This window comes from Rhipicephalus sanguineus, chromosome 9, assembly GCF_013339695.2.
Source record: "Rhipicephalus sanguineus isolate Rsan-2018 chromosome 9, BIME_Rsan_1.4, whole genome shotgun sequence".
In the NCBI taxonomy this organism is placed as follows: Eukaryota; Metazoa; Arthropoda; class Arachnida; order Ixodida; family Ixodidae; genus Rhipicephalus; species Rhipicephalus sanguineus.
This window is the reverse complement of record NC_051184.2, coordinates 108,596,049-108,667,625: the sequence shown is the minus strand read 5'-3', so window position 1 is coordinate 108,667,625 and position 71,577 is coordinate 108,596,049. Positions and strand designations below refer to the sequence as shown.

The following is a 71,577-nucleotide window of genomic DNA, read 5'->3' as shown; positions in this document are numbered from 1 at the left end:
TTACGCTCACTGTCTGAATCTGGCTCTCGTTGACGCTTGTTTGTCAAGGGCCGAGAACGAAATACTTTTTGACTTCTTCGGCACTTTGCAGCTTGCATGCAACTCCTTAAAATCTAGCCCAGTGCGTCACGCAATTTTTGAGCGCATATCTTCGGCGTTAGGCACTGGGCTAACGACGCTGAAATCTTTGTCCACAACAAGATGGGCTTGCCGGGCAGAAGCTGTCAAAGCAGTGCGAGATAACTACTCCGCCATGGTAGACGCTGTAGAAGAAATCAGGGACAAAACGCAGCATGCCGAAACGCGAGCAAAAGCAAAGGGATTTCTTGCACAACTGGAAAGCTTCGACGTTCAATTCTGTATGGAAATGGCCCATCCTGTGCTGCAGATGGTACTCAAGGTCAGCCGCACGCGCCAGGATCCAAAAATAAATCTTCTTACTGCGTTCCAGGAAGTAAGGAATCTCCAAGAAGCACTCAAGAAATGAGGCTGGACGAGAGTGCTTTTACAAAGATGTTTCAAGGTGCCATAGATATGCCAGACACGCGGTATCGGTATTCCTGATGTGAAACAGAGGAAGGTGTCTAGACGCGCTGACATGAACTACGCCAGTCAGTTTTTTCACAATACGAAGGAGGAAGAGCTCCGCGTCAGCGTCTTTTACCCCATGATCGATGCTTTCGTTGAAGGAATTGAGGCCAGATTCACGCAGGAGACCGTTGTTCTCATATCTGCGATAATGAATATTCTGCGACTAACAGCCAGTGACGAAGAGTTAGACGTTGTGGCTAAATATTTTGACGTGGAGTCTGACAGTTTGCGGGCGGAGCTCCGATTACTCAAAGCACAGGCTAGACTGGTTGCAAGGAAACGGCCTAGGAGCATTAGTTTACAAGGACTTTTTTAAAGTCCTTAAAGGCTTTTCAGTTGTCCCTGTCACTAGCCGCTCATGCGAGCGGACGTTTTCAAAGCTCGCCATTGTGAAAACAAAGCTGAGGTCGACTATGAGCCATGACCGTCTTCGGTGGCTGCTTATACCGTTCGTTGAGCAACACATTGCATTGTCAACTAGTTCTGAGTCGGTCCTGAAGCAGTTCGTGACAAAATCGCGTAGATTCCTGCTTTAGACCTTTCGCGGGCAGCGGAGAGAAATATATTTCCCTACTGCTACGTATTTTTAGTAATCTGTTCAGAACGCATTTTTTTCACCACATAAGATATTGGTTACCTTGTTCATATAATGTTTGTTGAGCATGCAAAAATGCGCATGTGCTATCTTGCGCGAAAAGAAAGTATTTATACCCCTTGTTTCTATTACGTGCTCTTCACCAAGTGCCAAAAAGTGAGAGTTTCATCTGGGCATGATCAGAAGGAGGCATATCAGAGCGTTTGTGTTCATTAATTACTAAAATTGTAACTTGCTGTTTCCCGTAATTTTGAGTTTGCGGTATATTGTCGTGCTTTTAAGCGCAATTGCCTTGACGTTGTGTTTTGGGTTGCGTTTTTCGTCGTCTGCACGAACGTCGGACACCATATGACAATTTTCACCATGTGAAAGTGCACTCATGCGTTTGCCCTGTTTGTAGACTGCTTTGCCTGTAATAGTCGAGTCAGGTTAAGGTAATATTTTTAAGTATTTTCTGCAGTTAAAAGAGGCAGATCTGTATCGTTCTGTGGTTCAGAAATAATAGAAATTATTGTACGTGCGTTGTGACATTGATGCCTCAGCTGCGCAGGGATTGCCTTTCTTTGCTGACGTTACACAAGAAACTGAAGACAACTGCTGAATAATATTTTGTATATGTTAGAATTCAGTGTTCTTGAAATAACCGTTTTATAACCATATCTCATCTCTGCACTTCATTATGAGCGCAAGGGCATCAGTGGGAATGCGTCGGTAGAAGGGGGGGGGGCGCTGCGGGGAAGCTTCGCCCCCACTAATGGGAAATCCTGCGCGCGCCTATAAACAACGCTATTATCCTCTTGTTGCGCTGCTTGTTTTGGCATCCAAAGACGACGCAGTAGTGCCCAGACGAGCTCTTATACGCTTAAGCGGCGTGAACGAGTACTTCTTTGCACTTTAAAGCCTCAGAATTGCAGCTTGCCCTGTTTACTTGGTGCAGCCCGCGCGCGCCTTGGCAGCCCGGTCAACCCGGCGTCTGGGTGCGAGAGTATCCGCTCGGCTCGCCAGCGGCCTGGGTGCGAGACAGGCGTGCTCTGGTGTATAGCGGTACGTCGGTGTTGGCGCGCTAGCGATGGGTCTCGATCGGGGAATGGTCATTTAGCTACACTTTGCATGGAAATTAAAATATATTTTAAGCGTTCGCTGTGTCCGACACTTCGTGTGGAGTGTCCTTGCATACAGAAGCAACCGAGAACTGGCTTGTTATAGCTTCGACAGTTGATGGCACCACCACTTTAAGTTACCAATATCTGTTCTCGCCGTTCCTGGGTAGACGTAAACTGTCAATCACCTGTGGCGCATACCCGTACAACGCGGGCCGTGGTAAAGGGGTATGTGCTACACGCATCTGGACGAAAGCTTTTGACGACGTTATTCATGTCATGACCCGATAGTCACACTCGTCAAATCCACTTACCCTCCCATGCCAATTTTAGGAGCGGAGCTCCTTATAGCATCACCTGGTCGGTCGTCGCTCCATGCGGCGTGTCCCCGCCGTCGCGTCTCCCGTATCATTCAATAGATGGCGCTGTCCCATAGAGATAGAAAAAAATAAAATAAAAAGAATAGAAAAAGAAAAAACTAAGAAATAAAAATATATAAAAATAAAAAAATAAAAATTAAACAAAGAACAAAAAACGAAAAAGGAAAAATAAAGCGGCCTATTGCTTTGATTACTGCTGGGCGAAACCACTGAACATTTCACGGTGTAACCATGATTGCTTCAGGAGCTTCGCTCAAGCTCTTCATCATTCACCCATAGATATGCTGTAATTTTTTTGGTCTACACGAAGTTAAGTGGGCGATCATGAGAGCACCCAGACGTAGGCGGCTAGATAGATAGATAGATAGATAGATAGATAGATAGATAGATAGATAGATAGATAGAAGCACTGAAAGTGCCATAGTTCGCTAAGAAATGCTTCGCATTTAAAAAAAATCACAGCAAATCCGCGGGTGAATGATGAAGAGCTTGGGCGAAGCTCCTGAAGATATCATGGTTACACCGTGAAATCTTCAGTGGTTTCGCCCAGCAGTAATGAAAGCGATAGCCCAGTAGATCATCAAAGACGTGACAAACACTATATATATATATATATATATATATATATATATATATGTATGTATATATCTATATGAAGGAAAGAAGATGACTCAGGGGCTTGTTTCCTTTGTTAGACACAAGATTAATGAGAACTAACAGACAATAACGCCAAGGAAAGTATCGGGGGTGTTGTCTGTAGTATTAAGAATATAAATGTGAAGAAAGTAAAGTGGACGAAAAGATAACCTGCCGCCGGCAGGGACCGAACCTGCGACCTTCGAATAACGCGTCCGATGCTCTACCACTGAGCTACGGCGGCGGTCATCCTCCCGTCCACTTTATGGGGTATATATGTGCATTTAAACATTGGAGTGTTAGTCAGCGCCAATCGCAGCCATGGCGGCGAGTGTGGAACACTCTTTTTCTGCCTTTCTGGCGTCATATATATTCTGGCGTATATATATATATATATATATATATATATATATATATATATATATATATATATATATATATATATATATATATATATATATTGTAGAGAAGCCTTGGGACATGGTAATGGGTTACCCTCTCCAGCGCCTTCTAGTTGGTCGTCCTCTTTGGTTGCTGGAAAGAGAACGCCGCTCGCGCAGAGAGTCCGTGCCTTGCCGTGACAGTCGCCATTACTCATTGTCGTTCAGTGCTGTCTATTAAACACCTTAACAATATATATATATATATATATATATATATATATATATATATATATATATACATATATTGTTAAGGCGTTTATTGACGGCGGGATTGACGGCGACGATGCACAACGACAGAGCGCAGACTCGCAGAGTCTCACGAGCACGAGCACGAGGGGCGTGCTCTCCGACAAGAGGCGAAGAGGGCGACCCACTAGGAGGCGCTGGAGAGGACGGCCCATTACAACGTTCCAATTCTTCTCTACAATTACCCCGGGTACGAAAAGGGAGCCGTCTGGCGACCTAGCAGCTGGTCACTACGAGCGGGTCATGGTAGGGCTTGAGGCGCTCCACGTTGACAATGTCGCGCCCTCGACGGCGCATGTCGGAAGATGGGTCGATGGGTTCAATCAGGTAGTTGACCGGGGATGTGCGTTCGACGACACGGTAGGGGCCTTCGTATTTGGGCAGCAGTTTGGAAGAGAGGCCAATTGCAGTGGTAGGGATCGAGAGCCATACGAGTGCTCCGGGTAGGAACGTGGGGGCAGAAGTGTTGGTCTCACCGCGGATGCTTTTCTGCCGCTCTTGGTCCTGCGCAGTAAAGGTCTTCGCAAGCTCGCGACACTCCTCAGCAAGTCTGGCTGTGGCAGAAATAGGCGCACACTCAGATCGATCCGGCTTGTATGGAAGGATTGTGTCGATTGTGTGCGACGGGTGCCTGCCGTGCAATAGGAAAAATGGTGAGAAACCAGTGGTGCTTTGAGGGGCGGTATTGTAGGCGTAGGTGACGAAAGGTAGAATGGAATCCCAATTTGTGTGATCGGCGGCGACATACATCGAGAGCATGTCGCCGAGCGTGCGGTTAAAGCGTTCCGTGAGCCCATTCGTCTGCGGGTGGTAAGCAGTAGTTTTGCGGTGAACAACGTTGCACTCTTTGAGGATGGCTTCGACGACTTCCGACAGGAAGACACGGCCTCGATCGCTGAGCAGCTCCTGGGGTGGACCGTGGCGCAGCATGAACCGGCGGAGCAGAAAGGAGGCTACATCGCGCGCTGTAGCCGCTGGGAGGGCGGCAGTTTCGGCGTATCGCGTAAGGTGGTCTACAGCGACGATGGCCCAGCGGTTACCAGCCGAAGTCAGAGGGAGTGGCCCATACAAATCGATGCCAACGCGCCCAAACGGCCGATCAGGGCAAGGTAAAGGTTCCAGACCTGCTGGTGACTGGTGCGTTGAAGTTTTGCGGCGCTGACAATCGATGCAGGAGCGAACGAACTTCTGCACGTAGCGGTACATGCCTCGCCAAAAATACCGTTGGCGAATGCGGTGGTATGTTTTCGATATCCCAGAGTGCGCACACTGCGGATCAGCGTGGAACGATTCGCATATTTCAGAACGCAGACTGCGGGGTATTACTAGTAGCCACTGGCGGCCGTCGGCGTTGTAATTGCGTCGGTGGAGGAGGTTGTCGCGAATGGCGAAATGGTGGGCTTGACGACGCAACGCGCGAGTGGATGGTGTTGCCGAAGGATCAGTCAGCAAGTCTAGCAGTGAAGCGATCCATTGATCCTTGCGCTGTTCGGTAGCAATAGTGTGAACGTCGATGGAAGAAAGGGCATTGTGAGACATTGAGCTGTGGGTGTTGTCGTCAGGCAAGGGGGAGCGCGAGAGTGCGTCGGCGTCAGCATGCTGGCGTCCGTTGCGGTACAGCACGCGGATATCGTAGTCCTGTAGGCGAAGTGCCCAGCGGGCGAGGCGGCCTGATGGATCCTTCAATGATGACAACCAGCAGAGGGCATGGTGGTCGGTGATGACATCAAATGGGCGACCATACAAATAAGGTCGGAACTTCGTAAGGGCCCAGATGATCGCTAGGCATTCCTTTTCGGTGACGGTGTAATTAGTCTCGGCTTTGGTGAGCGTACGACTTGCATACGCCACGACATATTCAGGGAACCCTGGTTTGCGCTGCGCAAGGACAGCGCCAAGGCCAACACCGCTGGCGTCTGTGTGTACCTCTGTAGGGGCCGTAGGGTCGTAGTGGCGTAGTATGGGAGGCGACGTCAACAGACGACGGAGCTTCGCGAAAGCGTCGTCGCACTCTGACGACCATGAACTGAGGGACCCGTTACTTCCGAGGAGCTTCGTCAGCGGCGATATGATGGTCGCGAAGTTTCGAATGAAGCGCCGAAAGTAGGAACACAGTCCTACGAAACTGCGCAGTCCTTTGACGGACGTAGGTTTGGGGAACTCGGTCACGGCCCGAAGCTTGGCTGGATCGGGAAGAATACCGTCCTTGGACACGACGTAACCGAGTATTGTCAGCTGCCGTGCTGCAAATCGGCACTTTAGATTCAGTTGTAGACCGGCGTCGCTCAAACGCGTCAAAACATGCCGCAGGCGTTGAAGATGTGTGGAGAAGTCCGGAGCGAAAACAACGACGTCGTCGAGGTAGCACAAGCATGTGTGCCATTTCAGGTTGCGCAGAACGGTATCCATCATGCGCTCAAAGGTGGCGGGCGCATTACACAGCCCAAACGGCATGGCGTTGAATTCGTACAAGCCGTCGGGCGTGACAAAGGCGGTCTTCGGTCGAGCGTCATCAGCCATGGGTACTTGCCAGTGCCCTGAGCGCAAATCGAGAGATGAAAAGAATTCTGCTCCTTGCAGGCTGTCAATCGCGTCGTCTATTCGCGGTAGTGGATACACGTCCTTACGAGTGATCTTGTTGAGTCGTCGGTAGTCTACACAGAACCGCACAGAACCGTCCTTGTTCGCAACAAGTACGACAGGAGACGCCCAGGGGCTGTTAGATGGTCGAATAACATCGCGTCGCAGCATGTCGTCGACTTGCTCGTTGATTACACGGCGTTCTGTGGGAGATACGCGATATGGACGTTGCCGCAGTGGCGGCTGGGCGCCAGTGTCGATGCGATGCGTAACGGCGGAAGTGCGGCCGAGAGAAGTTTGAGCGACATCGAAAGAAGAGCGAAATTCGTCCAACAGGCCCAGAAGCTGGGAACGCTGGACCGGTGTAAGGTCGTCAGCAATGGAGGAACCAAAGACATCAGCGGGTGATGAACCAGATGTCGAAACAGCGCTGAGCGTACTGGAACTGTGGCAGTGCATTTCATCTGGTTCGTCCATAACTTGTGCGTCTTCGAGGGGTTCCACGCTGCCGAGACATTTCCCTCGGACCAACATAACACTGTACGGAGATGGGTTGATAACAAAAATTGACGTACTGCCCTGAGTGACTTGCACGGTCGCGAAAGGCACCAGCATGCCTTTCCTCGTGCAAACACGGTCAGATGGCGAGAGAAGTGCAACGGTGTCGGAGAGACTGGCGCAGTACACTGACATCGCCGTCGACGAGTTTGCAGGCACCTTGGTGTCGTCTTTGACAAGTACCTTGCCCGCAGCCGAAGGACTGTCTGCCGGCGCCAATTCAGAGAATGGTGAGAGCTCTATTTCGGCTGGTGCGCAATGAATGACGGCATCGTGGCGGGAGAGAAAATCCCACCCTAGGATGACGTCGTGAGAGCAGGCAGGAATTATGATCAATTCGACGGCGTACAGAGCATCCTGAATAATGATGCGAGCTGTGCAGACCGCTGTTGGGTGGATACTTTGGGCACTGGCTGTACGGAGGGAGAGCCCCGAAAGCGGCGTCGTCACTTTTCGCAGTAGTCGGCTAAACTTGGCGTCCATAACGAATACGGCGGCTCCAGTGTCGATAAGGGCGGATGCGCGAACACTGTCCACAAACACGTCCATCACGTTCGAGGGGCTTCGCTGAGGGCTTTCGCAGTTCGATAGCGTCGCAGCCCTTGCCTCGTGGACTGCGACGACTAGTTTTCCTGGTCGCGTGAGCCCGGACGTGGCCGCATCGGCGACAGTGAGCGACGTCGTGGAGACGGTGAACGGCGGGTAGATGGTGCGGGGCGGGACGTCGGTGACACTGGCGGCGCTTGGTCATAATAAGGGCTGCTTGATGAGCTGGTCAGGGTTGATGCGACCCGAGGCGGCTGCACGCGATTGCAGTAGCGTGCGACGTGACCGGCGCAACCGCACGCAAAGCAAATGGGGCGGTTGTCGGAAGTGCGCCAGCGGTTCGCGGGTCCCATCCATGTCGCAGAACGCGATGGACGAGGCGGCTGCTGAAATGAGTGCATTGTGGGCAGCTGTCGGGGCCTGGGGGCGACGTCGACGTATGTAGGCGGGACAGCCACGTCGAAGGCCTGTGGTCCGACGACGGCTTCGGCGTAACTCCGCGGGCCAGCCACAGGAATCGCTGGGGGCGGCCTGGCTACAGCTTGCGCGTAGCTTAGTGGTGCAGGCACTAGAGGCGGCTGGTGGTATTCGGGAATGACCTCCGCGATTTCTTGCTGAATCGCTCGCCGGAGAGGAGGCAGAAGTGTAGTTGGCGGCTGGTCAACATGCTGCGGTGGAGTGAAAGCCAGTAGAGAGACCTGGCGGGCAATTTCCTCACGCACGAACGACTTGATTTCGGCGAGCAAAGTGGAGTGGTCAGGAATTGCCGACAAGCCTGCGAGATCAGCATCGCGTGATGGCGGTCGACGGGTCATCAAGCGCTGCCGGCGCAGCTCTTCGTAGCTTTGGCACAGGGTAATGACCTCTGCCACTGTGCGAGGGTTTTTGGCCAGCAGCATAGTGAAGGCATCGTCGTCGATGCCTTTCAGAACATTCCTGATTCTGTCAGACTCCGACATGCTCGCGTCGGCTTTCTTGCACAGGTCAAGGATGTCTTCGATGTAGCTCGTGAACGATTCCCCTGCCTGCTGAGCTCGTTCACGTAAGCGCTGTTCGGCTTGAAGCTTACGAACGCCAGGGCGGCCAAACACGTTGACGATGGCGGTCTTGAAATCGGACCACGTGGGGAAATCGGATGCATGGTTGTTGTACCACATGCCTGCCACACCCGCGAGGTAGAAAACCAAGTTGGTCAGCTTGCCTGCTTCGTCCCATTTATTGGGAACACTCACCCGTTCGTAAATCGCGAGCCAGTCCTCCACGTCAGTGCCATCCGCGCCGGTGAAGACAGGAGGGTCGCGGATACGGGGGACACCGGGACAAGCGGTCGGAGCAGGAGGCGGCGTTTGCTGAGCGGCGTCTTGCGGCATGGTAGATGGCACGGTACGGGATCGAAGCTCCAGGGGCATCGAATGGAGACTGAAGTTGCGGTGACGGTACAGCACCTCCACCACTTTGCTAAGGCGTTTATTGACGGCGGGATTGACGGCGACGATGCACAACGACAGAGCGCAGACTCGCAGAGTCTCACGAGCACGAGCACGAGGGGCGTGCTCTCCGACAAGAGGCGAAGAGGGCGACCCACTAGGAGGCGCTGGAGAGGACGGCCCATTACAACGTTCCAATTCTTCTCTACAATATATATATATATATATATATATATATATATATATATATATATATATATATATATATATATATATATATATATATATATATAAATGCTCTATCTAGTGGCGATTAACACACGCGCACTCTTGCACACACTTCTATTGGAGCAACGCCTTCTAGGAAATGAGACGAGAACTGGTGATAACGCCACAGACTGTGCACAGCGCCATCTAGCATATCATCACTCAACTGCAGTTTGTATGTACTACGATGAGACAGCGCCATCTATTATACTGTTCGGGAGATACTGCCGGTTACGCCCTACGCCAGACGCGTGGCAAGGTTAGACTAAGAGGAGCTTCGCCCCTAGTAACAGAAGTAGTATATACAATGATTTCTGTTCACTGACTATTCTACAACATTTAATGCTTCTTGATCCTAATAGGCATAGATGAAGCGGCTCAAAAGTGGCATCTGAATTTAAAACAAGAAATTACCTTTCCGGCTTGATGACGACGTGAGGCGCATAGGCCACTCACACTATCAGTGTTGTGTTCAGAAGCCTACCGTTCTTCACGTGGAGGAGGCTCGTCGCTGCAGAAGTCGAGGCGCAGCCTCTTGCGATGTCTGCCTTTTCATTTAGCATCGCCATGCCGTGGAGTCGCTGTCTCTACGTGGCGTACATTCAGCGGTCGGGTAAGGCACTTTCGAAGCAGTTGAATCTTTTGGCCACCGTCGCTTCCAAGAAGTAGGCAGTAGAGCCTACCGTTTTCAAGGAGGTTTCCTGGTTCTTTGCTGCACGGTCAGGTATTTTGGGCAGCCGCCGAAAATGCTAGGCACAGTATCCCAAGAGAGCGTAGGTTTCTTCCTAGCGTGCAACAGGGCGTTTCTCTTGTACTCTGCATGATATGTTGCAGAGATCGACTCTTCCGGAAAAAGCTTCGCGCACACATAGTCAGTAGGCTCCAAAACTCCAAAACTATAATCGCACGTCGCCACTTATCTCAGCGCTCTGGTTCAGGCGGTGCCTTGAAAGCGACACATTTTCCGTACACGTCCTATACCCCGACTTGCAATTCGGGACAACACATTTTTTGCCCATTTCGAGGCGCAGCCAGCGACAAGACTGCTAAGGGTACTCGGCATCATACACAGCGTCGAGCTATACGTGCACTCAATCACAATACACGAATCAGCAAAACATATGCACTGACAGAGCTCACAGGCACAAGGCAGCGCGTTTATAAATCGCAGAATGACATGCCCACAAAGCTTTCAGGAAGATCTCTCTTTGCGCGCGAATTTCAGAATGAGCGCCGCGCGAACCCCTGAAAAAGTGCGCCCCGTCCCCGTCCAAAGTGCGCTACTTACCCATATATGTATAATGATTAGTCACCAACTAGCCCAGCTCTCAACCTTATTTAACCCTTCTTACTACCCATGACTGCACTTGCAGCCTTGAAGAAGACAAGTCCGCATGTCGAAACGTCGGCTCCAGCAACACCCCGTGTTTACGAATTTTTCACCCCTGATGAGTGATACGAAGCAATTGGTTGGATTTCATTCATTACTTTAGAAATTCACGTGGAGGTATTGGTTCGCCGCGTTTATCGGCACTGTCGGTGCCGTTCCACTACAAACCATCAGCTCCGAAATACGTCGCCCAGATATACGGCTAAATAATATTTATTTATAGAATTTTGCGTCCCAATACGCTTATATAATTATGAGGTACACCGCAGTGAGCCCCTCCGGTGTGTTTCACCACCTGGGGTCCTTTAACGTGCACCTAACTCGAAGTGCACGGGTGTAATTGCATTTCGACCCCATCGAAATGCGGCCGCCGCAGCCGGGACACGGACACGCGCACTCCAGATTAGCAGCGCGGTAACCTAAAGTTTGTCACGCTGTTAACTTTGGGCGCTAGAGTGCTGGAATGCACCGCGGTAGGTTAGCGGGTATACTTGTTAAGGTATCGCGGTGGGTAAAAAATATGGTAGAAATAAATGACATGCAGGGGCGTCGGCCATGATCGACCAGTATCATGGTGCCTTCCAGGCGTTTAGTTTCTATACTGGAAATAGCGTTTACGTCACAGATTGTTTCCGCAGCCCTAATTTCAATGACCCACGACTGCTAGAGATTAGCTAGAGCCGTCAAAGCCCAGTTTAAACGGAGAATCAACCTTTCGTCTGACAACTATGAACGACGACGCCACTGGTCACGGGACCGACAGCTCATCCTGTTCCCTCGCCTCGATGCTGCTGGTTGTCCCGGCGGGATGCTGCCGTCCCTCGCAAGATGTTGGTGGCTTCGTTGATTATGTACAGGTTAGCTAGCTTAATTTCCTCCTGTTTATCGTTACGTAAATCGCCTTGTTTTCGCCGTGTTGTGGCTATAGAGCTCGATACAGCGCGGCGCTGTTTAGATGACCGAAATTGCACTTGAAGTGTTCTTTCCTTTAGAACGTGGCAAACTTGTTGGTTCCAAACAATGTGAAACGCCGTGTTGTTTGAACTTGAACTCACGCGAACTAAAAGTTTCTTGGCCTACCTCATACATGTACGATCGACCATAATGTCTTCTTTAGCGTTTGCTTTGGGATGTGTTGGGATTTTGACTGGACCGAGTGTTCGAAACTTGTGAAGTGTGTCTGTTGGCACGATAGTGGTTACGCGGATGTTAATATGCACAGAAGATGTGTACAAAACGATTGATTGAGACTCGTTCGAATTGTCAGCAGGTATGTCGGTAACATCGGTGTGCACGTCGCCGGCATTCACGTGCTGGGTTTACTGTTTTCACGCCCGTCATGGCTGCCGCGTTTAAGTGAAGGCGAAATGTGAACACGCTCACGTGCTGACAGCGTCAAAAGTTTAGATATAATGGGTCTCATGAAAACGCTGAATCTTCTTGCTGCTTCGGCAGGCAACCTCGCATTGAGATTTCCGGCCCACTCCAATACGCGCTAATGTTTACAGTGAAGTTCGAGCGAATATAGTCGGAGATTGCTGGGAAACTCGAATTTTTCGCACACCTAGTGGTCACTAAACTTTTGACATGTATGCACCGCTTGGGAGGCCGTTTAGCGCCCCAGATGGTAAACCCTACTGTGTGATCGTTGCTCTGGCCCGTGGACCGTAGCCTGAGATTTTTGTTTCCAAAGGAAGGCTGCTTCGATGACAGCGAACTGGGAGGAAAACTTATTAGCAACTTGTTCGGCGCGCTCCTGTGTTGGTTACTTCTGAGGTACATTCGAATTCCTTGAAACCGCATATGCTTCGGGCTTCGTACAATATTATATATCAAGTCATGTCATTTGGATAAATCGAGATTCCGCGATTAATAAACGTATGACACTAGTGTGAAATATTAGAAGAAAAGGAAGACGATAAGACTAGCGCATGTTTGAGCGAGCGGCTCGTGGCTCGCGCTGAACTGATTTTGGAACGGCCTAAAATGGACGCTTTGCAAATGTGCTACGGGCAATAAAGTCGCCCCTTTTTCCACTCATCTACGACGAAGCTTCCTTTATTCTACATTTCATGGTGCCGAGAAACCCGGGCGTTTTGTGAACCAAGCGACCCGACCACGAAAGGACTTCATCAGCAACGAAGATGGATCTGATGAAGGGCAAACGAGCGACCCAACGAGCCTTGCACACGCGTCTCCGTAACGAGGCAAGTCAACTCATTCAATCGAGTCAGTTCAGCGCTCCGGCGCTTCGAGTGCTACACGATAGACTAAAGAACTGCAACGACGGACTACGGGTGTTCAACGAACAGCTGGAGGAACACCTCACGGACGAGAAAGCTGCCGAGGACTACCTGTCGGTCTAGGAGTATGAAGACAACGCGGCAGCAACGTTGTCCCTTCTTTCTTATCACATCGAACAACTTCTGCCTGAACGGCGGACCGAGGCCTGCCGATGCCCAACGACGTCGCAAACCCAGGTACGACTTTGGGAGATCGTTCCATCGGTGATGCCTGAAGGCCGGTTGCCGGTGCTTCAAGACTACCGAAGCTTGACTTAGTTCACTTCAACGGAGCAGTGCTACAGTGACAGCCGTTCTGGGATGTATTCAAGCTTGCCGTTCATACGAACGCCGGTCTGACGAACGTCGACAGATTCCACTACCTGAAATACCTTCTGGTTGGACCAGCGGCCAAAGCGATCGAGGGAATTCAAGTGACTGATGCTTCATATGCCGATGCCATCGAAATTCTAACCAACCGCTTCGGAAACACCAGGATCATCGAGCAGAAGTACTTGGCAAACCTCAGAACACTCAAGCCTGTACGATGCTCCACTGATGTGACCGCCATGAGGAATCTCCTAGATACGGTGACTATACACGTGAGAGGTCTCAAGGCTCTCGGACGATCGGAGCTTTCATACGCTGCGATGCTTGTCGAGATTCTGACCAAGGTGATCCCCAATCCCTATTGAAAATTCATCCACCATGAGGAATGGTGGATTCCACCATCCACCATTATGGTGGATTATGGTGCTGGAAGATGGTGGCACGTGGTGTATGCTGGATGCTGGCGTATGATGGATGCTGGAGAATGACGGAGCGTACAACGGCTCTATAGCGTCGCCACCATCGTGCCTAGCCATCACACATAAATAATTGTATAGAAGGCGATGTAGATAGCACTAGTACAAAAAAAGACAAAAAAAACCGTATTAAAAAAAAAAAACTTCCGCCACCGGGAATCGAACCTCCGACCTGCTGATCCCGAGCCGAGTACTTTACCACTGCGCCACGCTGACACTTGCTTAGTGACTTGCAAAATGACTAGTCAACATACTAATACACCGTTTGACTTCAGCTTTGTATGTCTCATACTGGAGACAGACGCGCTCTTCACATCCTACTAAAATTTGCGTAGTTATTAAACGCAAACAAACTGCTGCCGGTAACGAAGGGCACGTCGATAATGGCAACAGCGCTAACTTTCTTTTAGAATTCACAACGTAACTCCAAAGAAATATGTCAAGTGGAGCGAGGAGCGCGAGTATAGTCAAACGAGTGTTATTGGGAAGCTTTAATAGCCGTTTCTCGCTTTTTCCAAAGTGCGACATGTGCAGAGGCTTTCTGTCGACTCTAATCTCATTCGATAAATACGCGCGTACAATTGATTGAGTATTGTGATGTTTTTTTTTTCGCGCAACGTACAGCGCAGCCGTGCCAGCGCACGCTGTATCATTAGCTACAACTGCATAACAGCTTGGCCAAAACAAGTGCAGTGCGCGGGAAAAATATGCCATCATATTGGTTCAGTAAGGCGTACGAATTGACAAGTCGATGTTCTCGCATACGTGTCAGAGAAGCGCCGGCGAGTGCGACCGGCGGCGGTTGGTGACCGGAGGCGTTTGCTGGAAGCGCGTCGCATCTATCTCATTGCTTCTTGTACGGACACCGTACACAAGAAAAAAATGCTTCATTTAGGTTAGCCGATGCCACAGGTGTGCTGTAAAGTCATTCGTACTCACCGGAATCGTGTATACTGAAACCAGAAGCGCCGATAACACGTAGACGGACTCGGTCGCTACGCTATGCCTAACCTTTGGTGGCAATCATGGTGGTAGAATATGATGGTGATAGTCATACTTGGTGGGGCTTATCTCGACGCAGGCCAAAGGTAAAAGTTTGTGCATTTTAGCTTTTAATGTATTTTCACTATTACCTTAAAGTGCCACTGAGGTAAGTGAGTGTGCAAGAATTGCCAGAGTTGCGTTTCAAGCGTGGCGGTATCAAGCAGAAGCTGTTCTGGTCTCCCCGCTGGAAGGACTGATTTACTTCTCGGCAAATGCGCGGCGATGTAACAAAGTTACTGTCGCTGTTCACACCGACACTTCTAGACTTGTAAACATCAAAATGCAGCAGCAGATCGCGGATGTAAACCTGATAAGTACGTGCGTAAAATGTAAACATTCACGGCTGCTGTGCTCCAGAAACTTTGTGGCGGTTATTGGCGCCGCATGAATAAAAAAAAAATAGTGCTGGAAAGCTTAATGATCGGTGTTGGCTTCTTTCAACTGCATATATTTCTGCACATTCAAGAGGAAAACATTAGAACTGACAGCGACTTCACATAATGTCACGTTCACTTCCATCATGCCACCGTCATCCACTATGCTTCCATCCTGCCACCGTCATCCAGCTTGTTCACCAAGTCATCCACCAAAACATGTTTTGCTCGCCACCATCAGCCAGCATTTTCCACTTAACAGCAAAAGAAGCTCGCCACCACCACCACCATCTGCCACCATTTTTCCCACTCTCGCCATCATCAGCCATCATGACCACCACAGCTTCCACCACATCCACTATTCTTTCCACCTTGTCCACTATTGCTTCCACCATGTCCACCAAGATTTCCAGCATCCACCAACCCACGATTTTCAATAGGGATGACATCGTGGTGGACACATTACAAGCGACAGAGCTCACTGCAAAGGCCCAACGAGACTCAACCGTCAGAAACGGAGCTACAGCAGCTGTTGGATCATCTAAGGCTGGAGGTAGAAGCCCGTGAGAAAAGCGGGCAACAGAACTGTGTGCGCGACACACCTGAAGGAAGCGTGACAGGAGGCCCAGTGCGACGCCTACCGCTTTCGTTTTGCACAGCGAATCTAACAAGACGGCAGGTACTTGTTTTTTCTGCCTATCTCCCGCACATGCTACGGAAGCGTGCACCTCTACGTTAAGTTTGCATGAGAAGAAAAGCCGCCTGGCCAGATCGGGTAGATGTTTCAAGTGCACAATATCAGGTCACCGCTCTAAAGATTGCCGACGCAACATCCGATGCGCTAACTGTAAAGGGAAGCACGCAACAGCTGTTTGTGACCCTAACTACGCGCGAACGAAGAAAGCAAGTGAACGCCCGAGCCCAAGCTTGCATGCTGCCGCTGAAGCGTCTCCAGACAGCTTGTTTCATAATGACGTGTTACTGCAGACGTTCCGAGTATGGGCTCTAGGTGACCACAGTTCTTGTTCATAAGAGGAGTACTCGACAACGGAAGTCAAAGATCGTTTATTAGAAAAGATATATCTCGAATACTAAGCCTGCCCATAATGAAGAAGGTAGATGTAGACGTGAAAGCGTTTGGTGGTTCCAGTGGCGCGCCAAAAGAGCAACTCAACTTAGTCAAGGTTACGTTGATGAGCCAGTTTGACAGCGTCAAGCACGAAATCGAGGCATTAGAGGTTCCTTTTATTTGCTATCATTTGATTGAACCTGTGCAGTCACACGCATTTGTGCAGAAGCTTGTTGCTGAAAATAAGTTCATTGCTGACTTTGTATCGCTACCTGGCCAAAAGACAGAAGTCGGCATTAGCTTACGAATTGGAGCCGATCAAATGTGGAAGATAGTGCTGAAGGACGTTTGCTCGCACGAGGAAGTCACCGGACTAGCTGCGATCAACACTAAGCTCGGCTGGACCTTTCAAGGACCACTTCCATGTGATGGGCGCATTTTAAGGAAGCCAGCACGCACGTTTGTGTACTCCGCACGAGTTGCGCAGAATCTAACGTGTCTGAAGCCCTACAACAGTTCTGGGATCTAGACAGCATAGGCATTTCGGACCCTTCTTCTAACGAAGACCAAGAAAATGAAGTGGTATGGGAATTCACGGAGAAAATTGCCTTTAAAAACGGGAGTTATGAAGTAGCGCTTCCGTGGAAGCGCGTCAAGACAGATCTCGCAGACAACCGAAGCGTTGCAGTTAGACGCCTACAAGGTTTAGTGCGGAGATTTGGAAACAACGAGGAACTCATTCAGCAATACGACAAAGCGGTCAGACAGTATGAACTGGATGATGACGCTGAAAAAAATCAACGGACCACAGTCGGCAGAGAGATGTTACTATATGCCACACCATGCTGTTATCAGAGAATCATCCTCGACGACACGGCTGAGGGTCGTTTTCGATGCTTCGTCACACGCACGTGGAGCAGCGTCTCTGAACGAGTTATTAGAAAAGGGACCGAAGATCAACAACAACATGGTTAAGATGTTGGTGAATTTCAGGCTGCACAAGATTGGACTTACTGCCGATGTACAAAAGGCCTTTCTTCAAATCGGCAATCAAGAGCCTGATAGCGACGCCTTACGGTTCTTATGGTTTGACAGCACGCCGATTCCAAGTGAACCTATACCGAAAATTGTAGAATATCGAATGACACGAGTGCCATTTGGAACTACGGCAAGTCCATTCCTCTTGACAGCGACGCTGCAGTACCATTTCAATCACGTCGATTCTGAGCTGAGATCAACGGCAATGCAACTTGCTGAGAACTTCTACGTTGACGATCTCTTCACAGGAGTTAGTTCTTCAAACGAAGCCTTCCGTCTCTACGAAGAAGCGAACCTCATCCTGACCAGAGCTGGCATGAAACTGCAGAAATGATCCACTAATTATGATGAGCTCAGACGACACATCACTAATGGATTGGACTCCGGCCCAGCAGCACCTGTTACCAAGGTTCTTGGTTTGTTATGGGATACGAAAGCTGACAAGCTTGTTCTAAACATGGAATCCCTGTTGGAGCTTCTCAAAGAAAGAAACGACACAAAGAGATGTGTCCTCCAGACGACAGCACGGTTTTTCGACCCATTAGGTTGGCTATCACCGTTCATCATTAGGATGAAAGTGCTCTTTCAAAGATTGTGGGAGAACGGTACAGCGTGGGAAGAAGTTATGCCTGAGCCACTTAAAAATGAGTGGGAAACTTGGACCAACGAACTGAAAGGATCTCAGCCCTTCTCACTTCCCAGGTGCGATCTCAAGTTATTAGTTGACAAGCCTACAATCTCACAGCTTCATGTATTCGCGGATGCCAGCTCTTGTGCTTACGGTGCCGTCGCTTATTTGAGACTTGAAGATCGATGCGGTAACGTCAGCTTCTCTTTTCGAAGCTTCTCTCTTTTCAGCTTCTCTTTTCGAAGTGTAGAGTGGCTCCAATCAAACGAATCACGTTACCACGTTTGGAACTGGTAGCCGCTGTTCTGGCTTCTAGAGTCCTAAAGTTCTTGCAGAAAGCTCTAAAATGGAGGCACTGGGAGATGGAAGAGCACATGTGGACGGACTCAACTGTAACGCTTTGTTGGATCCAAAGCTCAGCAACCAAGTGGAAGCCATTTGTTTCCAACAGAGTCAACGAGATCCGTCAAGCAACAGATCCAAGCCAGTGGCATCACTGTCCGGGAACACAAAACCCAGCCGATCTGCTCACGCGGGGACTTTCAATAACAGACCTTCGAAATAGCCAGCTCTGGTGGGAAGGACCAGACTGGCTTCGACGTGCGGCAGATAGTTGGCCAAGACAGTGTAACAATCGAGATTCTGGAGCTGTAGACGAACAAGTTGCGTCCGAGTTGAAGACAAGCGCCCCAGTACTATTGAGCGTCACAACAAAACCACCTTTCAATGTCGACAGATTTAGTTCTTGGTGGCGGACCACAAGAGTCACCGCATGGATAAAGCGCTTCGTGTACAACTGTCGATCGCCCATGTCTCATAGGGAAGGAGGACTTACAGCTACTGAACTTCAAGAAGCAGAGAACGTCTGGTTCAGGCAAACACAGACAGAAATGTATGCCAAGGAGAGAGCCCAACTTGAAGTTGGACAAGACCTCGACAAGACGTCGTCAATAAGAGACCTGAATCCATTCATGGATGAAAAGGGCGTCATGAGGATCACAACTCGTCTTCAGAACGCTGACGTCACGTACAACGAGAGGACACCTGTGCTACTGCCGTGCAACCACGTGGTCACACGCCTCATCATTTTTCAAGCGCATAAAATTGTGCTCCATGGTGGTGTCGGCGATACCTTAACTGAGCTCCGCACCTGGTTCTGGGTGCCCAGAGCGCGACAAGCAGTGAAGCGAGTGCTACGAAAGTGTGTGATTTGTGCGCGGTTCCGAATCAAGGCTGCGAGTGCACCGGTAGCCCCACTTCCCGGTGATCGTGTGTGCTATTCGCGCCCTTTTGAAGTTACGGGACTTGACTTTGCCCAGGGCCAGCGTTCGTGAAAGACTTCACTGGCGTTAAGGTGTACATAGCGTTGTTCACGTGTGCAGTATTCAGAGCAATTCATCTTGACTATGTTGTTGGACTTACCGCAAACGCTTTCGTCATGGCATTCAAAATATTTTGTGCAAGGCGAGGAATACCGCGAATAGTGTACTCGGACAACGCTACCACATTTAAGAAAACTGCACGTCAATTAGCTTCCATGCACCAGTTGTTGAGGAAAGATGAAGTCAGCCAGTATTGCTCCACCCACAGCATAACGTGGAAATTTATTGCAGAGAGAGCTCCCTGGTGGGGTGGCTTTTGGGAATGGTTGGTTCGTATTGTGAAAATGTGTTTTCGCAAGTCGTTGGGAAAGACGTCTGCTGACTTACAGCAACTGAGCACTTTGCTGACTGAAACTGATGCTGTTAATTACAGACCAATATCGTACAATTACTCTTCCTCTAGCGAGCCAGAAATCCTGATTCCGTCTCATTTTTTATTAGGTAGCCGTCTCTTGTCAAAACCTAAACCTTCAGACGAACGGGGAAAAACGAATACTGAGTTGCTCAGTTTGTGGGTCCACAGGCAGCTAATAATGGAACAACTGTGGAAGCGATGGCTTCGTGAATATCTCCTCACACTCCGAAGCGTTCATTTGAGGAAACCATCAAAGATTAACAGCATAAAGAAAGGGGACGTGGTGATTATTCACGAGGACAATGCTCCTAGACTGTTCTGGAAAACTGGTGTAGTAAATGAATGCGTTCAAAGTGAAGACGGCATAGTTCGTGCGTGTAAAATTAAAATACCCAATGGTTCGCAGCTGTTCAGGCCTGTGCAAAAATTGTACCCTCTAGTACTCGCCACCTCAGGCCCCGGAGTGTGAAATATTAGAAGAAAAGGACGACGATGAGACTAGCGCATGTTTGAGCGAGCGGCTCGTGGCTCGTGCTGAACTGAATTTGGAACGGCCTAGAATGGACGCTTTGCAAATATGTCACGGGCAATAAAGTCGCCCCTTTTTCCACTCATCTACGACGAAGCTTCCTTTATTCTACAACTAGTATAGTACCCGCTATTGGGCTAGTTGGTGTACGTTTAGTATGAATAGTAAATTTGGCGCCCATGAAGCGACTACGCAGACACACATGTGTGTTCCTTTGTACTCCTGTGTGAGCGCCCGACCTGTCTATGAATTCTCTTGCGGTTGTGGTCGTGTTTTAGAGCGCAGCTCTTAGGCGCCCGTTCCTGCGTTGAGTGGCGTCACCGTTGTCGGCGTAACCGATAGAGCAAATGAGGATGAAAGAGAGCGAAAAAGAGACGGTCCCAAGGGCTTTTCTCCCATGAGAACCAGCGAGCCGCTGTGTTAGCGCCTGAAATGCCTCGTGCCTGCTCGCGCTTCTAGTGACAGCTGACGGGCATGAGAAAGTGGGTTGACCTGCAAGGCTTGGAGAAAAAGACGTGCGTAGGTCGAAGGGACACTTTGTGTGTGGAACGCTCTGGCGGACTCTTAGATATTGCATATAGCTTTCCGAGCACTAGTTCGCCCATAAGAAAGAAGATTTAGAGGCCAGCTCTTAGGCGCCCCTTCCTGCGTTGAGCGGCGTCGTCATCGGCGTAACCGATAGAGCGAAGGAGGACGAAAGACAGCGAATGCGGAGCGCAGCGCAGGATGAAAGACGACGATAGCGAGGAGTCCGAGGAGGAGCGAAACACAGTTTCCGCGACGGCCATCCGCGGCGCCACAGTAATGCGTGCCGTCGTGCGGACGCCAATGACGCCATCACTAAGGTACGCGGCAAGGGCGTCCACCGATACCATATATGAAAATAAAGCGCTGAATGATCGTAGGCCTATCTGCGGCGGCTGATGCGGAACGCACCTACGCGCTGCCTTCCGTGGTCTCCCGGTTAGCGAGGAAGTGGCACCTCAACTTATCGCAAAATCGAAACACCTTAATAGCTGCGCTCGAAATTCGCATTAGGCGGTATCGTAATCGTCTGTGGTTTCTTTGGTGCCAAGTTCACTCATAAAGCCTATTGCAGCTGCGTAGAGGAAAGGCCGTGGGGCCAACAGCTAAAACAAGTAAAATATGGCAATAGCAGCGGGCTACCACTGACGCATCCGCTGTACAACGGCAATACTACGGTCTATTAGGAAAAGCTGGATATCACACCACACCTGTGCCAGGTGACACTTGCCACATTGTTATGACAAAGCAGCGCAAACAATGGGACGGCGAAATGCACAGGACGCAGCGCTGTGTCCTCTGTGTGTCAATGTCCCGTACTTTGTGCTGTTTGTCTATAATGTTCATGAACCAACTAGCTCAGCTTAGAACCGTTGTCATACTGACCGCGATGCCGTACGTCAGTGGTCAACAGGAATTACATACCGCCCAGGAATAGCGCGTAGTGTATGTTTTGCGTGATGACTCGGAGGCCAAATAGCGTGATGATTCGGAGTATCAGGTAATAGGGAGCTGAGCAATGTCCAAGCCCGGCCCGTGGGCCGGGCCGGGTTCGGGTCTGAAGTTCCGGGCTTAGGCTCGGGACCGGGTTTGAGGTGGTGGGCTCTGCTTGGGTCGGGCTTGTACATTGCTCAGTTCTTAAAGGGGCACGAAAGTGAAACAATGAATCGGTTTAGACTGATAATGTGTACTCTGAGAACTCCAATGCTATTAATTTAACCATCATAATCTTATTATTAGGTTGCACAAAATATCAGGTGCCAGGATTCCAACAACGTATCAATACCTATCTCCAAAATGACTAAACTCTTGACGCTGATTCTGAAATATAGATTTTTATTTTACGGTTATGTATCGGCACATGGTGACCGAAGGGGGTGCCCCACGAAAAAAAGGATGGGTGAGACGCGTTGTGCAGAACGCTCTTGCAGCGATGGCCCTTCCTAGCATGCGCGGTCCAGGCGGAGGGACACGCATGAGCTGCGTTCGCTTCTAATCGGCGCCAGGAGCAATTTCGCTGCTTGTGCTCGCTAGGCTGTGAGCTCTTGCGCTATTGTAACATTTGGAAGACTCCACGGCACACTGCCATTTTACGCTGCCGTGTGGGCTCGGAGCGTAGTTCCGCATCGCTATGGGTTCACTAGGCTTTTGCCTCGGCATTCTTTTTGCTTGCAGCATTCCCGGCAGTTGGCAGGAGGCGTGCCTACGGTAGGTACTAATCTGTCTAGAACAATAGGTGTCGGATTTATAGCACGATGTGTAATGCGTGTTTAGAACGATTTGTGCGCGAATTGGAGCACTGAGTGCATGCACCCTCATATGGGGAGATCAATAAGAACGACTTTGCTCAGTAGTTCGCTCTGGGATTTAGAGTACGATGTGCATAGTGTGCTAAGAACAATTTCTGAACTATTTCGAGCATTCCGTGCACATTTATATGGGAGATCAATAAAAAAATTGCAGTGGCTTAGCTCGGCTATTCCAGGATATACGTAGCGTTAGCAAATGTTCAGCTGATCATTCTTAGCTTTCCAGATTGTCTAGGATTATTAGCCTTCTTCTGTTCATTCTTCGTACGCTGAACTGCTAATTGCCAGGCAATTTGCCAAGCTTCTCGGCTCTTCTGCGCCGTCGAGCAGCATTTGCGCTCTCCTTCTCCATGGCGTTACGCACCTGCAAACGCCAGTCAGAGTCGCTATCCAGCCGCCCCAGCGCAGTGTCAGACGGCGACTGCACAGCGAAGGCGAATAGCTGCGCGCGCGCCGGCCCCACTGTGTCTATGGCTACGACGTCACTCCTCTCGAATGCGGCGCAGACCGGCAGCTGCGCGCAGCTCGCGGCGGTGGCGTAGTCTGCGCGCGCGCCGGCGCTAGCCTGTCTGCCGCGTCTACGACGCCACTTCTCCCGAACGCTCGGACCAGCAGCGGCGAGCCGCGGGCGGCGGTGTCGGAGAGCGCGTGAGATGTCTGCTCCGTTTACCCAGCTGTGTGACATCACTGATCACCGCGCATGCCCAGCACGGCTCATGACCCTCCACGCGAAATTGGCTCCGGCTAGGCAAGTGTAGCCAGGCCCCGGAAAGTCTCAAGTTCTAGCGATCGCCGCTATAATAACGAATACATAAACCACACATTGTTCAGTGTCAGCTTTGCATTGCCGTGTAACTTGCACACGCGACACGTCTGGTTTGTGATTTCGGTGTACTGTACCTAAAGGGATGGCGCGTGATTTTTCAATAGGACGCCTAGGCAATTTGAAGTGGCTATGCGTGCAGCGTTTCTAATAATCGAGCACAAGTTTTTTAAAAGCGATTTTATATCCGCGAGGGGCGCGAACAGCGGTGATTATTGAACGTAATGGTAATCGCATTAGGTGAAAGAGAACGTTTAAGTGCTTTGGGGTTCTTCATGAATGATTAGGTTGTGTTAAACGTTTAGATTATTACAAGCAGTCCCTAAAGTCAAGGGGGCTTAGTTAATGCGGTCTCTGGGGGGTCTCATACCCCTACACAGATATTGAGATCTAAGACCCATGTCGCCAGAATGTAGGGGTGTGTGTGTGTGTGTGTTGGGACCGTCGAGATTCTTCAGAAACTCTTATCATTTTCCTTGGTTTCACGATTACTATAAAATCTAAATTTTGTAACGAATTTTGCCTGATGAGTATTTTGTACCTTCCACCCTGTAACGGCAGTGGTTTCGCGAATAATATTTCTGATGTCACAAGTGTCGAAGCTTCGTTGCGCTGCTTCCATAGATGGTAATTTTCATTGTTTACTTGATTGAAAGTGTGTATTTCATCTGATGTGTTTTTTTCTAAAGCGGATATAGAATTAATGTAATGTTGTGTACTTTCAGAATACCAAGATTTCCCCGACTTCTCTCTAGAGCTCTCAGCATCAAGACGTGAGACCAGTAAGTGGGAGCTTTCCAAAAATAAAGCGCAATGCCATTGCCCTCCCTAAATTTATATAGTGATATACAGCATTCTTTTCCAGTTTCCCCTCAATATCTCTCCACCAATACAAGAGCCAGCGTCCCAGGGGGCACAGGAGCCATTGCCAACAGCACCAACTACACAGAGTAGGTATTCTTCCTTTTATTAAAGCAAGATTAATGCAAGATTACATAGTAATTCCAGTAAGTGTGTCTTCATTCTACAAAACAAAAAGGAAATATTCCCACATGCATCCCCAGTATATAAATATTGGCACTACAACTGGTTATTGATACAGCTCATTACATTAAATAGATGCTTTCATTAAATAAATGCACTTTTGTTTTAACGTTTTACTATCTGCCACTGGGTGTGTGCCTACTTTTGGCCAGTCATATATGTGGCTGTGTGACAAAAAATACTTTTTGCCTGTGTTTATTTTGTTCTCATAACATTGAAAAATACTAAATTAGCCTTTTACACTAGCCTGACCTGGTATTTCAATTTGGGCATAGCCTGCAAATTTTGTAAAGGATGCACACAAAATTCTAGGTAATAATACGTTGCATTAAAATATAAATGTACGTGTTTCTAGTGTACCAAACTTAGCAAACTATTTAACCAAAGTGTAAGTTTTAAAGCCTCTTGCTTAGACTTAACATTAGTTATGTGGCTTTTTGATTTTCCAGGAACCCCAAGAGCCAGGACCAGGACCCAGAAAGTGCTCACTCCACGTTATATGAAGATGCTTCAGCACTACTGTGACGAGAACTCCCACCTCCATCAAATTGTTGCAAGACTTTAAAAGTCCAAGAAACCGATTGCATCTCATGCGCAGCTTCTTCTTGAAGCAGACAGGTACCTAAAGAAGGACTTTTTGGAAATTCTAAGAGTGCAAATGCATCTGCAACCACTGAAAAAACATGGGAGACGATGGCCGATGCAACTTAGACAGTTTGCCCTCAGTCTTTACTTTACAAGCCCTGAGGCATATAAATATCTATCAAAGGTACTAAGTAGGAATGTGCGAATAGTGAAATTTAATCTCGAGTCGAATAGTGCCGCATAGTGGCCGAAAATATCGAATAGTATCGAAGCGTGCACTGTCTGTAACGGCAAGAGAAAGAAAAAATCAAGAAAGCTACGGCGTGGTGACAGGTTTGTTACGTGCTTGTTCGGGAGTTTTTTTTTTTTTTCCAGCTTTTATTGGTGCGCAACCATGTCGATAGAAGAGCTGCCATTCCAGTTAGCCGTGCCACTCTTAACCTCTTGGGCAACAGAGGGTGGTGGTACGGTAGCTGGTTTCTTTTTTTTTCGTATAATTCTACAATACGGCTCATCTGACAACGGTCACATTATTGTGCTCCATGGCCATGCTCTGGGCCCAAAAATCTTCATGCACCCGTTCACAGCAGCGTTTTGTTTGAGCACCGGAACGATGGCAGTTTCTGAACGAGCGGTGCAGTACGGCAGTGGCGAATGTGCAGCGTGATCAAATTTTTACATGTGAAGCCAATCCTCAAGGTTATCGCATGCCAAATTCGGGACGTTCTACGGCACTTGCTGCATACGCGACTGAACTATTCAAAAGTCCGTACCTTCGTTTCGGAAGTGAAGTTGAGAAGGGCTTGCCACTTTTCTTGTCTTTCTTCTTTTTTTACGTGCTGAAATAACATAACCTCCTCTAAAGTAATCACGCGCTCATTTTCGAACCAGGAAATCGGTGAAAGTTTTAACAAAGGCCTATTGTAACGACGTTAGCGTTAGTTTTAGCCACCCCACCTTCACCAAGTTGCACCATTGGCCTTTGTCGCGTTTTAGATATTCGTACTGTCGAATTATTCGGAAGTTTGTATACTAGCTATTCGAAAGTCGAATCGAATTATTCGATTAGTTAGTATTCGATTCGAATTCGAAACTCGAATATTCGCACACCCCTAGTACTGAGCCTTCCCACAGTAAAGTCCTGAAGGACGTGGCTGTCGGCCGTAAATATAAAGACAGAAGTTCTGCCTCAGATTCTCGAGTTATTCAAAGAAAAGGCGAAAAAAATTTGGGAAATTGAAGGCAGAGCTTGCTGCCTAATTTTTGACAAAATTTCATTAAAAAGAAATCTGCAGTATGACCCTAAGGAAGACATCATACATGGATATGTTGATAATGCCAGAGAAAGAACAAATGGCACAGCGCACACTGCAGCACTTGTGGTCTCTGGGATATCGAAGGAATGGATACAGCCAGTAGCCTTTTTTGAGAAGAGAGAGGACAGTTCGTGCAGGGCCCCTTTTAATGTCATTGAAAAACCTACTCATTGAGCTAAAGGCATGTGGCCTCTTCGTCAAAGCATTGGTTTGTGACCAGGGTAGCAGCAATTGCGTTATTGCAAGGACACCAGGTGTGAGCCCTGACAGGCCTTTCTTTATTGCTGATAAATAGAAGATTTCCTTCATTTTTGACGAGCCCCACCTGTTGAAATGTATGAGGAATAATCTGAGGAAGCATGATATTCCTATTGGTGATAAGGTTGCTTCCTGGGGGCATATTAAGATTTGTATGAATCAACACATCACCTGAAATAAAATGCCTACCTAAACTCACTGAGGGCACATCTATGAAAGTGCATTTGGTAACATGAAAGTAAAGTGGGTGCCCAGCAACAGTGTCTATCTAGCAATAGAAGCATTCATAGCATTTAATGTTCTCCACCAGAAGCCACAAGCACAGCTGAGTTTGTTGTGAAAATAGATCAGTTTGGTTCATTAAACAGTTCTTGTGTAAAGGTAGCTGAGAGAAAAATGAGGTATACAATTAATACTTCTACAGGGAAAACTGAATTATTGCATTCTTGGATTGCATGGATTAAATCTTGGAAATTCAAAGAACCTAGGCAACCAAGAACCATTTAGGGCTGGCAGGTGACAATTAAAGCGGTTTGTATGCTGTGGACAGATCTGCAGCAATCCTATAACTTCAAGTTTTTGCTCGCTCGTCGTCTGAATCAGGATCCCTTGGAGAACTTGTCTAGGATCATTCGGCAGCAGCACAGCTGACGAGACTGCAAACACATTTCAGTTCACTGCCGGTCTCGGGCATATCATTGTCGGGAAGCTCTTCAAGCTTTCAGATGGCAGCAACTGCCAAGCAGATAAGGCTGTTCTTCTAACTGAGCTAAATGAATTAAGACTCGATCAAGAAAGTCCTACTGTAGCCGACACCTTTAGCTCAAACCTTTCAGACACCGAAGAACCAGCAGATGTACTTGAATCAAACAGTTTGTTACGTGTCAGGATACCTAGTACAAGCATTTCTGAAAAAAGCACCATGCTTACAGTGCAGGGATCTCTTGAAAGACAAAAGCCAAGATTTGTCTTCACCAAACCAAATCTCCATGATGTTCAAAGCAGTGGAGATGCAGGACAAGACTCTAGGTAATTTAACAGTGCCCACAGAAGCAGCTTTCAATTTTGTCAGAAAATTGGAAGAAGCATTCTCTGTTCAAATAAGTGCTGTAGAACACTTGAGAGGGGTGTCAGAGAAACTGCTTTGTATTATGATGGAGGTGACTAATGGCCCATTTTGCAGTGCTCACTGTCGCAAATTGTTTCTGCAAATGTTTGTACTAGGGGTGTGCGAATTGTGAAATTTCACCTCAAATCGAATTGAATAGTGGCCACAAATATCGAATATCGAATAGTATACTTACACAAAATGTGTACCGCCAGTTACGGTAAGACAAAGGACAAATCAGGGACGCTACGGCGTGCCGACAGTTTCATTACGCACTTGTTCGAGAGTGGCTTTTTTCAGTTTCTATGGGCGCGCAAGCATGTTGATAGAAGAGCTGCCATTCCAGTCAGCAGCGCCACTCCAAACCTCCTAAAGACTACCAGGGGGGGTACGTTGGCTAGGTTTTTCCCCATGGTCGCGCAATACGGCTCATCTGACAACGGTAATGTTGTGCTTCAGCGCCATGGGTGCTCCGTGCCCAACAATCTTCGGGCGCTCGTTCACAGCAGCGTTTAAACTGCGTGCCGCAACGATGGAAGTTTCTGAACGAGTGGTTCGGTGTGGCAGTGGCGACTGCCCAGCGTGAACAAATTTTTGCAAGCAAAGCCAATGACCGAGGGTTTCGCAGGTCAAAGTCGGGACGTTTTACGGCGCTTGCAGCATACGCGACCGAACTGCGCAAGAAGTCCGTGCCTTCGTTTTGGGAACGAAGTTGTGAAGGGCTTGACAGTATTCTCATGTGTTTTCCTACGTGCGGAAATGACAATCTCTTTTAAGATGAGCGTGCGCTCGCTTTTGAACCATAATCTCAGTGAAAGTTTTAACATAAGGCCTAGTGTAACGACGTTAGCGTTAGTTTTTGCCACCCCACCCTAACCAAGTTGCACCATCGGCCTTTGTCGCGCTTTAGATATTTGTCCTGTCGAATTATTCGAAACTTCAATACTAGCTATTTGAAAGTCGAATCGAATTATTCGGTTAGGTACTATTCGATTCGAATTCGACACTCAAATATTCGCACACCCCTAGTTTGTACATATTAGGATTCTTTGGTATTTGGAATTCAAAAACAGAGAATTAAGCCAGGCAAAGACTTGGAAGTCTGCTGCAAAAATTGACTTAGCAGTTCAAGACTATAGTTTTTGTGCTCATACACTGCTGTGTTACAATTGTTCTAAGCAAAAAGGACAAGCAATCCAAGGAGCTCATGACTTGGTTGCACAATTTTACTTGTTGTCCATATGTTTACAAGCAATGTACTGATATTTCCTACAGTAATGTTGTGACCATGAAGTGTCTGTTATGTGTCTGTGTTGTGAATTAAGCTGGTTACTTACAATGTGGGAACGCACAGAATGATTAGACCATACCTATTAATTTCTGGGCACTTGCCGTGCTGTCAAGTGGCCTCTTTACCAAGAAAGGTTGGAATTTTCCCAGCCCACTTGTCTGCGATCAGCTGCAAGCTGAAACAAATTTTGTGCTACTCCGAGCCATTACTTGCCTCTTTGGAGAAAACTTAGCCGGTTGCCTCTGCAGAGAGAAACTAGACGTTAGGATAATTTTTCATCCAGGGCGAATTTATTATAGGTTCGCTCCACCAGTTAAAATAGTTTTGAATCCATAGAAATTTAATATATGAATTGTTTTTGGAGAATTACGTGCTGAAACCACGATGCGATTATGACGCGCATCATAGTGCACACTCCGCATCAGTTTTGACCACCTGGGGCTCTTTAATGTGCACCTTAATCTAAGTACACGTGTTTTCGGTTTTTGCACCCCACCGAAATGCCCGTCACGGCGGCCGCATCCATTTTGTCGCCTTGTTTTCTTAAGCGATAAAACAAGACAAATGCGGCCGTCGTGGAGTGAATTCACACCCACGTCCTCGCATTTACCAGCGCGGCACCTTACCTGTTATGCTAAACTTTTCAAGAAACAAGCCAGTAGTAAGGAAAATACGGATTCGGGTGGTTTGAAGTCAAAAGGTCGAGAGAAGTGAGTTTTGCCAGCAATTGAGTTTTGCGCTGCAAGCTATCGTATTCTCTCGGCAAGGCTACCGGCCAGGTGATGCCCCAAAGAGGCTGCATAAATTTGGCACGAGGAAATAGGGAAACAATTATAGTGTACACGAGCGTATACATACGTTTCGTAGCTCTTCTTGCTCGTGCGTTCGCGCTTTATGAGCCACTACTTCACGATGTAACCGCGTTGTTTGCTTGTGTGAACGCTCAGTGGTGTACTTTGTCTTGTAATGATTTATGAATATGTAACAAAAGATTATCAGGCTTACACATCGCCGGTGTTGTGTGCGGTAATGCCAGTTGAGGCATTGGCGTCTCCTGGCACCTTCGTAGCATTTCACACAGTTGTGGCACGGAATACACACGAAAGACAGTTCAGAAGATTCATTACGACACTCGCAGGGCTCGGTAAGTGAACAAAACGTGGCATATACATTTATTTCCTTTGTACGAGCACGGGCGACCGGTCCGCACTGCACCGCAGCCAAAAACGAGCGACGGCAGCCATATTGCATAAAACCCATTTCCGTTTCCTGTTGTACAACGGCATCTCTTGGTCGGCTACTTCAGTTCACAACGCCACCGCTACCCTTATTTCCGTTGCACTGTCAAAGGTACAGTTTCCCTTCTCTAAGTGTATGGGTGTTCTCTGGTGTAGCGAAAGCTACAAAACAACCTTCAAAGGGAGGCACCACTGCTCATAAAGCCGAACCGCATACGAAATGTGCTCTCCTTGTTATCTACACGACCATATTACGTGCTCCGGTGTATCTGACGGTGTTTATCTTGAATTGCTAAAGTTTTTTTAAAAAATGCCAATTTCCATTGAGGTACTTTCAAAGGATGTCACCACTACAATTATTCCTTTATCTGAGGGCATCGAAAAGCGTTTGGAAAAAGGTCACAGTTTCGCCGCAACGGCGAAGCAATAACGCGATAGCAACACATTGGAATGCAACACGAAGAACTGAAAGCAGCTCAAAATTTCCAGCGCGCTTCTCAAGGGTACAAGACGCACTAAAAGACCACACACAGGGCGAGCGCGAACTATTGAGTGTCACAGTTGTTACTCATTTCTGTTTGAACAGCGTGCCCGTTTAGCAAACGCGGCCGCTGCAGCGAGCGATGTGACCTTCGTACGCTCTGTAACTTCAGCGCGGACATCGCGATGATAGCAATGATAGCACAAGACATACAACTCCCCTTCCTCCCTCCACGAGACAAGCGCGCGCGCAGGCTACCGTGCCCTGTAGGGCGAAGTGCACGGAGGCGAGCTGGCACGCAACGCTACGAGCGGGGCGATGACCTTTAAAGCACGCCCCTTCGCGCACATCGCGCCATCTCGCCGGTGAGCAAGAAAGCACGCTGATTTAAATGGTGTATATAAATAGCTCGCGAGTAGCATCCTCATGGCCTAGCCGTCTAACGCCGCGCGCTGCAGAGCGAGAAGTCGCCCGTTCGATTCTGCGCTTCGGAAAGTATTTCTGAATTATTTTTGTTCATGGCTTATATATATATATATATATATATATATATATATATATATATATATATATATATATATATATATATATATATATATACGGGACATGATAGCGACGCGAACGGCGAAAACCAGCCTAGAGTGTGCCTATAATTGCTATCCCAATAAAAAAGGTGATCTTGTTTATTTCTGTCTGAATATTTGCCCGTCACCTCCTCAACGCACGCTTCCCGTATGGTATGTTATTCTAGAGTCGATTGTACGACAGAATACGGTTGAATGATCCGAACGGCGAGTGTTAATGGCAGGTCATTTATTAGAGAGTTTGACCCAAGAAGTTTGCGAGCCGCCAGGGCGCATGCGCAGAAGTCAAGCCACTATCGGGCTCTTGCGCTCGCGCTGTCCGAAGACCGAAGTAGTGCTCCTTGGCTCACCAATTCTAATACTCTTGATTATTTCATTCATTCATTGAACTTTGTGAAAGGATGTTAGAGTGCAGGTACCACAATCGGACGTAAACCTGACACGAAACTGGCTGCAGCATGGGCTTCTTGTGCTGGTAAGGAATGCTGTCACAGATTTTGACACATAACAGGCAACTTATAGCGAATTTACTTGAATTTTGATGCCTAGAAGCGAGGCGTCGCTCTTTCAGCAGCTGGCTCACCAGGTTCTTAAGCTGGGGCAATGTGCCGCGCCGTAAGCGTAACCTTAGTTCCCAAGGCGACCACTTACAGGCGCAACTCACGCGAGAGAGAAGTCTTCTTCCTCTTGTTCTGATATTAGCGCAAACAAAACCACAAATAGCAGAGCGAACTGTAGCATGCGCACGCTCGCGCGAAAGAGAAGTATTCTTCCACTTGTTCTTCGAGCGCCTTGATGATCATATTGCTACGTAGCTAACCCATCAAGAGCCAAACATTCTGCATACAGAAGACGACAAAGAGGACTGGCCTGTCGGTCTGCTGTGGGTGCTGTCCTCCATCTTGACTAGTCACTAGTCACGCCTCGTGTCGTTTTACGTAACATCTTTGTGGTGGAGGTGCTGGTTGTTCCCTGTACCCATCACGAAGCTCCGCAACGGCCGTATCATCGCGGGTCCGACCATGTCACAAGTTGACGGAACATCGTCGTCACCACCTGCCCCTCCCGTGGCTTCGACCTACGTAGTCCTACCTCCTGCTCGTGATCCTGGCGTATTCTCCGGACAGGATGGCGTTGACATTGACAAATGGATCAACCTGTATGAACGCATCAGCGCCAGCTATAGGTGGGACCCGACCCTTATGCTCGCCAACGTACTTTTCTACCTTGATGGCCGACCGCGGGTGTGGTTCGAGACGCACGAATCTGACATTACGAGCTGGGAATCCTTCAAAGAAAAGATCCGCGACCTTTTTGGCAACACCGCTGGACGGCAGATGGCTGCGCGGAATCAACTGGCAACTCGAGCACAGACCTCTGCGGAATCGTACGTCGCGTACATTCACGACGTCCTCGCCCTTTGTCGCCAGGTTGATGAGCACATGCCTGAGTCGGAGAAGGTATCGCATGTGCTGAAAGGTATCGCAGACGATGCCTTCAACCTGCTTGTTTATACCAACGTTGCCACCGTCGACTCAATCATCAAAGAGTGCCGACGGTTTGAACAAGCCAAGAGCCGCCGTATAATGTCGCGTGGTTAGTGCCGCAAGGGCACGGACACGCAGAGACTGACGCGTACACGCTGCTCGCTCGGACGAAAATGTAACCCAGACTTTATTGGGGCACGAACATATATATGATGCACGGCAGTAACAGGGGGCGCCACACTCCAGTGGCGGCCTAATCAAAAGGCTGAATTGTGGCGACCTCTACATCTCCCCCCTTTAGAAAGTCTGATGGGAGGATGGAGGACGCCAAACACATCACAATGTCACAAGTTCAAACGGCGCGGCGGAACAACGCGCCGGCCGTACCGTGTTCGTGTAACACCACCACTATGGTCCCTGGCTGCTGGGGAATGTTGCAAAGGCTGCCCTTAGGGGATCGCAGGTCCCATGCTGTTGGCAGGCTGAGGTTTCTGAAGAACTTGCTGCGGTGGCGATGGTTGCTGTGCAGCTGTTCGCAGCGATTCCTCACCGGAGGCGGAAGGCACGAAAGGCACTAGGTGAAGGCGGTTGCGCTGTACAACACCACCTCGGTCTGTTTCAACCACGTAGCTTCTTGGCTTTTGCCCCGGACTGAGGACCGTAGCTTGCACTTGGTCAGGGCGCACCCACACACGCTGACCCGTTTGGAGAGGTGGCAGGTCTCGAGCTATGTGATGCCTATTGTAGTCGTCGGTCTGCTTACGCTTGTAGGCTACATCCTTGGCGACGACGTCTTGCCTAGGCGGCCAGTTGGGATGTAGCTGGGAGTTTTGCATCGGGACTCTGGTTCTCAGCTGACGTCCCATCAACAGCTGGGCTGGACTGAAGCCATCGACTCCCGGAGTGTCCCGATAATTGAGCAGAGCGAGGTGAGGGTCTTTGGACTTGCGGAACAGGTCCTTGACTGTCCGTACCATCCTCTCTGCCTCTCCGTTTGACTGGGCGTAGTGTGGGCTACTGGTCGCATGGTTGAAGCCATAAGACACTGCGAATGCCGCAAACTCTTGTGACAAGAATGGTGGGCCGTTGTCCGACCTGACGTCTTGTGGGATTCCTTGGCGTGCGAAGATGCTTTTGAGAGCATCGATGACTGCCCGAGCTGTAGTGCTTCTCAGGGTCACCACCTCGGGGAACCTCGAGTAGTAGTCCACCACCAGGAGGAACGTCTGGCCATTGAGATGGAACAAGTCCATTCCAAGAAATTCCCAAGGGCATCCAGGTAGAGCTGTGGAGACTAGGGGTTCTGCAAGGTTCACCCGGGTGGAAGCGCACTGTTTGCAGTTGGCGACGAGAGAGGCAATGTCTGCTGAGATACCCGGCCACCAAACCGACTCCCGAGCTAGGGCTTTGGTCCTGTTGATGCCCTGATGGCCTTCGTGCAACAGCGTCAAGACCGCCGGCTGAAGAGATGATGGGATGACGATCCTGGGGCCTTTCAGCAGGATACCATCGCAGACAGAGAGCTCGTCTGCCACGGAGGCATACTTCGACACATGCAGAGGTAGCTTGGTCTTTCGTGGCCAACCTTGCTGGCAGAAGGAGATGAGAGCCTTGCACTCTGCATCGGATTCTTGTGCCTGTCGTACATCTTCAGGGCGGAGTGGCAAGACTTCCGACATGCAGCCGACTACTTGTGCTGCGAAGAGTTCCACCGTGTCTACAGGAGTGGATGCCTTGTGGGTGATACGTGATAAGGCATCTGCTGTTGCTATCAGTTTTCCTGGCACGTGCAGCATGCGAAACTGGTACTGCATTGTCTTGAGCCGTAGTCTCTGAATACGAGGCGGCAACATATCCACTTCCATCTTGGCCAGAAGTGAAACGAGAGGCAGGTGGTCGGTCTCGACATCGAAGGTGATGCCACGGACAAACTCGTCGAACCTTTGGATAGCCCATGTCGTTGCCAAAGCTTCTTTTTCGGTCTGGCTGTAACGCTGTTCGGTACTCGTCATTGACCTCGAAGCGAATGCGACTGGGCGACGCTCTCCCGAGGGTTGAGTCTGCAACTGTACTGCGCCGAGTCCGAAAGAGCTTGCATCTGCGGATACTGTCGTGGCATACGACGGGTGGTACTTGGCCATGCACCTGTCTGACGTCAAGAGTTCTTTGACCTTCTTGAATGCTGCCTCTTGCTCATGCTGCCACACCCAACTCGCAGACTTGTTCAGCAAGGCTCTGATGTGTGCTGTGACGTCCGAGATGTGTGGCAGGAATCTGGCGAGATGATTCACCATTCCAAGCAGTCGTCTAACACCGGCGACGTCTGTGGGAGCTTCCATAGCTTTGACTGCTTCAACCTTGCTTGGATCCGGCCTGATACCCTTAGCTGAGACGACAACTCCGAGGAAGGAGACCTCGGATACCCCAAAGCGACACTTGTCCTCGTTCAACGTGATGCCTGCTTTTGCAAGACGAGATAGCACCTGGCTCAGTCTGGCGTCATGCTCCTGGCGGGTGCGTCCATAAACCAGAATGTCATCTATCATGTTGGCGACCCCTTCTTGGCCCTCCAGGATCCTTGCCATCTGTTATTGGAAGTACTCGGGAGCGGAGGTGATGCCAAAGGGGAGCCGGCAAAAGCAGTATCGGCCATATGGGGTGATGAATGTCGTCAGCTCTTGGGAATCGGCAGAAAGCTTCACGTGATAGAAGCTTGCGGTCGCATCCAGCCTTGAAAACACTGTTGCGTCACCGAGGAGGCCAAGGACTTGCTCAACCGTTGGCAAAATATGCCGTTCACGGAGGACGACTTTGTTGAGTTGAGTCAAGTCGACGCATAGCCGGTAGGAACCATCGTCTTTCCTGACGACAACGAGGCCAGAGCACCATGGAGTTGGCTTGTCGATCCTGCGGATCACTCCCGCGCTTTCCAATTTGTCCAGCTCGCGGCGGACGACCTCGAGCAGCGGGATGGGGATCCTGCGGGGGACGCTTAGCGAGAAGGGCACGGCATCGGGTTTCAGCCGAATAACGTATTCGTCCTTGAGAGTGCCCAATCCTTTGAAGAGCTCGGCGTGCAGCGTTGCTTTGGGAGTCTTGAGTTCGTCAAGAAATTTCACAACTTTCAGGGCTTGGAGCGCTGGCAGTCCTAGAAGAGGCACAGTGAGTGACTGGATTACGTATAGGCGCTGGCAGCTTGTTTTTCCTTGCCACCGAAGTCGTGCCAGATACGAGCCTAGCACGCGAAGTGGCTGTCCTCCAGGGCCATTGAGCAGACTGTCGACTTTGTCGAGCTTGGCAGGCAGCGTAGGGAAGTCGCTGGGTACAGCAGATACTTTGGCGCCGGAGTCGACTTTGAACTGCGCTGTGTAGTTGTCAACGGTCACGTCGACGAACTTTGCAGCGGCGGGCGTGCCCACGGCATGCAGGTGAACGGAGCCGAGCTTGTTCTGCTGGTGCTTCCGCGAGCTGCAAACTTCAGCGAAGTGGCCTTTCTCTTTGCAGAAGTTGCAGGCGGAGCGTCGAGCCGGGCAGTCCGAACGTCGGTGAGGCGCGCGGCCGCAGAATTCACATGTGGGCGGCTCGCGAGAGCGCTCGGCTGGCGGCTGCCACGTAGTAGGCTTAGCACCGGAGCGGCGACGAGAGGCGAACTTACTTGCTTTCGCGGCGTCGAGGATAAGCTCGCGTGCGTGCTCGGTGCGGTTCTGGATCAACTCCTTCTCTTTGTCGGCGTCTTCGGACTGACGGGCCTGTGTCCATGCCTCCTTGAGCGTCAGCTTCACGTTTCGGCACATGCTGATCTGAGAGGCGAGAGTCACGGAGGCCGACGACGAACCGGTCGCGTACGAGCCTTTCCTCGACAGCAGCTGACTGGTAGTTGCAGCGCTTCACCATTCTGCACAGTTCCGCGTAGTACGTGTCGACGCTTTCGCCGAGTAGCTGAACAGGCCTGTGGAACCGCGACGACTCGTAGAGCTCGTTGGCCGGGTGCACGAAGTGCTGAGTGAAGCGGGCGGCAACAACTTGGTACGAGGCGAGCGACTGGGCGTCGAGCGAGAACGTCTCGAGGAGCGGACGTGCCTCCGGGCCCATGCAGTACAGTGGCGAGCGTACCTGCACGTCTTCCGACGCTTTTGTCAGTCCTGAAACCGCGGTGAAGTCTTCGTAGCGGCTGAGCCATGTCGACCATGTTGCCGGGTTCGCGAAGTCGAACGGTGCCGGTGGCTGAAGGTTCACGCCGTACAGTTTTGGCGGCTCGCCGGTCTCGAGGTCCATCGTGCTGCCGTGCTGCCGTTCCGTCGTGGTAAGGCCTAGGGCTGGGGGGCGTTATTCCTACGCTCCGAACTTACTGTCACGCGATGTCATCCCACTTCTGACACAATGTCGCGTGGTTAGTGCCGCAGGGGCACGGACACGCAGAGACTGACGCGTACACGCTGCTCGCTCGGACGAAAATGTAACCAAGACTTTATTGGGGCACGAACATATATATGATGCACGGCAGTAACAGGGGGCGCCACACTCCAGTGGCGGCCTAATCAAAAGGCTGAATTGTGGCGACCTCTACATATAACTCAGAGATTTACGCGGCTTCCCAACACGGCCCCAACCTCATCTTGTGAAGCCGCTCCCCAGCCGCCCACCTATGACAATGTCACACGCATTGTTCGTCGGGAGATCGAAGCTGCCTGTCCTGCTCCCATTCAACCACCCGTTTTTACAGCACACACCACTGAGCCTTCACAGCCATCGGTGGCCTTCATTCAAGCTGTGGTCAGGCAGGAATTTGCAAACCTCGGCCTTCCTTCAGCATGTCCCCTGACTCGTCCTGTAATACCGCCTTACTCCCCAGGCAACGCTCGCCGATCCTCTCCTACAGTGCCCTTCCGCAACCCTACGGAATGGCAACACCCGATGACCAACCTATCTGCTTTTCCTGTCACCAGCCAGGGCACGTTTCTCGCTATTGCCGTCGCCGCTGGTCAAACCCACCACGCCAGACCTACCCTACCTACATGCGCCCTACCACTTCTACACGTTCAGCCGCTGCACCCTCCAATTTCTACTCGTCCTCTCACGAACCTCTCACCAATGACGCTACTTCGCCCGTTCGCCGCTACTCCCGCTCGCCGTCGCCGCAACGCCGCCAATCCCGCTCTCCGCAGCCTCGACGCTTTCCTTCGCCGACTTTCTCTGGACGCTCGCACCAGGAAAACTAGATATTGCAGCTTATGGAGGTGAAGCTGCAATACCGTCGACGCCTACAAATCCTCTACTGACGCTGCCCACACACCACAGCCTGCTTGAAGTAAAAGTCGACAATGTTCCTGTGACCGCCCTCGTTGACACAGGCGCACACCTGTCTATTATGAGCGCCCCTCTACGCCGCCGTTTGCAGAAGATTATGACGCCGTCCACGACACAGGCAATACGTGTTGCCGATGGCGGTACTGTAGAAGTAATCGGAATGTGCACTGCTCGTGTCAGCATTGCCGGTCGTCACACCGTCGTCCTTTTCGCCGTTCTAGCTCGTTGCCCTCATGACCTCATACTTGGCCTTGATTTCCTTTCGGCACACTCGGCCTTAATTGACTGTTTTTCTGGTACACTCAGCCTCGATCTTCCTCTTCTCGCTGATAACTGTGAAAAGCCCGTCAGCCGCTTGAGCCCAACAACTTTTGTTCGCCTGCCACCTCGAGCAGTGACGTACGTCTGTTTGTCATCGACCCCTCCAGTTCCCGACGGCGACTACATCGTTACACCTATAACAGACGCACGACTTACGCGCAATATTACTGTGCCGCATACCATCGCCACCATAGTGGATAACTCCGTCTTCCTTCCGCTCCTCAATTTCGGCCTCATTCCCCAAGTGTTGCCCTACCAGATGTCGCTCGCCCAACTCACAGCTATAACCGACGATGACAACGTTGTCGCCGTAACTGCTCCGGACCAAGCTGAAGTCTCACGGTTGCTCGGTTCTGACTCCGCCATTTTTCGAAACATGATTGGATCAGACCTTTCTCCTGATCAGGCCGACGCTCTCTCTCAGGTCTTGGCCTCCTATAGTGACATTTTCGACATCCATGATCGTCCCTTGGGCCAGACTAAGATTGTCACTCACCGAATTAACACCGGTGACTCTGCACCCATCCACCGTCGGCCTTACCGCGTGTCTGCATCAGAGCGAGCAGTGATTCAAAAAGAAGTGGCCAAAATGCTAGCGAAAAATATCATCGAGCCATCGTCTAGCCCTTGGGCCTCCCCCGTGGTATTAGTAAGAAGAAAGACGTGTATCCTCTCCCACGTATCGACGACGCACTCGAGTGTCTCCATGGCGCCACCTTCTTTTCATCTCTCGACCTCCGATCTGGCTACTGGCAAATTGCTGTAGACGACATGGATCGTGAGAAGACCGCATTCGTTACCCCTGACGGCCTTTACCAATTCAAGGTCATGCCCTTCGGTCTTTGCAACGCTCCAGCAACCTTCGAGAGAATGATGGACACGCTGCTTCAAGGATTTAAATGGTCCACGTGCTTGCGTTACTTGGACGACGTGATCATCTTCTCACCCACCTTCGCAACACACCTTGAACGCCTTTCGACCATTCTATCAATATTCCGACAAGCTGGCCTCCAGCTCAATTCCTCGAAGTGCCACTTCGGTCTTCGTCAAATTACTGTGTTGGGCCACCTCGTTGACGCTTCCGGTGTACGACCAGACCCAGCCAAAGTCCGCGCTGTAACGAACTTCCCCGTTCCTCGCTCTGTCCATGATGTTCGCAGTTTCGTGGGCCTGTGCTCGTACTTTCGCCGTTTCGTGAAAAACTTCGCGGCAGTCGCACGCCCACTCACTGACCTTCTCAAACAAGACGTCCCGTTTTGTTGGGGTCCTCTCCAAGCTGACGCCTTTTATCAGCTAATCACCGCTCTAACGACACCACCTATTCTTGCACATTTTGACACCGATGCTCCTACAGAAGTGCGCACAGACGCTAGTGGTCACGGCATCGGCGCAGTATTGGCCCAAACGCAGCGGGGCACTGATCGTGTTATTGCGTACGCAAGTCGGCTCCTCTCGAAGTCTGAACGCAACTACTCTATAACAGAACGAGAATCCCTTGCCCTTGTCTGGGCGGTTTCAAAATTCCGCCCTTACTTGTATGGCCGCCCATTCCGTGTCGTGACAGATCATCACGCGCTCTGTTGGCTTTCTTCACTGAAGGACCCTACTGGACGACTTGGTCGGTGGGCGCTGCGTCTTCAGGAGTACTCCTACTCAGTTGCCTACAAGTCTGGACGCCTCCATCTGGACGCCGATTGCTTGTCCCGTTACCCTGTTGAACAGCCAGACGGATCGGTCATCGAGCCTAGCGCCAGCGTCATGTCCATGTCTCAGTTTCTTCAGATTGGTGACGAACAACGTCGCGATGCTTCCTTGCGATCACTCATTGGCCGTCTCGAATCTGCCCCTAACGACGCGTCACTCCGCATGTTCGTCCTCTTGAATGGCACGCTGTACCGTCGTAGCGTTCTGCCCGATGGCCCTGAGTTACTTCTCGTCGTGCCTAAACATCTGCGTTTAACGGTCGTGCATGAGATTCACGACGAGCCCACTGCCGGCCACCTGGGCATATCTCATACGTACGACCGTGTCCGGCGCCGCTTTGTTTGGCGCGGTCTCGCCCGGCCCGTTCGACGTTATGTGGCCTCCTGCGATAAATGCCAACGTCGGAAGCGACCTGCCGCACCACCTGCTGTACTCCTCCACCCGATCTCCATCCCTACCGAACCTTTCTTCCGTGTTGGTGTAGACCTTCTCGGCCCTTTTCCTGAGTCCAACTCTGGCAACAAGTGGGTCGCCGTTGCTATAGACCATGCGACCAGGTACGCCACCACTCGAGCGGTCCCCACCAGCACTGCTACTGACGTTGCCGACTTTTTGCTCCACGACGTCATTCTACACCATGGCGCTCCTCGTCAGCTGCTCACCGATCGTGGCCGCGCATTTTTGTCACGAGTAATTGACGATCTTTTACGCTCATCCTCAACGCAGCACAAGTTGACTACTTCCTACCATCCCCAAACAAATGGCCTCACCGAGCGCTTAAATCGCACTCTCACGGACATGCTCTCCATGTATGTCTCATCTGACCACCATGACTGGGACCTGGCGCTACCTCACGTGACCTTCGCTTACAATTCATCGCGTCATGATACCGCCGGTTACTCACCTTTTTATATGCTCTATGGCCGTGATCCGACGTTACCACTGGACACCCTACTTCCGGCTACTACATATCCGCCGAGCGAATACGCACGGGATGCTATCGCTCGTGCAGATTACGCGCGTCAGATCGCCCGCTCTAGGCTGTCGGCTTCACAAGCAACCCAGAAGACCCACTACGACAGCAGTCATGTCGACGTTCATTTCTCGCCTGGTTCCCTCGTTCTCCTGTGGTGCCCAGTTCGTCGTGTTGGCCTGTCCGAGAAGTTGTTATCGCGCTACATGGGTCCATACCGTATCGTCCGCCGGGTAACGGACGTCACCTACGAGATCGTTCCCGTCTCGGAGACTAACCCGCCTGCAAACACGGCCAGTGACGTAGTGCACGTCAGTCGGCTCAAACAATACCGCCCTCCTTCTGAAGAACATGTTTAAAGTACACCGAGACGGCGTTTTTACCGCCGGGGGTTATGCTACGTAGCTAACCCATCAAGAGCCAAACAATCTGCATACAGAAGACGACAAAGAGGACTGGCCTGTCGGTCTGCTGTGGGTGCTGTCCTCCAACTTGACCGATCCTGTGCACATCAGTGCAAGTACACTTGTAACTAGTCACGCCTCGTGTCGTTTTACGTAACAATATTGTTACGGACCCGTAAACGAGGTTAAATAGAGGTTTATTTACAGGGGATGGACGGCAAGTGCCTGCCGGTACTGTGCGTCGTTCTTCTCTTCCTTACACCTCTATTGTCGCTGCTGCTGCTTCACTAGATTGGACCCACTGTAACATTTCTCCTCTCGCAGACGAAGCCCTCCGGGCGAGAAGTCAGCGAGGTAGTCGCTGAGTGAAGGGCTTTAGACGGGCTACATGGGTGACTTCGGTCTTCGATGACCGTCTTCCACTGGCAGTGAGGCGTGCAATTCTATAATTCACTTCACTAAGACGCTCAGTCACGACAAACGATCCAACATATTCGGCGAGTAGTTTTTGGCACAGTCCACGTTTACGCGCAGGAGTCTATAACCACACTAAGTCGCCAGGCTGGTAAGTTACTTCCCGGTCTCTGCTATCGTATCGCGATTTCGACCGTTCTTGCAAAGCCAGAGTACGCAGTCGAGCGAGTCGCCGAGCCTCCTCCGCCCGGCAAAGGGTTTCCGCGATACAAGCGTCGTCATGACTACAGAAAGAAAATATAGCATCCAAAGTGTACCTCGCTGGACGAGCGTAAAGAAGGAAAAACGGGCTGTATCCAGTGGTCTCGTGTTGCGCGGTGTTATAGGCGTATGTGACGAACGGAAGCACTTCGTCCCAGTTCTTGTGGTCCGAGCTAACGTACATAGATATCATGTTCACAAGTGTTCTATTGGTGCGCTCAGTCAAGCCATTGGTCTGAGGGTGATAAGGCGTTGAATGCCGCAGGTTGGAGGCACACAGACGTAGAAGTTCTTCAACCACATCAGCCGTGAACTGACGGCCACGGTCGCTAATTATCACACGAGGGGGACCATGACGAAGTATTATGTAATGCAGCATGAACTGCGACGCTTCACCAGCAGTTGCAGAGGGTAGTGCTGCCGTCTCGCAGAAGGCGAGTCAGGTAGTCGGCGCATACTATGATCCACCGGTTGCCTTTGGATGAACGTGGAAACGGTCCGATCAGGTCGATGCGTACTTGTTCGAAAGGTGAGCTGGGAAGTGCTACAGGCTTTAGGCAACCGGAGGGAGCGTTGGTAGGTCTTTTGTGACTCTGACACTCAGCGCAACTGGCTACGTATGTCTCCGTGGTCTTGCGCATTTGAGGCCAGTAAAATCTTTCTTTGGCACGATGGAGTGTCCGCATGGATCCTAAATGACCTTCAGTTGGGTCATCGTGCACGACACGTAAGACAGAAGAGCGAAGGGCTTCTGGCACCGCCAGAAGGTAGCGTGCACCTGTCGCGAAGAAATTCTTCTTATAAAGCACCCCGTCGCGGACACAAAAACGACCTGCTGATGAGTCTGTAGCGAGAGAGATACGTGAAGGCGGCCGACGTGGCCGTGCCGAAGTCTCGCCACTTTATTCGAAGGCCCTGGTACAAGCAGAGCGGCAGCGGCTGCCGGCGTCCAGCCCCCAGGAGCGTGAGCTCGTTCTTAACTTCTCGCGCCTCGAGCGCTAGGCATGAGCTGCGCGAGAGACGCGGCGCGGTGGTTCTAAAATGACGATGTTGATGAATGGCGATGATGATGACGCTACAGATTACTCCCCCCCGCAGAAATGAAGCCGAAATGAAAACAAAACGATGGGGGCGTATATACAAGAATTTTGCTATCGCGAGACAAGAGGGTCCGTGAGAAGTCCAGGTCGTGAACGTGCAAGGACCTTCGGGAACCGCTCAGTCTCTGGCGGGCGGCTCTGGGAGAAGCGCAGCGGACGAAGAACCGGGCGAAAGTACGCTGTGGTCGTACCCAGGTGGGTCCCACGGCGACTTGATGGGGCCTTTCGGTAGCGCACCGGTTGTCGCAAGTGAGCGCAGCTTAGAGAGGTGCCCGCAGATGCAGTTGAGGGCGGGTGCAGATATCGTTGCAGTCGTCGGCGCAGCGTTGACCACTGGGTCATATGACGGGGGGCGCGTCGACGCAAGCGCGTATCGGTCACATGACGACGCTTGAAGGGATGTCTCCGCAACGCATAGATACCCTTGAGGGAGATGGCTGCACCGCGTGGTAACGTTGAAGGGCGGGTGTGAGGCTTCTGCTGTGTTTGGCGTCGAGCGCGGTGGCTTCGTCGACGTAAAGACGCGTGCGGTAGACATGTGTGGCGGTTGGGCGTCGTTGCCGATGCGAGCAGTGCGCCTACGTAGCGGTCACTTGTCGGGTGGATGGTCTCCTGCGTCAAAGGCTCCGCAGGAAACCTGTGGTGAAGCTGAGCTGGCGGGGTCTCTGCTGCAGGTTCGGACGGCGAACCTGTGCTTGTGGGAGCCCCTACGGTGATCGGCTCACGAGGGCTGGTGCGCAGGTCGGCATGCTGGATGTCTGCCTCTGCGGCTGGCGTGGCATATGCGGTCAGCTCTGGCGTATGCTGACCAGGCACGTCGTCCTCAGGCGCATCAGTCATAGTCGCAGAGTCTCGGAAGTTCGGCCATCGGTGGCTAGGGGCTCGAACTTCGGCTGCAAGAGACTGCGAGGGCGAGGCTGGTCGCTGCTGGCAAGATGCGCAGTGTCGAGGTCGATGGAAAAACGGGTTCGTCGGACATCATCGCTGGCGATGCCTCCGCAATTGGGGGTCGTATAGCGGGCGTGACGATGTCCCTGTCTATGGCAGACTCCAGGGCGTGTGGCGAGGTAGCCGTCGTGGAGCCTGACGTGGCAGAAGTGTCATGGGCCATGGAGGTTGGGGAAGATGTGCAGATGGCCGGCACGTCTGAAGGACCATGGGCCCAGGCTGTCGAAAAGACAGAGCTCTCTGTGGAGTGGCCGGTGGCAGCAGGCACTTCCTGTACCTCGTCGGGCGGGTGGTTGGGCGCAGGAATCGATGCGCTGGTGGCCTGACGTGAGGTCGGAGGAGTCGTAGCCGGGGAAGGTAGGTCGTGGTCATGGGAGGGCTGCGGGCCGGGTGGTACCGCTCGCGTTGACGGAGGGGAAACCCGGAACTCACGGGTCCCCGGTAGCGGGCGGTACGTCTCACCGTAGCGGGCCAGCACCGCAGCGCAAAGGTCGTCATATGGCTGCGGGCTGGAGGACGACGTGGCGGACAGGTGACGCAGCTCAGCCGGGAGGGCGTCAAGCAGGATGTCGTGCATGAGCGGCTGCGCTGTGACGCCATTCACCGCTAGGCAGGCGTCGAGCTGCATAAACCACGCTCGGGGGTAGGCCGGGTGAAACGGCGGAACTGGAGGGCAGAGTCGCGGAAGCATGGCAGGGGGCCGCTCGGCGAAGGGCGTGTTCTCCGGGTCACCAATTGTAGCGAGAGAGGTACACGTGAAGGCGGCCGAAGTGACCGTGCCGAAATCTCGCCACTTTTATTCGAAGGCCCTAGTACCAGCAGAGCGGCAGCGGCTGTCGGCGTGCAGCCTCCAGGAGCGTGAGCTCGTTCTTAACTTCTCGCGCCTCGAGCGCTAGGCATGAGCTGCGCGAGAGACGCGGCGCGGTGGTTGTAAAATGACGATGTTGATGAATGGCGATGATGATGACGCTACAAGTCTATCGCGGCAGAGAGAAGAGGCTCTAGAGTCGGATCCTCATTTTGCTGTCTCGCGAAGGTGGCGACGTCAGGGAAATCTCGGCGTACGGTTGCGAGTACGTGGTCGAAGCTGTCTGCATCACATTCCGTTGTACGGAGAGGCATCCTGGAAAGACAGTCAGCGTCAGCATGTCGTCGCCCGCTCTTGTATGAGACAGTGAAGTTGTACTCTTGCAGACGCAGAGCCCATCGTGCAAGGCGAACATTGACGAACATTGACGAGCCAGCACAGAGAGTGATGGTCCGTGACGATCGTAAACTGACGCCCGTAGAGGTATGACCGAAACCGCTGAACAGCGAAAATAACAGCGAGGCATTATTGTTCAGTTACCGTGTAGTTGCGCTCGGGTTTACTTAATGACCGACTTGTGTAGGCGATGACGTGTTCCCTGTTATCCAGGCGTTGGGCCAGCACAGCACCAAGACCGACGCCACTCGCATCTGTGTGGACCTCTGTTGGCGCGGTAGGATTGAAGTGTCGGAGTATGGGCTGTGACGTCAGCAAGAACTTCAGCTGCCGAAATGAAGCTGAACACTCGGGCGTCCACTGGAATGGGGCATTCTTGTGCAGGAGGCTTGTCAAGGGATAAGCGACGTCAGCAAAGCGAGGAATGAATCGCCTAAAGTAGGAGCATAACCCCAAGAAGGTGCGCAGTTCTTTGACAGACTGAGGTGGCTCAAAGGCTTCAACAGCCTCTGTCTTTGCAGGGTCGGGCCTGACGCCGTCTTTGTCCACAAGATGTCCCAGCACCAAGGCTTGGCGTTCACCGAAATGGCATTTTTTGGAGTTGAGCACAAGAGAAGCCTTTTATATGCAGCTGAGCACAATGCCTAGACGCTCGTTGTGCTCGTCAAATGTGCGTCCAAAGATAATAACATCATCGAGATAGCACATCCATATCTCCCATTTTAAACCCCGCAGAATGGCATCCATGAATCGTTCGAAGGTGGCGGGCGCGTTGCACAAGCCGAATGGTCCATTCATGGTCCATATTCCAGAGCGTCCGTCAACTACCGACACCAAGCAGTGTGGCACCAGCCCGTTCGTCTTTACACAGGCTGAGTGGAGAGGTTCTGTTGCAGCGTCAAATGTAGTAGGAGCTGTACCGAAGCAAATTACTGGAACACGCACGGTACACCACGCTGGAACAACGATATCCTCGGCAACACAAAAGACACTTTCTTGACGTGGCGGGTCCTCCACGAGCCCGGTCATAACCTCGGGATGTACCGAAAGCTCCCCACTTCGGCCGTCAACAGTAGCGCCACACTCCCGCAAGAAATCTATGCCTAAAATAACATCGTGCGTAGATCGAGGAATTACGGCGAATTCAGTGGTAAATACTGTGCCGCACAAACATACATCTGCAGTACAAACACCGACCGGGCACAGTGTCACCACTAACACTACAAAACGTCGACATTTTGTTCCACAAAAACGTAACTTTTTGTCCCAGTAGAGCTTTAAAACTCAGGCTCATCACGGACATTGTTGCCCCAGTGTCTACAAGAGCCATAGTAGGAACATTGTCAACACACACGTGAACTTTGTTTTTCAGCATGAAGGCTGACGGAGGTATATCGGTTGGCAGCGCACAGTATCCAGCGACCTCACCCCCATCGGCCGCACTGCCTAGTTTTCCGGTGGTCATGGAAGGCGGCGCCGCGGCGATGGCGATCGCGGAGCACGTGAAGCAGGCGGTGGCGTTAAGCTGCGGTCGGAAGCTGGTGACGAGTTCCGGAAGTCGCCTTGACGATGTGGACGACTGGAAGTTTGACGTGTTGGCCATGACGTTGAAAAGGGTCGATCGTTAGACTGGTAGGACACTGGTGAAGGCGCTTCTCGGAATTGCCGCCGACGGTCACAAAATCTGGAGATGTGTCCTGGGACGCCGCAACTGTAGCACGCACGAGGAGGCCGAAATGTGCGGTGCAACTCGAACCTTTCATTTCCGTCAGCTGGCATGGGATATCTGTCCTGATCATTGTCATATCTGTATCCCGTTGTCGTCGAATAAGTAGTCTGGAACCGCTGCGTCGGATAGGTGTTCTGTCGCTGTTCCTCGTTGGTGAAGCGACGTCGGTTTACCGACTCGGGCCGAAGCACAGCTCGGTAACTGTCCATGTTCGCGGCGTTAATAGATGGTGGTGAAGAGACAGGAGGTAGTCCGGGCTCGGTGCCACGGGAGTCATCACGGCCGCAACGACCCATTTCGTGGCATCGGAGCAGCTCTTCCCGTACTATCTGTCGACAGTTCGGACGGCGGGCTAGCATCGACGCTGGCTACTGTGGGCACATTAGACAAACGGCCAAATTTCGGCGCTATACGACGCATCTTGAGTGCTTCAAACGTCCGGCAGTGCTTCATGACGTCGGTCACAGATGACAGGTGCTCTTTGGCAATCAAGAACTGGTACACATCTTCAGCTATGCCTTTAAGAAGATGGCCCACTTTATCGTCTTCGGGCGTACTGGGGTTCACCAGTTTACAAAGCTTTAAAATCTCTTCAATGTACATAGTACAAGTCTCGCCAGGGAGCTGAGCCCTTTGGGACAGGGTGTGTTCAGCTCGCTTCTTCTTCGTGATGGAGCCCCCGAAGCACTCTCGCGCGAAAGAGGTCTTCTTCCTCTTGTTTTTCGAGTGCCCTGATGATGACATTAACGCAGGCAAGACCACATTTCCTCGATTTCCTCGACCACACTTTCGGCCACAGCTGCAAGCTCTGGGACCGCTTGTGGTTCGACAACAACCTTACCACAATCGCTACTATACCAACGTGTGACGTATTTATATGACAGTAGATTAATTGTACGGAACATCCATGGTTTACCCGATTATCTCCTATCCAGCTCCTCAATCATCATTCACTTCGTGGATATGGCGTGATTTTTTCCGAACTTTTCGCGATAACCATTAGCAAGACATCTTGAGAGAACATCAAAATGCGTGACGTTATAGATGTTTACGGCAAATATGATGACCGCGACCACGTGTAGCATGAAACCACGACTGCGCCTAATGACAAGGCAGCAAAAACGAAATGGCTTTACACCTGCTCTTTCTCTCGTCCACGCGGACGCTCATGACAACTAGGCCAGGCGCCATCCGCTGAAACCTGCATACGCTGATACATTTGTAGCTTTTTATTTTACTTGTTCTCTATATATTTGTTTGTCACTGCTGTATGTATGCACATTGGCAATAAAGAAAGAAAAAAATTACGCCATCTTCCGCTAAAGGTCACCATGAGGCGATGCGAAGCCAGAGCACTTGCACGATTGCGTTCCGTTGGCGATCGTTGCGCTTGCTACCTACCTCGGTGACATTTTTATCGAACCAAAGTCGGTCGCAGACGTTGCAGCTGTGCCCGCATCTCCGGTTGAGGAATTCGTGCTGGAACCGGGTGTCGGCACCGTCGAAGCCCAGGCGCTGAAGTTGTCTAGGGAGGCGTTCTGTCCGAGCGTTGGACTGGCGTCGTATGTCCTCAGCCGACGCGTTGTCTCGACGCTGACGCTTAGCTTCGACGTCGGCGTTACGTACGGTGGGGTTTGCTTGCCGACGCTGCCGTTGCGTTTCGGCATGTCGAGCCCGCGTTTATTCCGTAGCAGTTTCCCGCCGACGTTGCCGTTTGCGCTCGGCTTCCCTAGCCCGGAGCTTGGAGTCCGCTTGCCGACGTTTACGTTGCGCTTCGGCGCGTCGAGCCTTCCGGTGCTCCACCCGCTGCTCCGCTATCTCGGCTTCAGATAGATAGATCCCGCCTCGTGAAGATTTTTTTCGGCAAGAATTTTTTACTTGTTCTTTTTTTATACATTTCTATCCGTCTCTCTGTTTGTTTCCCTTTCTCTTTCTTTCTTTTCTTCTCTCTCTCTCTCCTTCTATTTATTTATTTGAAAGTACCTTACATGGCCACGTGGGCATTGGGTAAGGGGGGCGTAACAGAAATTGCATACACAAAAGGTATAAACCAATTTACATGAGGTAAGCAAAACAGATATGCAAGAGCAAAGCATGTCAAACAAGGAAGCAGTACAAAAAAATGCTATAAAAGGTCGATGATACAGAAACCAGGCACAAAAGTAACATGAAAAGTGAAATACAAGTTACAGAATAATTTTGTGCCCTATAAAATACATAGACAAATACATGTGATACAGCGGATACCATGGGATAAGGGAGGTGGGAGGGGGGACTACAACATGAAAGCATCGCACATGTAACTACGAAATCAACTGAATGACCCCTGAAAACATTAATAATTCTCTTTAAGTTGGGCAGAACATGGTTTGCTGGTGATATGCGCGTTAAAGGACTGCCGAAATTTCACTGAGTCAGCTTCCCCGACTGTAGTATTAGGTAAGCTATTCCATAGTCGTATGGCACGCGGAAGAGCCGAATAGTTGAAGGCGTCAGTGTTACCGTAAAGTCGCGTGAAACTTAGATTATTTTGTATTCTACGAGATGTGTGAGGTGATGTATGCAGGCCTAAGACATGATGGTCGAACTGGTACACATATTTATGGAATAGCGACAACAGGGCAATATTGCGACGATCACTTAACAACTCGAGGGAAAGAGAGAGTTTTATTTGCGTCACACTTGAACGATAGTTATAGTTTTGAGCAATGAAACGAGCGGCTCTGTTTTGGATTGATTCTAATGCGGTAATCAAATACTTTTGATGGGGAATCGTTCTTGTACTCGTCCTTTCATGGTCAGTGTTATTACCGGCCCCGGCGTAGCGGTAAGTAGTGGGATTTGCCCAAATTCTGTGGCACATACCCGTTCATGCTTATAGTTTCGCAGCAAGCGTTACGGCCGGATTGAACAGCTTCGCTTTTAAAAAAGGAAGTCAGGAGGCCTTCCCCTATCGGTGAAGTGGGGACAAGTGGGGCTTGGCGTGGGCGTGCCTGACCTACTGTCTTTCTTTCTTTCTTTCTTTCTTTCTTTCTTTCTTTCTTTCTTTCTTTCTTTCTTTCTTTCTTTCTTTCCCACTTTCTTTCTTTCTCTCTCTCTTTCCCACTTTCTTTCTTTCTTTCTTTCTTCCTTTCTCTCTTTCTTTCTTTCTCTCTCATTGCACAATGCTCGCTCATAACGTAAGCGTTCAGTCTCATTATAGGCAGCGGCCGTCCCCGGAATGCTGTTTTGGGCTGAATCGGCAACTTTGCTTCCGGCGTTCGTCAGCCTGCAGAACGGCCCAACGCGATCCTCACGCGGTCATAGAAACGCGGGTTAGGAAAGTAATATTCTCCAATTGGGAAATCTTTTTGGAATGTGCAATTCCTGATATCGACCTTACGCGTTCTCCGGTAGATCACTTTTGTACGCCAACGCTATATATTTTATTGAAGCGCCCATAGCAAGTGTAGGGCTTCCTAATATATTTTTTTGGCATCGTCAGTAGAACGTATTCGTATGCTTCAGTTAAGCTCACATTAGGCAAGCATTGGCACGCGGCCTAATAGTCAAAAGACGCTTTCGGACTGAGAGTACCCATGTTCGAACCGAAGCCTGGAAAGAAAACTTATTGGCGCGCGCCAGCTGTGGGTGAGGAGGGGTTTTTAGGAGCTTGCTCGCCAAGCATCTTATGCTCACGCCTTGTCCGTCGGCGGCGTGTACACTGGTTCTCATTGGTCCCGCCAAAAGTTGATAGGCGCAGCTGCGCTAACTCCGGTGATTTCAAGAATGCTCACTAGATGGCGCGTCGCCGCTCAAGGCAGCGCACACCGCCCTCAGCGCGTGCGCTAGTTAGACAGGTGACCTTGAGGGCCGCGCCTCTCGTTTGGCCTGCTTCCTTTCTCTTCGCCGAAGCTCACTCAATGAACACTCATCGTTGCCGCTCCGCTGCATGAACACCCCAGCCAAGGCAGCAGCGCGGCGGGCTCGCAACGCAGCTGCAGCTCGGGCTCGCCGCCAAAACCCTGCGGTGAGAGCCCGGGAGACCGAAGCAAAGAGGGCTCGCCGTCAAGCAAACTCGGAGCTACGGGCCAGCGAAGAAGAGAAGCGGGCGCGCCGTCAAGCGGACCCCGTGGGGAGAGGTCGCGAGGCAGAAGCAGCACGGAAGCGGCGGCAAGAGAACCCCGAAGAAGTGCGGGCGCGGGATGCCGCGGCTAAGCGTCGAAAGCGGTCGCTACGGAGGTTGGCGGCGCCGACGCGCGCTTCAAGCGCGAATTCATCGACCACGCGTCTGGCCACAGCTGCACAACATTGTCACGTCTATATATTATGGTAGAGGAATGTGTACGGTGGATTCGCAGAATACCCCATCAACTCCGAGTATGCTCCTCTAACATCATTCACTTCATGGATATGGTGGTGATTTTTTTTAAACACCCAGCTTCGCTTGAATGGGTTTACGACTTAGTACGTTGCGTATTCTTCTGTGGGACATGAATGAGCTGCCCCAGTTAAGTAATGCACGAAATAGTTTTCCGAAATACATTGGAAATGGCGCGGACCAGTATTGACAATAAAGCCGAACTGCTTAGGCAATGTGCTCCGCTTCTTATCTATACGACCGTCATGCATTCTCTGGTGTCATTGAAAATGTTTATCTGTTTTGAGTAAGAATATAACAAAAGCGCAATTGGCGATTCTGGTGTTCTGGTGAAAAGCACCACTTCGGTCATCCCTTTATGTGAGCGCCACGATGTCTTGGAAGAAAATATAATATTGTTTTATTTCTGTCTAAATATCTACCGATCACTCGCTATAAGGCACGCTACCCGCAAGGTGATGCTGTGCATAAATGGACTTTGTGACAGAACACGGTTGAGTGGTTTTCACGGCGACTGTTAAAAGGCCATTCGTTCCTTCATAAAACTCTATGGAAAGATGTCAGAGTGTAGACACAAAAAACAGGCGGAAACTTTACGTGAAAGTGACCACGGCGTGCTTCTTGAGAATGCTTTGGCGAATTTTGACAGAGAACAGGCGAATATAGCGAAATTATTCGAATTTTGGAGTCTAGAAGCGAAGCGCCACTTTTTTTCCGAACTATCAGCGAAACATCATCTGAGAGCTGCAAAATGCGTTATTTTGGATTTGTTTTCGGCAATATGATGACCGCGACCACGCGCATTATGAGAACGTGCAAGCGTCCAATGCCAAGGGACGAAAAACGAAGTGACTTTCTACCTCCACCTGCTCGCGTCCAGGCGAACGCTCATCGTCAAATTTCCCCGACGTCAATAGCGAAGAAGGCATAGTCTCGCTGTCAAAGGTTGCAACTGCTCGGTTCGGTAGAACTGTTGTCGCAAAGTGGAGGCGCGCGTGTGAAATACAGCAGTACGGCCTGTATGTTTGCGAACGTCACCACTGAAGTACTCCACGTGATATTGCCGTCATGTGATACTTAATTTCGTCGACGCTCATTGGTTTCCAGCCTATTAGCGCGTGGTTTTGAAATCTTCATAGAAGATTTTGGCGTCTTCTGATTGCAGCGAGGCGTTTGGTCTGTGGCGCAAACATCGCGAGGCAGTTGCTTGTGGGGACTGTATCTGCTTGTGAGGACTGTACTTGTGGGGACTTGGGATTTCGGAATGATATTACGCGAAACTCCGATCGGTTTTCTTCAATTAGCGTCTTTTTCTGAGATCCCCAAGGTACAATTTGACCGGAGATGCCTGATAGGTTCAGCAATATTGCTGGTGGTGTGTCTCCTTTCTGGAGGAGGAACGGCATTTTCACTGCAGCAGCTCTAATCGTCCCGGAATTTTGGTTTTGCTTGTTGTTGAACTGTTTTAAGCGTGGTTATCCCACTCGCTATCTCTGTTTCTGGTAGCTTTATTGTCGGGCTGTCCGTACAAACATGCGGTGGTTGTCTTGTCTTTTGCCGATATGGCGCCGACTACCGTGACATGTTTCTTATAGTTTCAAGTTCAGCTGTTGTTCTTAGCAGTTATGTCACTTTCTGCATTTGCTCAATGTCCAGCACGCTATTTTATTGGATATTTGGGAGTTTCTTTCTGACTAGGACTATCATCTCGAGCATTAATGATTGAGTGGTTTCTGTGAAGAATTGTTTATCTTAGCGCATTGTCATTTAACTGACGACGTTGGTGAGTATAGCTTGGTACCTGTGAGGGTGTTGTTGGCTTTTATTGGTATCGGTTATGCAACGAACGATTTGCTTTTTCATTCGAGTTGCTGTATAACTTGTAAGTGTTCCTCTGGCTCCTCCTTTTTTTGTCGGATCTCTGCCATTTTTTTTCTTGGTCGTGATGTTCGCGCTGCTGTGCGATCTGCGGTTTACCACGCTCTGTGATTGTTTTGTGTTTTGGAGCATTGCAAAATGCAGCTTTTGCCCAGCTCACATGAAGCTTATGTGAATGCTGCAATTGCAAGGGGTCTTGTCAGTAGTGTGTTGACGTGGACGTATATATCCCTAGATAGAAGATTACTTCTTTGTTTGGGGGATGGCTATTGTCTCATCTGACGTTTCGTGCTTTGTATTCAATTCATCCTTGCTCTTCTATAGCGTGACTACCGATTACTGTTCTTGGCACGAGGGTTTTTTAGTTCCGTCAGCATTCGGTGCTGCCGGTAGGCTGGGGCGCGGTCTTGCACACGTTCTATGTCAGAACGGAATGCAACATCATGAGAGAAGGAGAGGGAGCAAACAGCCAATAAGCGAATGGAAAGCTCCCCGGAAAAATACGTCACGTTTTCATTGCGCGCTGGGGGACCGTATGGTGAATTCAGCGTGAAAAAATATCGACTTATTGTAACTCAATATCATTATATGGGCGCGTTACGTTTCAAAGTTCGTAACTGAAGAGCCCGATGATTTTAATAATCAGTCTGTGCGTGTATATCTTGATTGGGCACTAATTGGTATCGCTATTTCACGAGGCGTTTGGTGGTGGCACTCGTGGCAATTTTCGCAAACTCTCGGTTGGCGATTGAATTAAGGGAGGCACAAAGCAGGTTTGTCCAGCCCGAGCGCTTACCTTCCAATCCAATCCAAGTCGTCCGGAAATAGTTCTATATCCGTTCTATCGGACGCAAGCGTGTCGCGCTCCATTGTTTGCCCGTGTTTGCATAGCTGTAGACAAAGTGATTGACAGCACTGCCGAATCCCGGCCGCGGCGGCTGCATTTTCGATGGAGGCGAAAATGTTTGAGGCCCGTGTACTTAGGTTTAGGTGCGCGTTAAAAAACCCCAGGTGGTCAAAATTTCCGAAGCCCTACACAACTTGGTCTCTCATAATTATATAGTGGTTTTGGGTCGTTAAAACCCCACATATTATTCTTAGCACTGCATTTTTTGGTTCCCACTCTTACGTTTGACCGTCAAACTTACACGCGCTAGCCTCGCCAAATCGCGTGCTGCTCGAGAGAAAGCTGTGTAAAACAACGTGCCGAAATTTGAGCCCCTGGCCTGCTTCCCCGCACACGGAACGCTATCGTACACTCGTGACCTTGTGTGCTGGAGGGATTCCTTTAGGACCCGACGTTTGCAGGTGTTGGTCGGGTGGGGGCACGAAACCTCGCGTTGTTCCACTTAAAATCATTCGGTGCATATTTGAGCGGTGCAATTGAGTGAACGGAATCGCATCTGTTCTCCTACGAAATAAGTGCATGTGAGAAGGGAACCATTGGCGAATAGAGCGAGTGCCGTAGATAATTGTCTAGCATCCGACCTGGCATGTTTCAACTGCGTGCGTCCGTTCTCTCAAGTCATCTAGTAAACGTGCCTTAGGAGAACGCGGCAGAACACTGTGAACCACAACTCAGTAGAAGTTTTGATGGTGGATTGCGTATGTTTTGAATTGGTGCACATGTCCATTTAGCTCGAGGTGCGCGATGCAATGGTCTACGTTCGCCGCCCCCGTGCTTGACGCCGATGATATTGTAACATTCACATTTGGAGCAAGTGGGGAGGATAAAATCCGTGCGTGCGATTCTCTCTCGCTTCACGCAGCCGTCTAAATTGTTTGCCTGAGAATGCCTGGAAATAATTAACTTACCTTCAGATTGATGCTCGTCAGACTTAGTTTGTCCTTGATGGGTAATCCTTCGTCGTGCTAAATGTCGTTCCTTGGTAGTGGTTGTGGAGGCTGGTGCTTTAGCAGATGGAAGCGATTTCCCTAGTTGTTGGTCGTACTGCATGGGTGGTCGCCTCGCAAAAGTATTGCTGGCTTGATGAGCCAGGTTGGTTCGGAGACTGGGCTGTCCTGACTTTTTCGTTCACATTGCGTTGTTCTTTGGCTGTTTGCATCCAAATTGGGCATTCGAACGTGCCGCCTGTATGGTATGTTTTTGTCGGGTCGGGCAAGACGAAGTTTTGTCGAACCCCTTTTCCATCTCTGTGTTTTACGATTTTTCGTTATAATCGTTCGCTAGGCGCATTCAGGTGAAGAGCATCACTTTGCTGAAGGTGCTGTACCGGAAGTCGTCGTTTGCATTAGCGGGCCCATGAAAGTCATCTTGGTTATTGTTTAGGCGGTGGCGTTCACTCACACCCCTCCGCGTCTAAGCCAATGGCTCGCCTTCCCACAGCGTTCTTCTCGCGTTTGTGATCCGACGCTAGTGCTCCCGCTGAAGATTTCCAGACGTCATTAATGATGGGGAGCGGAGGGAGTGATTCTTATAATAAAAAAGATGGTTGATTCCTCCGTCATAGGAATCGGAATAACACGAAAGTAAAGCGTGCCCTTACAGAAGTAAGTGAATGTTTACTGTACATTGATATAAGAGAGTTTGCACAATGTAAATTGATGTCTAGCAGCTATAGCACCGCTTAACGTGGGTAAACCCACTTTGGTGATTGGTGGTACATCTCGATCCCGGCGACTAAAGTCCACGTTAAATGATTAAACAAACCCTTGTCGTAGCTGCAGTAGTTAACGGTAAAAGCGTAATCAGAGAACGATCTGTGATAGCCAGAAGAGCGTCGCATATTGCACGCAGAGCTTGGTCGCCATCCCGCGGCATGTTAAAATGTGATTGAACACCACGGCTGGACAAGAGGGAAACGCAAGGTGCGTCGTGCTGCCCCCCCCCCCTCCGGCCACGATTTTCGCGGGGCGAGCGCGTGAGCGGGAAACGCGGTGTTACAGCCAGGTGAGGCAGGCGCACGTCGCAGAGCTATTTTTGGTTTTGATTAGCGTGATGCTATGAGCGAGGCCGACGCTTTTACGACGCTTGCGCTAAGAGCACCACATCGCGGTGTGTTAAGGCATTGACAAAATTGAACTTTATTGAAAACGCGGCCAATGAGGCAGACGTGTAACGCGTTGCAGATGTTAATCGCGGAGGCCACAGTACTGACGAATTACTATATTTTGCCGCTCCGAGAGGGCAATACCACCCCGCCGACCGGGAGAGTGGTAGATATAAAAGGCGCTTTTGTAAAGCCTCTACAGTCTGTGACCGTGGCGTAGTGGATAGCGTGCCCGGCATCTGTTGTTGCGGACCAAGCGGTAGTGGGTTCGATGCCGTTTGGCGGAGCTTTTTTCTTTGCCATCTGATCACGTAAATTTTTTCGACGTCATTTCTGTGACGAAAATACGTCACTGAAGTCTTGGTGGACCCCGTCATAAAACACTTTCGTGTTAAAAAATAGGAAGTGAAGATAAAAGAGAGCCCCGCAATTGTCTCTCGGAGAGGAGCACACCTAAGCAGTGGCTCTCGAGGGAGGGATAAGTTGGGTTTAAAAGAATGATAAGAAAGAAGGTGTGGGGGAAGCGGTCAAATAAGTTCACAGACGGAGCCACGATCAACGAGAGGCACGAGTACATTGCGGACGGGGCGAAGCCCCGATCGCCGAGCGGTGCTCGGCATCGCCCTTCGGCCATGAAATGCTCCGATCGAATCAAATTACGGGAGAAATGCAACTACCTGTTCTGAAATGGTGTCCGCATGTACATTTCGCCGAGTTAAGCCGATACCTTGGTTGCAGTTCAACTTTGATATCGCGAACTAAAGGGGGATAAATACGAGTCCGTCATTGAAAGATTGGTAGAGGCTGTTCGTTATGATGTGGTGATGTTAAGCTTGAACAGGATTTCACTTGGTTTTCGTCAAATTTTCGATTTAAGGCAGAGCGTGCCTTGCGTAAATAATACATTAGCCGCTTGCAATAAAATATATGCATTGAGTTCAGAAGCGTAGTTATAGAAATGCTCAATGAAGATACTTGTTTCTGAGTGTGTGCTGAAAGAGAAGACAGCGGCATTATTGTCGCTGATTATTCGGCTTCAAAGGCGGTATGCTGAGAATTCCTACTACCTAAGTAGAGTGACCTAGAATAGGGGGAGTGTCCAAAGCGCCGGCTCCCGCGTGGGCCTTTTGCCGTCAACTCCCGCGCCGCGCCGCTGCTGCGCCGGACCAGTGGGCTTTCCGCGCTCGGGAAGCGCGCAGAAAGTGAGTGGCGTCTGCTACGCACTGTAGTTTTTTTCGCCTAGTTTCCACACAGGGCACTTGAAGTCTACTTAACTTTTATAATGCGGTGCGGAATGGAGCTTATCCATCTTTAAGCGTTGTGTTAGTGCTCGGGCAACAACAGAATGCAAAAAATCATGTGTCAAGCGGCATCAGCGTGGCCTCTAGTTCTGGTCACAGAGTTCGAGAACGTTGGTGCGTGCGTGAAAAGGCGCAAAGCGGACACGCACAAGCAAAGAACGAAAAAAAAACCTTATTCGCACGAGTAATCGGGCAATAGCATCACGCATGCACGAATTAAGAGTAATAACAAAAAAGTAGATTGCACGCGCAGTCAGCTGAAGTACTTGCGCGCAGTGACCGCTTCACACTACGAGCTTTTTACTCATGGTCGCCACTGCTTTGCTAGCCATACGCACACCGCTTTATTCGACAATTCATTAGCCTCCACTAGCTCTTTATTATGGACGGAGCACACCGGGAAGACGCAAGTGAAAAAAAAAGAAGAGTAGAGACGGCCATACGAGCGCAATGGTGTTGGCTTATTTTTGTTTCTGAGGTAGCGTACAACAAGGCTCACCGTGCGCAAACATTTGAAAGAAAAGCAATGCCAGGTAAACTAACCTTGTTCCACAAGTTTTTGCATAAAAGGCTTAATATAGAAAATGCTTTACAAATATCCAGATATCATGAAACAAAGTTACAAATGCGCCCATTATTGCTGTACAAGCTGCCTGAACCGAAAATACGGTAAGAAATTGACAAATAGAAGTGTAATATCTCAATCACTTCAGAAAATTGTTCAAATGCAGAGATCCCTTATGTACCAAGCCTGAAAAAAATGCGACATGCGATAATATATATATATATATATATATATATATATATATATATATATATATATATATATATATATATATATATATATATATATGCACTGGATCGCTGAACGTTAGTATGGAACGTTCGCGCGAGATGCATGCATTGCTTCAAGCCTTCACCATACGAAATGAAAACAGTTTCAAACAACTCATTCTCAACTTCAGATGTTTTCACGGTTCTCGGAGGTTAGCGTTCGCCCGGTTCAGAGACTTTACAAAAAGATGTGGACGAGTAGTTACATAAAATACAATTGTTTCCGCGGCAGTTGAGCACGCCAACAGGGCACCCGACCGCAATTTCCCACGTTTCCTGATGACCTCAATATAGCGTTCATGGCAATTTCGTGCTGAAGCTCCGGAGTACTTAAAGAGCGAGTCTGCTCATCTCTTGAATAAATATAAAAAGAGGACCAGACGGGTAAAGCAAGCCTCTTTTGTCTCGCAGACGCGTGCAATCAGCTGCTCTGAACTGAGAATAACGTTTGTTTTCGGGCGATCGCTCGTAACATGAAGTGAGGCATACACGATGTTGCACTGTTATCGTTTCATATTCTTTGGTTTGTCTTTTTTTAAAGGCTAAAGCCTTAGATTCCTCATCAAAAACGAAAATTGACCATCGGCATCCCGCGTAGCAAACACGAGTGATGCACAAAATCATCACGCGATGACGTCGACAGAACTTGTGCCGTCACTATGACGTCATTCAACATGACGTCATATGATGACGCCACCACGTGACATGGTCGCTTTGCATTGTCTCCGTGATCGAGGGACATCATGGAGGCAATGTAAAAGCAGGTAAGGTGCAGAAAGCTTGCAATGCCTTCGATCCTGTCGGCAGTCCGAAACCACGTTATGTGCAGAAAGCTTTCGTAGAAGCCCGGTGCGAGGGAGGTTCAATGCATCGACTGACGAAAAAGGGCTTTCGTCTTCGAGTCATCTCAGGCGAATGCATAAGGAACCATGTTGTTTCTATGTTTACATGTTTACATGTTATGTTTCATGTTTTACATGTTGACATCGATATCAGTGACCACCACGTTTTTTATAACCTGACGGAAACAAATCGTCAGACCACACATCGTCAGAATTATTTCTTGCTACAAAAAGCGAGTTTGCGCGCCACACACCATATTATTATTGTTAGTCGTTACGCAAACGGCAAGCATGTCAAGCAGTCATGGGCACGTTACCAGTAAAAAGTAACAGTGTTACAGTTACAGTTACCTAAGCCAAAAAAATAACTCTGTTAGAGTTACAGTTACAGAAGTTCCGAAAGTAACTTGTTACAGTTACAGTTACTGTGCAAAAGTAACGTCGTTACTTTTCCGTTACTGTATAAAATAATAGATCACAATTCAAATTATAGAATTTATTTAATAAGGGTTGCACGTCGTAAAACCCTAGACAAAGGAAACATAAAAGGGGGCCCAACACCAGCAATCACTTTGAACGCCTCTTACTTGAAGTGGAAAACGTGGTTGATGTACTGGAACGACGGCAGTATATCCTAAGACGTTAATTAACTATACCCAGAAGCGCATGCGAAGAGCAGCGGCGAGTGCATCACGAGTGGTTACGACGTCCATTGTGTCTGCTCTATATGTTTAAGGTTTAAGGTGTGTCAGACTCTGTTCGGAGAGCTTCCGGTCCGCTGGGCACACAAACCGTTTTTAAGTCCCGTTAATATACCTTGGAACATGACAACGTGTGTTCACGAAATCCTAAGACTGCACACCTGCGGATGATCATGGCGGTATCTAAAAGTGCGATGCGCGGATCGGCGAAACGGGCAGGAAATGATCAACGAGGCCTAAAGAACTCAAGCGGAATGTCGCTAAAGCAACCCATGCAACGCGTTCTAAGACCGAGCTTGTTGAGCACTGCTGGATGACAGGTCATAGCTTTGACCTAAACAATGCGACGACGCCGGTTTGTGAACGAAGGTGGGGGAAAAGCAACTCCTGGAATCGTGGTTCATTCGCCACGGCTTGCAAAAACAGCCGCGGCCCCCATGGACATTTACAAGGACATGTGTGACTAGTGGACTGGTTGACCTCGGCTCATTTTTTTTTTCTTTTTTAGGATGCCACCTGCATTGGGGGCGAAACGTCTGTCATTTTGTTAGTAATTGTTGCATTAAGTCGGAGTAAACATTTTACAACCAGTTACAAAGAAGTTTTAAAATATCGCTTCGCTAGTTCACGTAATTTCTGGCCTTAGCCGTTTCGCGTTCTCCTGTTTTCTAGCCACCTGTCAAACACGATTAGCTCGGAGCCTATGACTACAAACATGGCATCCTAATGCTCCTCCACCTGTACACCAAGAACATAGCTAGATGCTCAAGTGACGAAAAGGATATATATGCCAGAAAAAAAAAACGGACGCGAACTTAGCAGGCTGTTAGTTGAACCACGATTGATTTACATGTTGCGTTAATGACAGACCTCCAACCTCAGTCTTCTGCAGGGAAGATAATACGCTTAGTCACCTCCTCTCCTAAACTGCGAGGGGAGCCCTATTCTGGAAAGTTGAGGGGTGGAGAGGATATATGGTAAAGAAGAAGGTTCGACAAAGTGTTGCTGTTGGATAATTTTTCATAAAGACAGAAGTAACTGTAACGGTATTTTCCGTTACAGTTACTGCGAAAAAAGTAACAGTGTTACAGTTACAAGTTCCTCTAACTTAAAAGTAACTAGTTACAGTTACAAGTTACTGAAAAAAGTAACTAGTTAACCGGTACGCGTACTAGTAACTAGTTGGTGCGCCTGATGTCAAGTAAGTGGGCCCGGCCTCGTATTTGGGCATACGACTTCGGGCCAGCCGTGCAAATGGCGTGTTCGCCAAGTGAACAAGACGCCGACCCGCGAACTCTTCCCAGGTACTCTCCGGACGCCCTACAAACACGATGCGAACGTGGCTGACGCGAGCGCCGAGGCGCTTGTAAACCAAATTGTGCACGAAAAAAGATGGATAAGAGGGTAGCGATGAAGTGGTGGGAACGGAGGCGGAATGTGTGGCGCAATCTGGAATACCACGGGGCAGTGGGTCCTCGACGATGGCTGCTTTAAGGCGGTCGATAGACACGGTATCATGACGACCGTTCAAATCAAGCGTTGTAGAGCTTCTCATGGCGCTTGATGACGCGGTAAGGTCCATCGTAAGGGCGCTGCAAAGGCTTTCGGACTGCGTCGCGGCGCACAAACACGTGTGTCGCCGTTTCCAAGTCAGGGGAGATGTAGGTAGGAACACTGTGTTTTACGCGAGGTTGTGGGGCAGAAAGACTTCGCATAGCGGAGCGCAAGCTGCACCACATTACTCGGTTGGATCAGGGCAAGGCGAGGTAGTTGAAGCATCAAAAAATTCTCCAGGAAGGCGGAGCTGTGAACCATAGGTCAGTTCGGCAGGTGTACACTTGATGTCTTGCTTTAACGTCGTCCTAAGACTAAGCAAAACAAGTGGCAGTGAAACTGTCCAGTTGACCGTGTCGGGTGCGCCTTCAAGGATGCTTTCAGGGTCCGGTGAAAACGCTCGACCATGCCGTTAGCGATGGGGTGGTATGCTGTTGTGCGAATCCGCGAACTTCCCAGCAAAACCATGAGCTTCTTTGAAAAGAGCAGACTCGAACTGTCGACGCGATCGGTGGTGATGTAGAGGGAACGCCAAAGCGTGACACCCAACCCGATACAAAGCTTTAGCGATTGTTTCGCTTCTTATGTCGGGAATGGAAACGCCTCTGGCCACCGAGTAAAACGGTCAATGCATGTCAGCAGGTAGGTGTTTCCATCCGATGGAGGCCATGGTCCGAGGATGTCCAGATGAACTTTATCGAAACGTCTGAAGGCGGTGTGAAGGTGCCGTACGGAGAGCACGTATGGCGATAAACCTTGGACTGCTGGCACTGCAAACAACTACGGGTCCAAGCACGAACGTCTTTGTTAATTCCCGGCCAGACAAAACGCTGGGTGATAAGGTGTTGAGTAGCGCGGATGCCAGGATGGGAAAGGGTGTGCAAGGAGTCAAAAACAGCCCGACGGAAATCGCTCGGAACAACTGGTCGAGGGTTGCCGGTAGACATGTCGCATAAGATAGGAACGGTGCAGGACGGAAGGGTTACTTCACGAAACCTGAGTGTTCCAGGGATAGGCGAAGTTTAGCGATTTCTTCGTCTTGTGCTTGCGCTGACGCTAGGGCGCTGAAATCGACAGTTGCCGGCGCTGCGGCACAAGATACGGAAGCCGTCAGGCAAGAAAGCGCATCGGCTGCAGCATTCGCAGATCCCTGCACATGCCTGAGATCGGTTGTGAATTCCGCGATGTAAGCGAGGGTGACGACTCTCACGGGGCGAAAATTTGCTGCTTGCAGACTTGATGGCAACGTCAACGGCTTGTGATCCGTGGCGATGAAAAACATCGGGCTTCAAGGAAATGCCTGAAGTGGCGCACACCCATATAAGCAGCAAGGAGTTCACGTCCGAAAGTGCTGTAGCGGCTTTCTGTGGGTGACAACTTGCGCGAGAAGAATGCCAAAGGCTGCCACGATCCGTCAACGAACTGTTGTAAGGCGGCCTCCAACTGCCACATCCGACGCGGTCGGTCATGAGGCAGAGTGGAGCGTCTGGTGTTGGGTGAACAAGCAGGGCGGCGTCTGCGAGCTCTGTCTTAACTGCTTCAAATGAGCTTGATGCATTCTCAGACCACGTAATGGAAGTACACTTCTTCTTACCCTGAAGCAGGTCAGTAAGGGGTCTAATCAGGTCAGCACAGCGGGGAATGAAACGCCGATAGAAATTGATCAGTCCCAGGAACTCGCGCAGTTGACGCAAAGAAGTTGGCTTTGGGAAGTCTCGAACAATTTGCACTTTGGAAGGGAGTGGCCGGATTCCATGACAATCAACGTGGTGTCCGAGAAAGTCAAGTTCAGGCACGCCGAACGTACACTTGTTTTGTTGACGATGAGGCGTACTCGGCAAGGCGTTCGAAGAGCTGTCGAAGATGGGAAAGGTGTTCGTCTGCGTTGCGGCTAAAGATGAGGAGATCATCGATGTACGCAAAGCAGAACGGCAGGCCTCGGGTGACTGTGTCTACAAACCGCTGGAATGTTTGAGCGGCGTTACGGAGCCCGAAGGGCATCCTCAGGTATTCAAAAGGCCGAAAGGTGTTATGACAGCAGTTTTGGGAATGTCCGAGGGTTCGACAGGTATCTGATGATACGCCTTGACCAGGTCAATCTTCGAAAAGATGGTTGCTCCATGCAGTGGTGCTGTGAAGTCCGCGATGTTAGGCAGTGGGTAGCGATCAGGAACGGTGGCGTTGTTCAAAGCGCGGTAGTCGCCGCAGGGTCGCCAGTCACCTGGGGACTTCTTGGGCACCATGTGCAGCGGAGAAGCCCAAGGACTTGATGAAGGTCGCACAATGCCAAGCTCGAGCATATGATCAAATTCAGCTCGGGCAACCTTGAGTCGATCTGGTGCGAGGCGTCGTGAACGACCATGGACAGGTGGCCCTGAGGTAATAATGTGGTGGGTAACATCGTGCTTGACAGGGCGCAAAAAATTGGACGGGCGAAGCAAGCTTGGAAAGTCGTCGAGTAACTGTTCGTACACTGACGAAGGTGGCTTGTTGATAACTGCGGTGATGCCGGTTGTTGACGCTATACCTTGCACCGTTAGGTGTGTCTTAGCATCGACAAGGCGCTTGCGGGAGATGTCCACGAGCAGGTCGAAATGACGAGGAAGTCCGCTCCGAGAATTGGGTAAGAAACGTCCGCTACGAGGAAAACCCAACGAAAAACGCGACGGAGTCCAAGGTTAAGCGTGAGAGCGCGCTCACCGTAAGTCATGATAGTGGTCTTGTTGGCGGCTTGCAGCGTAAGTGCAGATCGGCGATTCTTCGGGAATGCGGGTGAGGGTGGAACAACGCTAACTTCGGCTCCCGTGTCCACGAGGAAACGGAGCCCTGATGTCTTGTCCAAAACGAAGAACAAGCGGCTGCTTGCTGGACCGCCACCACTCGCCGCTTCTAGTGGTGAGTCGGAGCGTTTCCCGAGAAAGTGCAGGGAGATGAGCACTTTCGGGCGGCTGCACCAAAGGTCCGGTGATACCAACACTCGCCGGGATGCGGAGGACTGTGATGAGGAGCGCCGGCGGGAAGAGGAGCGGCGGCGTGACGAGGATCGAGAGCGCGCAGACAGGGTAGTATCTGAGCGGAGAGCTGTTCGATCTGGCTGCGAAAGTCGTCGCGTAGGGCGTGCAGGTCTGGTGGCGAAGGGCGAGATGCCTCACTTGTTGTGGAAGTGGTCGCGATCACTGACATAGTTGGGAGTCGAATTCCATCACGGAGTCGGCAAGCTGCGCGAGCTTTTCCAGCGAACAAGTCCGCTGCAGCGGCGAGCACCATGCGGACGGTCGAAGGCAGGCGCTGTAGGAAGAGCTCTCGTAGCAGGTCCTGATCGAACGAGGTGGCCTTGTCACCAAGAAGCTGCTGAAGACGGCGCAAAAGCTGTGAAGGCTTACGGTCGCCTAGTTCTTCAGCAGAAAGCAGCTGTTGGAGACGCTGCCTCTCTGAAGACGAAGTGCGTTTCAGGAGCTCGGCCGACAAACTTATCATAGGGGTTCGTCTCCGGTGGGGCCAGAATGAGGTCTCTGATTTCGCTGGCGATCTCCGGTGGAAGCGCAGACACCACGTGGTGGAATTTGGATATCTGAGTCGTTACCCGGGCCGTGACAAACTGGCTGTTTACTGCGCCAGCCAGAGAGACGGATCAGCAGGCCAGAATTGCGGAAGCCGAAAAGAGACGGCGGAGACTGCTTGCGTCGCTGCAGGGTCGGGGGATGCTTGTCTGGAGTCGCGGTGGTTTCCATCGTCGTCGCAGCCAGGAAAATGATGTAAAAATTTCGATAGTCCGTGGTCACCAATTTGTAGACGTCCAGGGCGTTGGTTGCGCGATGATATTGCGTGTTCACAAGTAAAGAAAGACAAAGGCACGTCTACAATAAGAACTCGTATATTTAAGCAAAAGCGCTGCGAGGCGAACGAGGCAGCAGCGACGGGGCGACTGGCGTAGCTTCGGCCCGGCGGCTGTGTTTACAACACCCGGCCGACCCGGCCGCCGTAACTCGAGTTCCCAGGCCACTCTCCGTGACTGCACAGTAAACACAACACGATGCGAACGTGGACTCCGAGCGCCGAGCACGCTCGCTCGGCGCGGTTGCTATACTAGTAACTAGTTACTGCCCAAGACTGATGTCAAGTTAGTGATGCCATGACGCATCGGTCGTGTTGGGCATACGTACATTCGTGCCCCTCCGTGCCAATTTTCGTGTATACCAAGTGAACGAGACGCGAGTTACGCGAGTAATTTCTTACTTTTGGTACCGCGGCCACGCCGACTGACACATTCGGCTTCGCATGAAATGGCTTGAAACAGCAGAGCGCCGGAGGCAGCCTTGTAAAACAAATTGAATGCACGAAATAAAAGATAGGATATGAAGGGTGCAAACGCGTTAGCATGCATGAGTTGGTTACTACGTGCATATGTGCTACGTTGTCCTGGTTATCACCAGTTTATTCTCTCCTGCAACAAGTTCACGTTCGTCATTGCACACCAAAGTAAGTTAAGCGCCTTTTCTGACGATGAAGTGCGCGCAGGATGCGTTCCTCAAACAGCCACGGAAGTGTGGACCAATGCGGTGACAAACCAGCTGAAAGGATGTATACAAAATCCTCGTTTCACAACACACAAACTAACAAACGCATTCTCTGTGTGATGAGTCGCTGCAGTATTTTGTTGCAGTGACGCAGTATTAAATATTGCCCAAATCTCCGCAATTTTAGCTAATAGCGGCCAAAATATCACGCGCGTAGCAGACGCTCGCCGCATTGACGCGGCTTCCGCCGCGGAGAAAGCCCACGGGTCCGGCACGGCAGCGCCGCGGCGCGGAAGTTCACCGCAAAAGGCCCTCGCTCCTCCCATGTATTCGCGCGGCGCTTTGGACACTCCCCCTATTCTAGGTCACTCTAACCTAAGGGCGAAGGGGCTCACTTGATACTATAATCGTGGACAACTTTTCTTGGCAAAGAAGCGAAGGCTACAATACCACAATGCACGTTTCCTACCGCTAATGAATGTAATCCCACAATTGCGTCCGTATTTTCTGCGTGAGATATATAAAATACTCTTTCATTTTTTACAGGTAGTTTTTTGACACGGAACGCAGCGCACACAAGCAAGATATTTGTATTTCTTTTACTTTATACGTTGTCACTTTGCGCTTTTGTGTGCGTGAAAAAGTCGCGCCTTTTACCCGTACCTTAGACGCTAAGCAGCGTTTGCGTCGAAATGCAACGCTAGCCATCACATTACACGGTGTTACGAGACGCGCGCCAAACCGGACTACTTCGCGTAGCAGTACATGTGCAGACGCTCCGCCCCCGTAGCTTTCCCTTCATTGCCAAGAAAAGTTGTCCGCGAGTATAGGAGGGAGATTAGGCAAGACGGACACTGACCTCTCCCTCACTCCTCCTCCTGTAATTTAGAATACTTTTGTAGCGCTAGCTACACTGGCCGAGCCGGAGCGGTTTCGCGTGCCCGTACAGAGCCGTGCTGCGCATGCCGGAGGAGCAGTGATGTCACACAGCTGGCGCGCCGGAACGCTGGAGCACTCTAACGCTATGAGCCCGTGGCTGCGGGCGGGCTGCTCGCGTCCCTGTCGCGTGTGCAGCGTCAACTAACCGAGTGCGTCCACTGCTGCCAGTGCATGAACGCACAAACTGTGCCGCGGGTGATAGCGTTCCTCTGCGTCCGGCAAGGTCTGTGACGTCATGGAGGGAGTGCGCAGGGCTCCACTTGTCTAGGTGTTGTTGACCGGGCACGAGACCGTGCCACCTCTATCTCTCCAACGCCGGCGCTGCGCCGGCTGTCGCGACCGCGTGTTCCGTGGAGAGGGTAAGGGCACGCCCTGGGCGCCTTCTGATGCTTATTCTCTTTTTTTCGTTGCGCGCGCCCGTTGAGGGGAGACTGTCGGTGCAGTGACTCGATGCTGTCATCAGGATGCGGCGGCGCGCGCCTGTTTCAGCCCTCGTTTGTGACAAAAAATCCCAGCATATCCACGGGGTGAATGATGATGAGTGGGGTGAAGCTCTGGAGGGAATCATCGGTAAACCGTGAAACTCATCCGTGAAATTCGCCCAGTACATCATATAACGAGTGTGAAACACCGTGAATTTAATAAAGATCAAACTTTTATTGTACTGTTAGTTTACGTGGTCCCTTCATTATCACCGCTTTGTGATCAGTGAAATGCAAGGAAAGTGTCCGCTCCCGAGCGAAAGAGAAAGCGCGCCAGGAGCGACCGCGTTTCCCGCTCGCCCTGTGAGAATTAACAGCAATGCTAGAGGGAAGGCACGACGCGCGTAGCGTTCCTCTTCGCGTTCCACGACGCGAGGTCGGCAGCATGCGCAACGAAAGCCAACGGAACGCGATCGTGCAAGTGCTCCGGCTTCGCATCGCCTCATGGTCCCATTCTACGTCCCAAAACCAAACATCTTGCTCAAGGTGTGCTTTGCGTTTTTCGTAGAAATAATTTCTTTATCATGTACATTAAGACGAAAAGTTGAAAGCTCACTAGAGTATATGGCCCGCAAAGTATGTCTTTTAGTGTGATTTAACTCTCGTACGGCAGGGTCCTCACGCCGTTGCCGATCGGGCGAGGTGGCTACATATTACTACTACAGAGGAGAGAACGACCCACACCCTAAGGAGCTTCGCCCCTAAAAGTAGTGCTCTATTACGAATATTACGCTTCCCGAAACTGTAGATCGCACGGGAATACGTTTTACTTCACAGTAGCGTCTTTTCACGCGTTCGAGTTGCACAGCGCCACACAACAGCTTCGCGGCATCATACCGCTAGAAAAAACCGTCTGCCACACACGCGCGCACCGAAAAACCGTACTCAGGCGCAGGACACATGAGGTAAGCTGCCCGCACATGCTGCCACACACAAGAAAGACAGAGAAAGCACACAAAAAAGCACACGGACACGTATAAATCCTGAGGCGACCACATTGTAACTCGAGCCGGCGTCTGCTTTGTGTAGGTGAGTAGTGGCGCTCTCACCCAAAACAGCGGCCGCAACTGTCAACTCAGCCGAGCCGCGCTCGCCCATTGACGGCGACGCGACGCAAGAGGCCGCACCTGTTTTTTTATGTAGCGGCCGTGGTTGATTCTACGCCAGAGGAAGGCACAGGCTTGAGAACGCAAGAAAAAAAATTACACCATCTCCCGCGCAAGCTAACCATCTCCCCGCTGCTTCGCATCCATGCATGGTTCCCTTTAGAGGGAGATGGTGTAATTTTTTACAAACCGCGGCTCTATATTCTCGGAAGTGACAGTGGAGAAGAGGTAGCATGTCTTCTGAGTCGAGCCACTTTTTGCAAAGAATATTCCATGCGGATATTCGTGTAACTGAGATTGGCTGCGCATTCACAGTCAAGCCATTAATTTTATTAGCTCTGCAGTCGCATACAGCCCAACAAGCGCTTAGAAAATGACAGTTTACATGCAGTGAGCATTGGTAGACATGGTATTCCGTGGCGCAAGCAGGCGCTGTTTCCAAAGGTCTATGCAAGGTATACAGCTAAATAGGGGCAACTGCAGTGCCTTTACGTTAAGCACAGGGACTCGTCAGGTAAATCGTCGAATAGGAGACAATGCGTAGTCAGTACCGGTGTCACTCGGGCGTTTCTGATCGCGATCAGGGCCGCTCCGGATTAGGCTCAATCCGGATCAGGTGCTGCTACAGGGTCAAAATAAAAGCGATCCGGTTCGATTGGGATCGAGATCATCGCGATATCCTCACCGATTTCTGATTGCTATTTGAATTACGTTTGCGCCAAACTTCATTCGTATAGGGTAACGAGAGGGAGACGGTATAGCTCGCGCAATCAGTATCCGGGCACCGATCGAGACTCTCGACGAACGTCCAGTCACCCCACGCGACATCCTGGAGGCACAAAGGAAAGAAAGGCAAAAATTCAGCCCACCACACCCCAATCTCGATATCGGGCAGGCTAGGGACTGGCGCTGGTTACAAACTAACACGTACCCCAATCTGTTAATTCTCAACAAAATCCACCCAACGCAGTACCCGGACACATGTCCTTGGTGCAGGGAGCGGCCATCTCTCACCCACATAACGTGGACGTGTACACTGAGGCCACCCGAAATCAATTCGCCCTTATTAGGTAGAAACCCATTCGAGAGGCAGTGGGAGGTCTGGCTTGCGAGCAATGATCTTATAAGGGTACTTGCTTGGGCCAGTTGGTATATATGTGGTTCAGTCTTTGTCCTGAAAGTGGTGCGCAATAAGTAACAATCAGCAATGATCGGGAGAGCCAAGTAGCTCTACTCGATCAGGCCCAGCGAGCCGCAAAGGCCAGTGGGGCCCTGGACTAGGGGACCCACCCACCTTCGCCCTAATTCCCTTCAGTTCAATAAAGTTTGTACTACTACTAGTTTGTACAATGTAAACCCCTTTGCACCCTTCAGGGGGTTTCAAGCAAGCGACACACCCTTTGCCTAACCAAAATTTGCAGAAATTAGGGTGTAAGGGTTTTTTCCTTCCCCAAAATAACCTTTAAGGGGTAATGCTCTAACGAAACACCGTTCAGGAGTTAAGGGTGTTATGTGTTATCGAAACACTCATGGCCCATACCACAGCCTGCCAGTCGTTGGATCTTACGCGAGTTTAGATTAAAAGATATGTCTCTTTTATGGCTATGTACAAGCGAACCATAAAATTAAGCCTATTCTCTTAATGTTCAATGTTCGTTTATACGGAACAAGAATATCTCCACAGGCACTGAACGGCGGCTTAAGATACTGCCACGCCCGCTTCTTCTTTTATTTTGATGTATTCGGGTTTGACCAGCAAGGACGGTTATCAACGCTCGACGCTGACCGCGCCGCAGTGTTCGAGAAGCTTCGCGAGTGTAGTAGATCGTTTTGTTAAGATTGTGCGCAAGACGCGAATAGTCTGGAGTATTCCAATGCTTGCGCGACAACCAGTGATAAGACTGGAAAGTTCGATGCGTGATGTAGAAAAGACAGCGCATCCCAGCCATGAGCAGTTTATCGACGGCCGACGCCCTTTTCGCTGCTATCAGTGTACAGCGTGTATTGCTGTAGTTTGGCTTTAATTTCTCGGCCACAAGTTCGGCCAAATAAACAGTTTCATTCTGAACACGCCGGCTGCTGTCTTCATCGAAGTTACGACCACGGGACAATACTATGGCTATATATACCAGATGGTGAGTGTAATTCTGTGTAGCAGGAGCGCTCCGTCCATGTGGTGTTTTACAATACGCTCTGTTGTGTGTGCGGTTTGGCGCGTGCGTGCACCTTCTATGCTGATGTCATCTGTAACTGCATGTTCCCTGATTGGTAGATTTTATTTTTCAATATTTTCAGTGATGAGGGTGTTTAGGAAACACCCCATGATAAGTGTGTTAAGCCAGTGGCAACACCCTATGGCATGGGTGTTTTGATACACGAAAACACTCTTTTCTTAAGGTGTAAGCGTGTTAGTTATAGACACGGCAAAACCCCCTTAAGGGTGTAAAGTGGTTTACTGTGTACCGTATAGTAGCGATGATTGTTGATCGATATCAAGAAGTTCAATCGGGAGTGACTCTGATAGCGATGAAAAGTGCCCGTTTGACGCGGGTACAAGAGATAATCTAGCTTGTTATTGGTGAAAAGATAGCGCGTTAATGCAGGCATGACTAACGCCAGCCATTTCTGACACGGCCTGCTATATTACGGCTCATTTTCGCTATCATGAAGTTATTGTTTTTGCGTTCTGCAGTGCTTGTTTCCTTTGTCTTTTCTTGCACCGGATCGCACTTGTGTCATTATTTTTGTGAGTGAATCCCTCATCCCTCGAGGAAAACAAAGAAAAACCTTATTTAGAAACCAACGCCAGCAAAAGTCATTCGTCTCCAAAAGTCATTCGTCTCCGTTAGTTTTTTTTCCACCAAACATTCACG

The 71,577-nt window shown here is 50.3% G+C and overlaps 2 protein-coding genes across 2 annotated transcripts; both read right to left on the bottom strand.

The window, feature by feature from the left end:
- Positions 1 to 33,263: 33,263 nt before the first annotated feature.
- On the bottom strand, positions 33,264 to 35,399 carry LOC119405792 (uncharacterized protein K02A2.6-like). The gene is made up of 2 exons (XM_037672622.1): positions 34,936 to 35,399; positions 33,264 to 34,755 (listed from the first exon to the last, which is right to left on the bottom strand). Exons 1-2 carry the CDS (start codon positions 35,397 to 35,399, stop codon positions 33,264 to 33,266), a joined length of 1,956 nt encoding a protein of 651 aa, XP_037528550.1.
- A 3-nt stretch (positions 35,400 to 35,402) lies between these two features.
- On the bottom strand, positions 35,403 to 37,089 carry LOC119405791 (uncharacterized). Its single transcript, XM_037672620.1, has 3 exons — positions 36,661 to 37,089; positions 36,039 to 36,614; positions 35,403 to 35,909 (listed from the first exon to the last, which is right to left on the bottom strand). Exons 1-3 carry the CDS (start codon positions 37,087 to 37,089, stop codon positions 35,403 to 35,405), a joined length of 1,512 nt encoding a protein of 503 aa, XP_037528548.1.
- Positions 37,090 to 71,577: the final 34,488 nt, after the last annotated feature.

What these genes read in the sequence shown, in the direction of transcription:
- LOC119405792 (XM_037672622.1), bottom strand. Translation starts at nt 35,399, where the DNA reads ATGGCAAGGATCCTGGAGGGCCAAGAAGGGGTCGCCAACATGATAGAT. An exon ending in ATGGCCAAGTACCACCCGTC is followed by an intron (nt 34,756 to 34,935) that starts GTATGCCACGAC and finishes GGCTATCCAAAG; the next exon opens with GTTCGACGAGTTTGTCCGTG.
- LOC119405791 (XM_037672620.1), bottom strand. Translation starts at nt 37,089, where the DNA reads ATGGACCTCGAGACCGGCGAGCCGCCAAAACTGTACGGCGTGAACCTT. An exon ending in CTGCTGTCGAGGAAAGGCTC is followed by an intron (nt 36,615 to 36,660) that starts GTACGCGACCGG and finishes CTCGCCTCTCAG; the next exon opens with ATCAGCATGTGCCGAAACGT. An exon ending in GCGTGCTAGGCTCGTATCTG is followed by an intron (nt 35,910 to 36,038) that starts GCACGACTTCGG and finishes GACGAACTCAAG; the next exon opens with ACTCCCAAAGCAACGCTGCA.